Source organism: Passer montanus, unplaced genomic scaffold, assembly GCF_014805655.1.
Source record: "Passer montanus isolate IOZ18808 unplaced genomic scaffold, ASM1480565v1 scaffold128, whole genome shotgun sequence".
Taxonomy (NCBI): Eukaryota; Metazoa; Chordata; class Aves; order Passeriformes; family Passeridae; genus Passer; species Passer montanus.
This window is the reverse complement of record NW_024359610.1, coordinates 447027-508415: the sequence shown is the minus strand read 5'-3', so window position 1 is coordinate 508415 and position 61389 is coordinate 447027. Positions and strand designations below refer to the sequence as shown.

Sequence of the window (61389 nt, the reverse complement as noted above, 5' to 3'; positions counted from 1 at the left end):
CGCCCCGCCAGCCCCCGGGCCCCGGCGGCGGGACGGGCACGGCGCTGCCCGGGGCCCGGGACAGCGAGCAGCGTCCCCCCGGCACCGCGGGACACACCGGCCCCGCAGCCCGGGACAGCCAGCAGCGTACCCCCGGCACCGCGGGACACACCGGCCCCGCAGCCCGGGACAGCCAGCAGCGTACCCCCGGCACCGCGGGACACACCGGCCCCGCAGCCCGGGACAGCCAGCAGCGTACCCCCGGCACGGCGGGACACACCGGCCCCGCAGCCCAGCCTGCAGCAGAGGAGACAAACACGGGACGCGGAGAAACTCCCTCCGAAACTCGCTTCATCCCCATTAGCACCGGGGGGATGAGCCCCGCCAGCCCCGCAGCCCCGCGCCGCGGGCCCCAGGCTGCGGGGAACGCCGCAGGGAGACGGGGACAGCACAGAGAACTTGCTGACAAGAGCAGCGGTGGTGCCCACGCTGCCACTGCTGGGGCCACCGCCGTGGGTGGCAGGAACCGGACGCTGGGCACGACACCAGGAGCAGCTAGGACGACACTAGGAGCCGCTCCTACAGTGGCTGGCACTGGCCAGGATGGGCAGGAGCGAGGGGGAGCAGCTCCTGGAGCAGCTGGCACTGGCCAGGATGGGCCAGAGCAGAAGGAAACAGCTCCTGGAACAGCTGCCACTGGCCAGGATGGGCAGGAACAGAGGAAAACAGCTCCTGGAGCAGCTGGGACTGGCCAGGATGGAGAGAAGAAGAGGGAAACAGCTCCTGGAGCCACTGGGACTGGCCGGGATGGGCAGGAGCAAGCAGGGGGCAGCCCAGGGATACAGAGGGGAGCAGCTCCTACAGTGGCTGGCACTGGCCAGGATGGGCAGGAACAAGCAGGGGGCAGCCCAGGGACGCACAGAGTCCTGTCCATGGATGCAACACTCACCCCGAGAGACCCCCGAGCTCCCGGCCAGTTTGGACACCCTGTTGCTGTCCCTGATGATAAACAAGAAGAAGCAAAAGGCAGATGGAAAGAAGGAAACTTTAATGTCTACCTCAGCGATCTGATCCCCGTGGATCGAGCCATCCCAGACACCAGGCCGGCCGGGTAAGATCTGCTCCCCCTGCACAAACCCCCGTGCTGAGCCCTGGCAGTGGCTCCGTGGCTCTGGGGAGGGCTGCTGGGGGCACACCAGGCCCTCCACTTCAGCCGTGCTACCTGTCAGATGGCTTGTGCCTGTCCAGCTCAGAGCAGCCCGTTGTTAAACATGAAACTGCGTGAAGTTTGCAGGTCATAACCCACTGAGCCCAGCTGCCCAAGGGGCCAGGACAGCCAGCACAGGTCATGGGGTTTGGGCCTCTCTGTGCATTGGGACGCTGTACCTGGTGTGTGAGGTGCAGCTCGGATCACCTGGAGGGTCAGGTGCAACTCTGATCACCTGCTGTGTGAGGTGTAACTCTGATTACTTTGTGGCACAGGTGTAGCTCTGACATCCTGGTGTGTCAGGTGCAGCTCTGATCACCTGGAGGGTCAGGTGCAGCTCTGATATCCTGGTGTGTCAGGTGCAGCTCTGAGCAGTCACATTTATTGGGTTGGTTCCCGTGGGTGTGTGAGGGCAGCAGGAGCCCCCCTGCCCAGAGGGGCTCTCACACCTCAGGCTGCCGTGGCCCTTCCCTGGAGGAAGAGACAGCAGCCCTCCTGGCCAGGGAGCTGCTGTGGCTCCACAGAGCCTGCGGGGGACAGCTGAGTGCTGGCACCGTGCAGCAGGCACAGCCTGCAGAGGCGGCCTGGGGACTGCCCTGTGGGCACGGGCAGGGAGGGATGTGGAGCCTGGCTTTGGAGAAGTGTCACCCTGAGGTGTGTGACTGGCCCTGCACGTCTCGGCCCTGCAGACACTGCCCGTGCTGGTGGTGCTGGCTGAGACCTGCACGGCAGGAACGGAGCAGGGAAAGGGGACACAGCTGGGGCTGCTCCCTGATGCCACCTGCAGAAGCCACCAGGGCACAGGGCCTGAGCCAGGTGGCACAAGGCCAGCCCCGGGTGCAGAGCAGGAAGCGCCTCCGGCAGTGACGCACCTGCCCAGAGGAGACGCTTTGCTGTCACGGGGAACACCTTGGCCAAACATCCCCGGGGCTGTCAGCTCTGCCAAGGGCACCGAGCTGCCCTGGCTCCCTGGTTCTGCCAGGAGCCTGTGCAGGCTCTGTCCCAGCCCGCTGGCACAGCCAGGTTGTAAGGGCCGGCTCAGGGCAGGGGCTGGTGGCAGCTCTTGGCAGCCAACAATCATGCTTTGGTGTATTCCAGTCTGTCCCAGTTCAGGCTGCAGTTGCTGCTGTGGTTCTGCCCCGAGTGCTGCACTAGGCTCTGAGATCTGCCAGCCCGTGCCTCTCTGTGCTCAGTGCTTGCTGCTCCTGGAGCTCTGCTGGCAGTGCCGTGCTCACGGGTGCTGTGTCCCTGCTGTGGGGGACAGGGCCCGAGGAGGAGCGTGGTGGGCAGCAGCCTGTGGGGAGCACTCCCTGCACAGCCTGGATCAGGAGTCCTGGGGCTGAGGGAAAAAGGGAAGAGAAGGCTCCAGGGAGACCTTAGAGCCCCTTCCAGTGCACGAGGGCTCCAAGAGAGATGAAGAGGGACTGTGGGTCAGGGTCTGGAGTGCCAGGACAAGGAGCAGTGGTCTCCCACTGCCAGGGGCAGGGATGGATGGGATATTGAGAGGGAATTCTTCCCTGTCAGGGTAGGGAGGCCCTGGCACAGGGTGCCCTGGGAAGCTGTGACTGCCCTGTCCCTGGAAGTTTGAGGCCAGGCTGAATGGGGTTCTGAGCAACCTGGTTTAGTGGAAGGTGTCCCTCCATGGGAGCCTTTGGAAGGAGATGGGCCTTGAGTTCCCTTCCAGCCCAAACTATTCCAGGATTCTGTGGTGGAGGACAATGGGGGCATGAAGTAGGACTGCTCACCAGCTGCCCAGCAAGGCGAGGCAGGACTGGATCCAAAATGGGCTTTTTGGTGTTTTCTGCCCACTGACCTCCCTGAGACAGACGCATCTCAAGGGTTGTGACACAGAGTAATTCTAGGGTGGATTTCACTTAGCCAGAAAAGCCCTGAAACACCTCTAAATTTCCTTCCAAAGAGGTTCCTGTCAGAGCCAATGAGTCCATCCTGACCCTGGGGCTGTGTGTGGGGTCCCCCTCCTCTCCCACCACCACAGGGCTTTCCCTCCCTATGTTGGGCACTTTCCCGTTCCCTGCACATTTCCCGGGAGCACCAGCCCTGCAGATTTCCAGGGGCGTGCTGGCCGCCACCCGTGAGCCCGTGTTGCGTTGCAGGTGCTCCGAGCAGCGGGTGCAGGACGACCTGCCGAGCACCAGCATCATCATGTGCTTTGTGGACGAGGTGTGGTCGGCCCTGCTGCGCTCCGTGCACAGCGTGCTCGGCCGCTCGCCCCCGCACCTCGTCGAGGAGATCATCCTGGTGGACGACTGCAGCACCAAGGGTACGTGAGCCTTTGTGCCTTTGTGGAGCCAATATGACTTGAGGGCAAAGCGCCATTTGTCCTCTGTAATTCAATTCCAAGTAGGAGAGAATCACATTTTCTGCTCTGCTGTATTGAAGTGCATGCCTGGCCTGCACTGGGGCTGAGCGTGATCAGAGGACAGGGGCGTGCTGGGGCTGGCTGTGGGGGATGAAGGCAGAGGCTGCCGGAGCTCCAGGAGCACCAGGGAGCTGCATCCTGCCCATTCATCTTTGGGGGGTCCTGGCTCAAGGGCTTGTGCGGTCAGGAGATGCTCCCAGCCCTCAGTGTGCAGCTCCCGGCAGGTGTCCTGTGCTCCCAGTGCTGGGGACACGCTGCGGGGTGGCTCAGAGGGCAGGGAGCTGCAGGGGAGCAGTGCTGAGCAGGGATCTGCGCTGCACGGGGCCTTCCATCGCCATTTCAGTTGGACCCAGCCCCTGCAGTGCGATGCCTCCACTCTGCTGGGTCCAGCCCTCCAAAATCACAGAGTGGTGCAATTTCCCCACTGCTGGTTCTCAGGCAAGCGCTGCCTCAGGTGGGCTCAGAGCTCCCACGAGGAGCCGTGCCCACACACCTGAGCGCCTGGTGTGCCCAGGGGCGCTTCCAGGGACAGCCTGCTGTGGCTCGTCACCGTGCCAGAGGGCGGCCGGGCTGAGGTGCTCGCTGTGCCCTGCAGAGTACCTGAAGGAGCAGCTGGACGCGTACATGTCGCGCTTCCCCAAGGTGAAGATCCTGCGCCTCCGGGAGAGGCACGGGCTGATCCGGGCCAGGCTGGCGGGAGCTGAGGTCGCCAGAGGTAGGACAGGAGCCGAGCTCAGCCCTGTGGGGACCCCAGAGGTGCTGGGCACCCCTCCCAGTCCCTCCCAGTGCACCGAGGGTGTCCTTTTGCCACGATCTCCAGCCCCTGCCCACCGCCTGCCCCTGCCAGGCTGCGTCAGCACCAAAATGGCCATTTCTGTCAGGAACCACCCTGCCAAGCAAGGAAAAAACGCTCCTGGCTGTGGCTGGGCAGGTGTGGGGAGCCAAGGAGGGCCGAGGCGCAGTCAGCAGCACCCCGAGCCCACAGGGCTGCTGAGCAGGGCAGGGCTGGAATGCCCGAGGCTGACCCTGCCCACGCGTGCTGCAGGTGCTGTGCTGACGTTCCTGGACTCGCACGTGGAGTGCAACGTGGGCTGGCTGGAGCCGCTGCTGCAGCGCGTGCGCCTGCGCCGCACCAAGGTGGCCTGCCCCGTCATCGAGGTCATCAGCGACAAGGACATGAGGTGAGGCCGCTCGTCCCCGTCCAGCTGTGTCCTGAGCACGCCTGGCACTGCCAGGGTCTGCTGCAGGCCGGGATCCGTGAGTGCAGACCCCCACCCTCTGCAGAGCTTCCCACGGGGCAGAGCACTGCTGTGGAATTAACGGCGGCTCTGGATGTGGCCCGTGTGTATCACACACCTTTTTTGCCTTTTCACAACTTTTAGTACATGAGGAGGATTCCTGATGAAATTTGTTAAAGTCCTGGTTTAATTACCCGCAGATATTCATCTTCTCTCATTAGGGGTGACATTTCAATCAGGAATGTGGCTCAGAATTAGTCAGCCCGATCTTTCCTCTGTTTAGTTACATGACCGTGGACAACTTCCAGCGTGGGATTTTTACTTGGCCAATGAATTTTGGATGGAGGCAGATTCCACAAGAGGTCATTGAGAAAAATAAGATGAACGAAACTGATATAATAAGGTAAAAAAAAGAAGAAATGCGAGAGCTTTGCAAACCAGCCTGTTCCTTTGGTAATAATTTAGGAGCAGAGGACACATGTTTGGGGACAAATGTTGTTGTTTTGTGGCCCGAGAGCTTTGCAAACCAGCCTGTTCCTTTGGTAATAATTTAGGAGCAGAGGCTCCTTTGAGGACAAGTGTTGTTATTTTTTTGGCAGAGTATTGTCCCTGTGCTTTCCAGGACAGGTGAGGCACAGGCAATCCCCCCATCAGGCATGGGCAAAGTCCAAGAAGCCTTTTTCTCCATGCATTTCCCTGCTGGTGTGTCAGCCAGGAGAACACTTCACTGCCTTTCTTGGCAGTGCCTTTCTTTCTTCAGTGCCTTTCTTTCACTGCCTTTCCCCTCCCTGCCCCGTTACGGCTTTCAGGCCAGCTAAAGCCACCCAAACACCTCTCTGTCACACCGTGTGGCCTCTGTTCCAGGTGCCCCGTCATGGCAGGCGGCCTGTTCTCCATCGATAAGAAGTATTTTTCTGAGTTGGGAATGTACGACCCAGGACTGGATGTCTGGGGAGGGGAGAATATGGAGATTTCATTCAAGGTGGGTCGCTGTCACACCGCTGTACCCTGCCAGCCTGGGTGAGCGATGGGGCTCCGGCAGGGGCTCCCAGGGACAGCTCCCTGTCCCTGGCACCTGGCCTTCTGCCTCTCTTGGCCTGCACCAAGGCAGCGCCCCCTCAGCTCGTGTCTGTCCTGACCTCTGTTCCTCAGGTCTGGATGTGCGGAGGAGAGATCGAGATAGTTCCGTGCTCCAGAGTCGGGCACATTTTCAGGAACGACAATCCTTACTCCTTCCCCAAAGACCGGGTGAGGACGGTGGAGAGGAACCTGGCGCGGGTGGCAGAGGTGTGGCTGGACGAGTACAAGGAGCTGTTCTACGGCCATGCCCAGCACCTGCTGCGCAGCGCCGTGGATGTCGGCGACCTGAGCCAGCAGACGCGGCTGCGGGAGAAGCTCGGCTGCAAAAGCTTCCGCTGGTACCTGGAGAACGTGTACCCGGACCTGGACGCTCCGCTGGTTAAAGCCAGTGGGCTGGTGGGTCCCCAGGGCTGTTCCTGTCAGGGGCTGGCCGTGCCCGGGCAGTGCCCGCCGCGCGGCTCCCGCGCCTTGGGGTGCTCGATACGGCACGGAGCTCTGCACTCCAGGGGTTTTGTAAAGAAACAGGTCCCAGACAGACGGGAAGCTTCCCTCTGGGGGGCTGGCTGGGTGTTGGGATGGCCGAGCTGGGAGCATGGCTGTGCTGGGACAGGCTGTGCCAAGGGCTGGGTGAGAAACCCTCCGTGCTGGAGGTGCCGCTCGAGGGGGCCCGGGGACCCCGCCCGCCCCTGCCCCGGCAAGGGGGTCACGGTGCGGGGGCTGTAGGGTCAGGACCTGTAGGTGCAGGGTTTATAGGGTCGGGGCCTGTAGGTGCAGGGCGCATGGCTGTGCTGGGACAGGCTGTGCCAAGGGCTGGGTGAGAAACCCTCCGTGCTGGAGGTGCCGCTCGAGGGGGCCGGGGACCCTGCCTGCCCCTGCCCTGGCACAGAGGGTCACGGTGCGGGGGCTGTAGGTGCAGGGTCTGTAGGTGCAGGGTTTATAGGGTCGGCTCTGTAGGTGCAGGGTCTGTAGGAGCAGGCTCTGTAGCACGGCTCCGCCGCCAGCAGAGCGCAGCAGCCGCTCGCGTTCCCGGCGCTGCGGGGCCGGGAGCGGGGCCGGCACCGCTCCGGGCACGGAACCTGCCCCTCGCCGGGGGCAGCGGCAGAGAGCATTTCAAAGGCCTTTTGGATTGAATGCTGCCTGCACAAGCCTCTTGCTTGGCGCCTGGTGAAGAAGCCGGGTCAGGCTCCCCCTCTCCCCCACCGCAGAATTCCAGAATGGTTTAGGTGGAAAGGGACCTTAAGCTCAGCTTATTCCATCCCTGCCGCGGGCTGGGACACCTTTCACTAGACCGGGGTGCTCCAAGCCCCGTCCGGCCTGGCCTGGAACACTCTTTTCTGCCTCCTGCTGCCTGCACAAGCCTCTTGCTTGGCGCCTGGTGAAGAAGCCGGGTCAGGCTCCCCCTCTCCCCCACCACAGAATTCCAGAATGGTTTAGGTGGAAAGGGACCTTAAGCTCAGCTTATTCCATCCCTGCCGCGGGCTGGGACACCTTTCACTAGACCGGGGTGCTCCAAGCCCCGTCCAGCCTGGCCTGGAACACTCTTTTCTGCCTCTCTTCGTTATGTGGGCAGTGTTAATCTGAGAGTCCCGTGAGCCCAGCAGGTTCAGTGTAACATCCTCTCCCCCGTCCTGGGGATTTCTGTCTAAATCTGCCTTTCGTTGCTGTTTCCCAGCTCGTTAACGTGGCCCTGGCGGGGTGCATCGCTGTGGAAGGCACCAGCCTGGCGTTCGAGGAGTGTGACATTAACAAGGCGGTAAGGACAGCCTGCACGGCCCCGGCCGTGCGCTCCCCCGGTGACCTGTCCCCTGCCCGGGGCCAGCGCGGCCCTTCCCGCCCGGGGACACGGCCCGGCCGTGCCTGGGAGCAGCGAGGGGCAGCAGCAGCCTGCAGCCAAGCAGAGGGCCACAACAGCAAATGCAGCTGGTCGGGAAAGTTTGATAAAGCACATGAAAACGAAGATTTAAACAGCAGCCTGCGATGCGTGTGCAGCTGCTGGACATCCAGCTGTACCTCACAGCCCTCCCAGTGCCCAGAGTGCCAGGACACAGGGAATGGCTCCCAGTGCCAGGGGGCAGGGACGGATGGGAGTTTGGGAATTGGGAATTCCTGGCAGGGAGGCTGGGCAGGCCCTGGCACCGGTGCCCAGAGCAGCTGTGGCCAGCTGTGACGGGGCCGTGTCTCTTGCTGCTGTCTCCCCACAGAACCAGAAGTTCAACTACACGTGGCTGAGGCTGATCCAGCACGGGGAGCTGTGCCTGGCCCCGGTGGGTGCCGTGGGAGCCGTGGGGCTGCGCCGCTGCCAGGGCAGGAGCCGCAGCCTGGCCTGGCTCCACAGGGCCCTGGCCAGCGCCCAGCCGGGGCTGGTGAGTGACATCAGGGGGCCAGGGGTGCACAGCCTGCCACAGGGACACCCCACCCTGTGCTGCCCGCTTTGCCAAGGCCACCTGTCCCCTAGAGAGGTGCTGGCCTCTGCCCCTGTGCCAGGGGTTGTGTCCGTCCCAGCGCCGAGCATCCCGGCACGGCTGCCGGGCTGGGGACACTGGGACATGCAGGCACTGCCACAGCCACAGCAACAAAACAGCCCACACAGCCTGGTGTGACACAGAAAGCGTCAATAGCACTTAGGGGGAGATGAGCCAGCATCGATTGGCTCTCGGCTCGCAGGGGTTTTTAAAGACAGCACCGAGGGAAAGGAGAAGAATGGATACTTGCACTAATTGCCTGTGCTGCACAAAGAGTCATGGCTGCGCCTCTGTCAGCCTGGTGCAAGTACTTGTCCAAAATGCTCTGAAATGGCATAGTCTATTGTTGAGGAAAAAAACACTCTTCACTTAAGAAAGAAAAAATGTAGCATTCAATATACAGACAATTTCCTGTTGCCCTTTGGTTTTTTCAGCCCAAAGTGCTGAATGCCAGAATGCCACAGGCTCACATTGGGTGTTTAGGGAAAAATACAGGAAAATTTTTATCCACTTACTGAAAATTGTGAAATTGTCATTTCACTTTGTGAAAAATATGCAGAAATGGCCAGGGAGCTGTTACAGGGCACGGGCAGGTCTTGTCTCCTGTTGCAGCCTGATTTCTCGGCTGAGGGTGAGATGGATTTGATGGTGCTCTTTTACTGGTGCCAGCAACAGGAGTCTGAGGAGAGCTCAGTGGCTGCTGCCTGGAGGAGTTGCAGTGCTCTGCCCTCTCCTGACACCAGGCATTGTGCTGTCCAAGGATGTGAAGTGCAGTTCCTGTGTGCACAAAGGTGCAGCTTCTGCCCAGGCCCCCGGCACACGTCACACCAGGAGCATTTCACCTCGGTGTTACTGAGCTGCTCCTGAGCACCACTGCAGTGCCAGGAGGGGCACAGGAATGCCCCTTGCCTGGGGCAGCACCTGCAGCATCTCCTGGCTGGCCACAGGCCTTGGAGAGGGTAATCCAAGCAGGTGTGGAAAGCAAAAGGGTGGAGGTCACTCAGACTCCTTGTTCTTCCCCTGCCCCAGCACTCGGGCTCCAGGGCTGAGTTACCCAGCATCCTGTCAGTGCCAGGTTCATCAGCACAAGCTAAACACAGGACCAGTCTCCTGCTGCACATTCCCTGTGGAGCAGAGCCCATCCGAGGGACTCCCTCCGCATGGCAACTGCCACACAGACAGTGAGAGCTCATCTCTGTTCCCAGCAGAGGAAAGGCCAGGGCAGGACTGGGCTGCTGGGGTGTGGCTGGACTGCTGTGTGTGATCCTGGCTCAGCAGCAGCTGCAGGCCTGGATCCCGAGCCAAAGTCCCGTAAGTCAGCAGAGATATCTCGGGTGTTAGGGACGAGCCAAAAAAGGGCACACGGTAAGGAGCTGGGCTTTCTCAGAGGGAAAGGAGAGCTGCTGCTGCTGCAGGAGCCCCAGAGCCTGAATGCCCCCTGAGCCCAGCCCTGAGCCCCCTCTCTGTCCTGCAGACCGACCACCTGGTCTGGGAGCAGCGGCAGCTCCCGCAGCCCGCGTGCCTGGAGGTGCATCCCTCGTACAGAGCGCTGCGCGTCAAGGGCTGTGACCCCAGCAGCCCTCACCAGAAGTGGCAGTTCAGCAGGTACCACGCGGACTGAGGGCAGCCCTGCACCAGGGCTGCCACGGCGTCACCGCGGGCTCAGGGGACGGCGGCGGGGCTGACCAAGGGGGAAGTGCATTTCTGTGATGTGGCACCTGCACGTGGAGGGATCCGAACCCCCGGAGCAGCACGTCTGCAGGGCCTGAACAGAGCAGCGTCATTTTCCCTCTCTGCAGGAGACTTTGGGATAAACTCGTTTTCTGTATTATTAAAGGGAAATATTTTTTGAAGTCCCCATCCTACTGTAAGCAGATATCCCTCAGCTGCCCCAAACAGCAGCATAAGCTACAAAAATACTTCCAGGGCCCTGTAAGTCTGTAAGCAGCAAATTGGGCTGCTCATTCCTCCACAGAAACTGGAAGTTTCTCGATCAATGCACCAAAAAAATCCAGCACTGTGTCCTCGGGGATCTGGCTGCAGGATCCCTCCCTGTGGGACGTGCTGTGTGAAGGTGAGGATCAGGGCTCTGAGGAATCACTTGCACACCAATGGAGCCCACATTTCATAGTGGGAGGTGGGAGTGGGTCAGCCCTTCCCTGGGCTGGGGACAGCGGGGACACACGTGCCCTGCTTGGCTTGGTGGGGACAGGAGCTGCTGGAGCAGGGAGCCAGGGGTTTATCCTGCTGCACTCCAGGGCCAGCCTGGAAGCTTCTCTTCCCAGGGCAGCCAGGGTGTCCCACGCCGGGGCTGCCAGAAGCCCAGCCCTGTCCCCCAGCCCCTGTGGCTTTCTGGGGGCTCTCCAGGAGCCCTGCTGCTCCCTCAGCCCAGGCTGCACGGCACAGCCAGGCTCTGCACACCAGGCTCCCTCTGGACTCACTGTCACGGGCACTGTCAGTGTCTGTACTGTACAGTTCTTCATCTCCAAGATCCAGCCCCAGTCAGAGATGGGATGGATTTGATGGGAGGGTAAATTCAGTGTGCCAAGGTTGTAGATGCAGAGTAAACACCAGGCAGGGTTTCCAGCCCTGCTCCCACTGGGAATTCCTGCTGGGGGATGCTGCTCCCGGAACCCTGCGGGGCTGCACTGGGAGGCAGTGCTCTCCTCCTGCCCCACTGCCCTGTGCTGAGCTGAGGGGCTGCTCCAGGCAGCCCTTGGGAGCCTGGGCTCAGCGTGGCACCCCGTGCTCAGGTGGGCACAGCCGAGCCCCAGCCCTGCCCCACAGCCCTCCCTCTCCTCTGGGTGTGCACAGGGCCCTGGCACAACACTGCCTCTGACGTGGTGGATCAGCGCTGACAGCATCTGACAGGCTCAGTCTGCCAAAATATTGACTGGCCCAGCAGATTTTCCCAGTTGACTCCCATTCCAACTGTCTTCCTGATTTTCCCTCCCTCCTTCAGCGCAGCTAGCCCGCAGTCACCATCAGAAAAATGACACAGACGTTGTTTGGGCAGTCAGCTCGTATCAGGAGCATGAATTTCATCAAACTCTGTTTGCTGACATTCAATCACTTGTCACCGAGCAGGCGGCAGGCAGTCATATGTCACGGTCACATCCCATCGCCAGCCCTGTCACTCGCGCGCCGCTGCCCCGCTCCTGTAAATGCTCACTTCCCTGCTGGATCTTTGCTCAGCGGCGGCGGGCTGCCTGGGGGCTGCTGGCAGTGAGCTGGTGCTCAGTTCGGAGCGCATTCCCACGGCACCAGTCAGCCCAGTGTTCCAGAAAGGAGAGCATTTTCCGGCAGCCCGTACCCCGGGCTGCAGCGGGGCCGGGGAGCGAGGCACCGGGGGAAACTGTGTGTGGGGTGGGGACAGCAGGCCCTGCTGCCCCCGGTGGTAAAAAAAAAAATAAATAAAAATAAATGAGAATGGATGGAGCTGCTTCCTGTGAGCACGGTGTGTTAAACCAAACCAGCCTGGTTCCTCTCCGGGGTTACTGCCAGGCTGGGCCCTGAAGCATCGCCCCAGGAGGAGCCTTCAAAGCCCAGTTCCCCTGGGTCTGGCCTGTGGGCTCCTCGCTGGGTGCAGGGAGCCGAGCTGGCGCTGCAGCCTCACCTGCTGCGGGTGTGGTGACGATTGTCACCGACACACCCCACCAGGCTCTGCCCCTTGCTCCCCTGCACCAGCCCGCACCCGCACGGCACACACGGAGAAAAGGCTTTGGGGCTGTGGCTGCATGGCCTGGCCAGCACCTGCCTCAAAGTGCCTCTGCCCCAAGGGACAGTGTCCAGATCCCTGCGTGTCCCCTGCCCTCGGGGATGGGCAGAGCTCCAGCGCCTCTCCCTGCCCTTCCCTGCCTGCTCACACACACCTGCTCACACACACCCACCGCAGGGACAGGCCGGGCGGGCAGGGCTCTCCGGCCCCCCGAGCATCCCAGCGCTTTCATTTTCCCACTTTTTTTACCCAGGAAAGCAGGAGAGGGCGCTGCGGTCCTCGGCTGAGCAAGCGCTGCTTTGCAAGGAAGGCAAAAAACCAGCCCGAGGTTCCAAAAGCCAGCCCGAGATTCCAAAAGCCAGCCCGAGATTCCAAAAGCCAGCCCAAGATTCCAAAAGCCAGCCCAAGGTTCCAAAAGCCAGCCCGAGGTTCCAAAAGCCAGCCCAAGGTTCCAAAAGCCAGCCCGAGATTCCAAAAGCCAGCCCAAGGTTCCAAAAGCCAGCCCGAGGTTCCAAAAGCCAGCCCAAGGTTCCAAAAGCCAGCCCAAGGTTCCAAAAGCCAGCCCAAGGTTCCAAAAGCCAGCCCGAGGCTCCAAAAGCCAGCCCAAGGCTCCAAAAGCCAGCCCGAGATTCCAAAAGCCAGCCCGAGGTTCCAAAAGCCAGCCCAAGGTTCCAAAAGCTGGCCCGAGGCTCCAAAAGCCAGCCCGAGGCTCTAAAAGCCAGCCCGAGATTCCAAAAGCCAGCCTGAGATTCCAAAACCCAGCCCAAGGCTCCAAAAGCCAGCCCGAGATTCCAAAAGCCAGCCCGAGATTCCAAAAGCCAGCCCCAGGTTCCAAAAGCCAGCCCGAGTCTCTACAAGCCTCCAGGAGCCTTTCCACCGAAAGCTCTGGGAGCGGGCACAGGCGCTGACGGAATGGGAGCGGTGTGGGTTGGCAGGGACCCCAAAGCCCACCTCGTTCCACCCTGCCAGGGGGACACCTCCCCTGCCCAGCAGCCCTGGCTGCAGCAGCACAGTCTCCAAGGGCCGTGCCACCCCAGAGCAGCTGCCAGCGGGAACAGACCCCCTGTATAAGTTGGTACAAGCAAAGCTCAGAACTTCCCCGGGCCGAGGAGCAAACAAACAAGTGTGAATGGCACAATGAGGGCTGTGTCTGCCGGCACAATGCAGAATTGCCCCGTATTATTTTCACGTTGCCAATAAAAAATTGCCTTTATGTGGAACAAGAAAAGCCAAAGCGATATTCAGTGCTGCTGGAGATGTAAAACTAATCCTTAAAAAGGCACTTATGGCTGCAGGAGGCCTTGTGTAACTCCGTCCTTACCTCCTCTTCCTCACCAGCTGTCCTCAGCTTTCCAGATGCTTTCTGGGATGACAAGTGCAAAACTAAGTCCCAAGTCCAGACAAATCTAGAGTAAAACAGTTTACAAAGATTGCCACCACTGCATGGTGCTTACACAAAGGTCTTTCAAAATGGAGACAGGTAATATCCAGGTGAGACAAAAATAATGCATTAAAACTCACCTGGTTTTGACAAAATGATCTTTGAAATTTTGCACCTAAACTTAGGATGAAAATCAGGACACCCAAGAGAGTCTGACCTGGTGGCACAGGGACAATAGGTGCTCCTGGTAGTGGCCAGGCTCCCCAGCTGCACTCAGGGACTGGCAGGCACAGGGGGCTGTGCCTCTGGAGGTGGCACTGGTCACCAGTCCCCTATCCCAAGGCCACCCCAGCGTGGCCACAGCTGGCCCTGGCCTGGTGGCAGCTCAGCACGAGCTGGGACAGGCAGTGCTGGCAGAGGGGCACTGCAGAACAGAGCAGGGGGTGTCCCTTTGGTGCCCCTGCCCTGGCAGTGTCACGGTGCCACACTGCCAGCTCCTTACGGCACGGCTGGCAGCCCGGGGCAGCCAGAGGGGAGCCAGCCAGCTGCAGCCTCCCCTGCTCTCAGCACGGTTATAGAGGCAGAGGGAAGGAAGGAGGATACCCTGAGCAGCCAGGGGGTGTGTATTTAGCAAACTGATTATTTATTTTCCTGCGCTACGGATGCCTCTGCCCCCGTCAAAGCCAAGATGTTAAATTTTCACAGTGTATTATAAATCATATACAAAAAGAAGAAAAGCAGTGACCTCGTGCTGTGTGAAGACACACGTTTGGGGGGAGAAAATAAAACCAAGCCAGAGCCAGGGCTCGGTGGTCAGGCACTCCCCGCTCAGTTCACAAGTGCATCATGGACTCGAACTCGTCGATCCGCTGTTTGGTGTTTCCTTTGCGGATCCTCCGGTAGGAGATTGTGTTGTACCTGGAGTAGCTGTGTCTGGAGATGTCGTTCTTCTTCCCCAGGCCGGGCTGCTCCGCCGCCCTGTCCAGCGGGGAGCCGCGGCCGGGGCTGCCCGGGGGCGGCGGCTGCTGCGGGCGGGGCGCCCCGCCGCCCTCCCTCTTCATTTCGATCACCTGCACTTCGTCCTCCTCCGTGTCCTCCTCCTCCTCCGCCTCCTCCGCCTCCTCCGCTCTGGGCTCGGCGCTGCCCGGCGGGGTCCCCGCTGTGCCCCCCGGCCCTGCGCGACACGGGGACACGGGGACACGGCGGCTGCGGGCCCGCCGCCACCAGCTCCTGCCCCCGAACAGGGGTGGCACCGGTCCAGGCCGGACCCCAGCACCCGAGCGGCCTGGGGACAGCTCCCAAGGTCACCCGTGTCCCTTCCAGGGCCTCCCTCCGTACTGCCACCGAGGGGAGGGAGGGGAAGGGAAGGGAAGGGAAGGGAAGGGAAGGGAAGGGAAGGGAAGGGAAGGGAGCCATTCCGATGCAGTGCCCAGCTGTGCCCCCACGGGACGTGTCCCTCCCCCAGCAGTGGCCACCCCTGCTGCCATGGCCATCTCCCATTTGCCCTGTTTGGCACGTCTCTGCGGTTAATGGTGCTTTAGTGTCGAAACAAATGGTCTATTCAAGGTTTTGCCTGTGGGGTCCAGAGTATTAATTAGACTAAATTGGTTGGGTACTAAAAAGCTGCCTGCAGTTTGGAGATAAAGCGCCGTGGTTGCAGGGCGGGTGCAGGGGGACCATGAGAGGTCCTTTAATAGGTTTTATTGTGTGCTCCAAAAGCAGCACAGCTGGAATATGGATGTCAGCTCTAAGTGGGAAAGCCTCCACCACTGTTCAGCTCCTCACAGCCTAGGCAGTTGCTATGAAATATTAATTTGGCCATGACAAATGTTCGGATATTTTTCCTTTTGTTAATGGAAGCAGGTTGTGCTTGCAGGGCACAGCCCACGGCTCATTTAGAGCCCGCTTCAAAGCTCGGGGCAGAGCAGCACCAGCAGCTCCTGGTGCAGCCACCCTTGTCGCACCCCTGCCCAAGCCAACGAGCCGGGAGGAGCCTGGAGATGAGGAAAGGAATAGTGCCTAGAGCCCCCCTCGCAGAGACACGGCTGTTCTCCTCCAGCAACGGGCCATAAAATACTCCTGTTGGAGACGTGGCTGCAGTTTGCATAGTGAAATAAATATGTTCATTTCTGTATACACTCAGTACATTTTTAGCTCGTGACCGGGGCAGTGACCCCCCTGCAGCCCCGCTCACCACAGGAGGTGCCTGCGGCTCCAGCCCTGGCTCCTGCTCATTTCCACCATTTTCACCCAGAAATGAGCAGAGCAAGACCCAGGAACAGCTGTTTAGGAGAGCAATTTTATGTGGATAGCTGGGCACTGGGGGATTCAACACTTGGTGAATCAGGCAGGAAAAGGTTTGGGGTTTGTGACCACCAGCAGCCTCACGAGGTTCTCCTGTGAGCACGGAGCAGAGGACAGAATCTCCCAACCCCGAGAGGCTGTTGGGGACCTCCTGCCTGAAGACCCCACAGTGCTTGGATGCCCCATGGCCAGTGAGATCTGTGAAACTCTGGCAGGAGGAGAGCAGCTGTGGTTTCTAAGGTGCAGCAACTCAGAGGTGAGAAATGAGTCACTGCTCTCTGGAATAGAAGGGTCTGACCCAATTAAAAAAATAACAACCACCTGCATCCATTTTCTCTTTGCTGCACATCTGTGAAACCCCACATCAGATGGCATTTTGCATTACCTTCCCCTGATCCCTGGCCATTGGTCCCTGCGTCCTGGATATCCGCTGGTCCCTGCTGCGGTGTCCCAGCGTTCTCCTCTCGCTTTTCTTTGGGAAACACAAAGCACAAGACACGGGCTGATGGAGCAATTAGTGGGGACAATCAGGTTTTAATGGCTGCAGATCTTTCAGAGCAGATTTAGAATTGCTCATTTCTTTAGTTATGATCTTTTCACTGCATCCCTCAAATGTGTCCCAGATTCTGAAATACTGTTACAGCTACCACAGGTTAGGAATTTTGACTGACACACAGCACATCCCGTTATTCATCAGGCTATAGATAAAGCAGAACTTTTCTCTCCCAACAGGCAGCCCCGTATGATACCTTGGCATCGCTTCTCTCCAGCAAAATTCTCAGGAGTGATGTCCTCTGGCAATGAATTTCTGTTTTCCTCCAGATTCTCCTTTGCAGGTGAAGTGTCGGGGCTCATTTCCGCGTTCGCGTACGGGACTGTCCCAAGAGATTTTGCAATTTCTTCGAGGCCGCCGATGACCTGGAGTGGGCCATCCTCCGGGGGAAGGCTCCCGTTGCACGCCGGCATGGTGGCAGCTGCGGGCACCTCTTCTGTCATGCTGAGGGCCGTGCCGGGCCGGGCCGTGCCGGGCCCCGCTCCTGCTCCTGGCCCCTTGGCCCCGGGCTCCGCTGCCCTGCGCGAGTGGCCCTGGCGCGTCTCCGGTGCCCAGCCCGCGGCAGCACCATCCGCTGTGCCCGGGGCCTGCCAGCCCAGTCAGCACCTCCCTGGCCGCCGAGGCTCTGCCCGTTGCATAATTAAACGCACCATTATAATTTACATAAACAAACAATCCAAAGCAAGGAAGCTTTTGTGCTGGCGCGGAGAGCGGGGCTGCGGGCATGTCAGCGCCGCGGGAATAAACAGGAGTTTGTGCGCTGGGCACAATGGCTCTTTGTGTCCCCGCTGGCCACAGGCACAGCCATTGTTCTGACCCCTAATCCCTGCAGGGTGACCACCTTCCCCAGCGCCGCCACCTGACCCGCTTAACATTCCCCAGCGGGTTTGTGCCGGGAACCGCGCCAGGGATGGACTCACCAGGGATGGAAACCGCCAGGGATGGACTCACCAGGGATGGAGATCGCCAGGGATGGAGATCGCCACGGGTGGAGATCGCCAGGGGTGGAGATTGCCAGGGGTGGACTCACCAGGGATGGAAATCGCCAGGGGTGGAGATCGCCAGGGATGGAGATCGCCAGGGATGGAGATCGCCAGGGATGGAGATTGCCAGGGATGGAGATCGCCAGGGATGGAGATTGCCAGGGATGGAGATCGCCAGGGAGGGAAATCACCAGGGGTGGAGATCACCAGGGATGGACATCACCATGGATGGAAATTGCCAGGGAGGGAGATCGCCAGGGATGGAGATCACCAGGGATGGAGATCACCATGGATGGAGCTCATCAGGAATAGAGCTCGCTGTGGACAGAGCTCCCTGTGGATAGAGCTTGCCATGGATGGAGCTCACCGGGGATGGATCTCACCGTGTGGATAGAGCTTGCCATGGATGGAGCTCACTGTAGATGGAGCTCACCGTGGATGGATCTCACCGGGGATGGATCTCACCAGGGATGGATCTCACCAGGGATGGAGCTCATCATGGATGAACCTTGCTGTGGATGGAGCTTGCCATGAATGGATCTCACTGTGGATGAAGCTCACTGTGGATGAAGCACCCTGTGGATGGAGCTCCCTGTGGATGGAGCTCGCCGTGGATTGCGCTCACCAGGGATGGAGCTCGCCAAGGATGGAGCTCACCAGGGATGGAGCTCATCCTGGATGAACCTTGCTGTGGATGGAGCTCACCAGGGATGGAGCTCGCTGTGGATGAACCTCGCTGTGCCCTGGGGCACAGTGGGAGCGCTTTGCCCTCTGGGGAGCAGCCCCAGCAGTGGGACAGGCACAGGCCCTGCATACAGCGCAGTGTCACGCTGTCCACCTGTGCCCAGCCACATTCCCTGGACAGCCAGCACTGCTCAGAGGGGCCATGGCTGTCCCTGGAAGTGTCCCAGATTAGGTTGGACAGGGCTTGGAGCACCCTGAGGTAGCGGAAGGTGTCCCTGCCATGGCAGGGGGTGGAACAGGGAGAGCTTTAAGGTCCCTCCCATCCCAAGACATTCCATGATTCTCTCGGTGACTCTCAGTCACACCGAAGGCTGGCAGGATTGAGAGGGAGGGAAGCTGGAGAATCACCCGAGCAGCACTGGGGCATTTCTGACCGCAGCTGAACTCGTCTCAACCCTGGTGCCCAAAGCCAGGTTTACATAACAGTGTAATCTCCTGCTGTGAATGACGTTCTGTGTTTGTACAATACAGCATTTCTGGTATCTTTGGGCTTTAGGGTTTGGAAATCCTCTTGTTGAGTTCAGCCCCTGATTAGAAATGAACCCAAACACTTTCCACTGCTTCTATTCATCCTTTGAGTTTGTGTCTTTAAATCAACAAGTTTTCATTATTGTTTTAAAATTAATTTGGTGTGATTGGTTTATAAAATCCATCCTTTGCTGGAAAATGTTGTCCAAGAAGAGTGAACAATAATGTTTGAACGTGAGCTGACAATGAGCAGAGGTTGGTGCCCTCAGGAGGAGAGGCTGAGCACCCAGCAAGGTCTGGTGACCGGAGAGGAGAAGGTTCCTTCTCATTATCACAGAATCACAGAACCGTTTGGGCTGCAGGATTGCAGAAGGAAAAGGCAGCTGCGTGTTCTTCCCACCACAGGCAGCTGCTTGCAAACAGCTGGGCAAAACCACCTCTCAAGGGCAGGGAACAATTCCTTCTGCACAAACCCCACGGCGTGGATTTTTGCCTCTTCAAGCTTTTAAAAATTAAAAAAAAAAAATTCCAATCTGGTGTGGCACAGCCACAGCTGGATGTGACAGCACCAACAGCAGCTGGTCCATGCCAGGAGCGCCGGGGCTCACTCCAGGCTCTGTGTGTGGATAAATGTGAGTCCCTTTGCCTCGAGGCGCTGGCAGGCCGGGCTCAGCTGCCCGCGATAACCACTGTGCCACCTTCTGCTCTGAGCCTGGGAGCTGGCTGTGACCCGCTGCTGCGCAGGGGAGCAGGGCCCCGCAGCCGCGGGGAGAGGAAGTGCAGGGTGGGGCTGCAGCAAGCAGCCCTGCAGGGCAGCAGGAGGGCGACAGCACCATCCCTGAGTGCGGGGCAGGAGGGAACCAGAGGCAGCAGCACCATCCCTGAGTGCGGGGCAGGGTGGAGCACCCTGAGGTAGCGGAAGGTGTCCCTGCCATGGCAGGGGTGGAACCAGAGGCAGCAGCACCATCCCTGACTGCAGGGCAGGGTGGAATTCAGGAGGCAGCAGCACCATCCCTGACTGTGGGGCAGGAGGGAACTCCAGAGGCAGCAGCACCATCCCTGAGTGCGGGGCAGGGTGGAACCAGAGGCAGCAGCACCATCCCTGACTGCAGGGCAGGGTGGAATTCAGGAGGCAGCAGCACCATCCCTGAGTGCGGGGCAGGGTGGAACCAGGAGTCAGGACCTGGTGGGAGGGTCTGGGCAGTGGACAGCACTCAGCCGAGCAGTTAAGTCCCCTGAGAAGGTGGACTCTGCAGCATTCATCACATTAATGGAAATGCTCAGTTTAAAATCCAATTGCATTCATCGAGGACCAGCTGCACTCTCCCCTGCAGTTAACTTGTGTTGTCCCCTCAGCCCCTGGGGGATAAGCAGAGAAAAGGTTCCACTGGCTGCTGGGAACTCTCCGATCCCTCCAACACCCCTGAGATCAGTGAGAACACAGAGTGGGTCCCATGCTGCCTGTACAGCCACCCTCCTCCTGCCCCTCACCCAGGAGGCAGAGCAGGATCCACCCAAAGTGCTCTGTGCAAGGAGAAATGCCTTTGTTAAAAGCTGTTGCAGTTGCTTTCCTTCCTGAGCACTTTGTCTGGCCTGTGAGCTCCCTCCTCCCCCGCAGGCTGGGGCACAGCAGGGCTCGGTGCTTGTCCCCACATCCTGTTTGTGGCCGTGGCTCAGAACGTGTCACGCTGCCATCCTGCACACCCAGAGCGTGCTCCCACCCTGCTGGGAGGGCAGCACTGCCTCAGGCCGAGCTTCTGGGGTGTCAGGCTCCTCCAGCCTTTCCGCACTCACGGCAAGCGCCTGGATCCCCACCTGTGGCAAGTTAACCTTTCATGCCTAAAGGAATCCCCCTTTGGACTGTGAGGCTGCAGTACTTTAGGGTCCCTTTCTCAGTGCTGGGGCTGTCCGTTCCCTTTGGGCCCTACAATGACTCTCACCAGATATTCTGGTTTTTCTGCCCCTGGTTGCTTTTGGACACGCCTACATCTGCTTTAACTCAACATTTTGGCCAAATAGAACCAATCTCTAATTATTTTTATTTTCTCCTTTCAGAGGATGCTACTGGCAATGAAAAGTAGAACTCTTCTATTTTGAGACAGCAAATCATGGGTGCAGCAGCACAGACAGGACATCACCCATGTGCACACCATGACAGCTCCTCCCCTGATTGTCCCCCAGCCCCCTGACTGTCCCCAGCTCTCCTGGCTGTCCCCAGACCCTCTGACTGTCCCCAGCTCCCTGAGTGCCCTTCATCTTTCCCAGAGCTGTGCCATATTTCCAGCTACTTAATCCTTCCCACAGAAATGACGGAGGCCAGTAGTGACTCTTCTGTCTCAGCTGTGTTCATGAATCGGAGAAGTTTTGGGAGCAGGCTGTTTTTGTGTGGAGCTCCTCTGGCAGGGAAGCTGTTGGATTTAGCCTGTGGTCTCTGAGAAGCCCAGAAAACCCCAGCACAGCAGTACCTGAGGGTACAACTGCACAGGCTGCCCGGGCAACAGGCAGTGAGGCACACAGGGGCCTTGAATTATATTTAAAATGCTTCCAGTTGTATTTGAAAAACATCATTAGGCTGCTCAGGCTGAACAAACAGCCTTTCCTATGTACTGAGAAGGAGGGCAAAAACTCTCTTTTTCTTCACATCTGTGCCCGTGGTTATTAAACCCACTTCACACGTGCTCTCAGTGATCCTTACTGCCTGAAGCTTCTGGGGAAATAAATGTGAGCAGGTGTGGAGTGCTGAGAGCATGGGACCACGGGCAGCTCCTCAGCCCCAGGCACTGCTGGGCAGGGTCCCAGCAGGTGCTGCAGGGACGTCCCTGGGTGTCACCCCCCTGCCAGAGCAGAGCAGAGCAGAGCAGAGCAGTGCTGCTCATCCCTGCAGGACAGCCCTCTGCCTTTCTTCTCTCTTGCCTAGGGAGGTCAGCCCTGCAGGACACACAGAGCTGCTCCGGGCAGTGTCACAGACACCCCTCAGGCTCTGCAGAGGAGCCTGGGGACACCTGTGTGCTCAGGAGGGTCCTTGCCACTCCACGTCCCCTGGAATGGGACACTTGGCAAGACAGGGGATATCAGCACCTGGCAGAGGCTGCAGCTGCTCAGACCAAACCGGCACTGGGTCATCACACCGTTTGTACAATGGCTGCAGACCTGGCAGGACAGCTTCATTCCAGAACACCCTGCCCAGGCTCCCTCTGCCACACGCTCCAGGCTCCATCCTCCTCCCAACGGGACTCCGCAACTGGGTTTAGTAGAAGCATTCATTTTATTAAAGTCCTTTGGAAGGCACCGACTCCGGTAACAGGAAATAAATAGCTATCAATTTCGCATTCAATTAAAAACTGTTATTAACAGTAAAGTTCGCCGAGGAAGTTCTGCAAAGGTTCTTCACATTCTGGAGTCACTCATTTTTCACGTTGATGAAGAGGTCCGCAGCGTGCTCGGATTAAAAATGCAAACAGCTGAGACGCCAGAGCCGTGTGACTCCCATCAGCGCTGTTGTCCGGGCGGTGCCCCGGTGCCAGCGCGGCGTGCCGCAGCCTCGGCCGTGGGGTGGCACGGCGACATCACACGCGGCTCTCCTCCTCCTGCAGGGCCCGGTGGAAGCCCGGCACGAGCCTGAGCAGGTGCCTGCGGACGCTGGCGCGGCGGCCGCTCCGGGGCAGGGTGCCGAAGCCGCCGCAGGAGCCGCCGCCGTCGCCGGGCGGGGACGCGGGGCCGCTGCTGGCCAGGCTGACGCTGCGGTTCCTGCGCAGGGAGCCGCGGGCCGCAGCGGGCCTGGCGAACACGCACTCATCGTCCGTGCTGCCCCGCCGGCTGCGGCTCTCCGCAGCCGCGTCCTCGAAGGCGCTGCCCGGGCAGAAGCTGTCCTCGCTGCCCAGCGTCATGGAGCTGAGGCGGCTGCGGGAGCTGCTGTCGCTGGCCAGGCGCGGCTCGGCGGGCAGGAAGGGTCCGGGCGAGCCGGGCTCTGCCGCCTCCAGCCAGCCCGGCACTGCGCCGTCGGCCACCTCCCCTGGAAGCAGCGGGCAGGAGCGTCAGCCAGCCCCGCTCCTGGCCGGGAGCAGCCCGAGCCAGCCCCGCTCCTGGCCGGGAGCAGCCCGCTGTGCCCCGGCAGCGCCGTGCCAGCCCCTGGCACAGCCAGCAGCCCTTCCCGCCTGGGCTGCTGCTCCGGCTTGAGCTCCCTGGGCAGTGCACACCGAACCCAGCCCGGCTCCTCCCCGGTAAAACCAAAGAATGGAGAACCTTTCACCACCACATAAACCCCCGGCCCAGGAGCGATGCAGAGCCCTTGGGGTGCCCCTGCCAAGCAGCAGCCAGGGTCATGGCCCTCGGCACAAAAGCGTTCCCCGGCCAGCCCCGCGCCCCCTCGGGAGGGAGGCGAAGCCGGTGGCGGTGGGATGGCAGCAGTGCTGGGCCCCGCACGTACCGTGCAGCAGGAGCCGCTCCCGGGCCAGCAGCGCCCGCAGCTCCCCCCACCGCTGGTGCAGCGCCTGCTGTGGGGACAAGGAACACCTCTGTCACTCCAGGGAAGCCAAACAGCCTGTAAAGGTGCAGCTCGGGCGTCCCGGAGCTCAGCAAATCTCTCCCAGGAAACACGAGTCGGCTCAGGGCCGCGGTGCTCCGGCCAAAGCACTGCCAGCTCCGACTGGGAAAGGAGCAGCCCGGAGCCGGCCTGGGGGGCATGGACCCCACCTTCCCCCAGCTGTGGCAGTGCCAGCGCTCCTCTGCAGCCCTGCCAGCTCTGGAGCACCCCCCAGGAGCAGGCACCCCAGTGCTCCTCCCCGGCTCACGGCGTGGGACTGGCACAGCCTGCCACCCCTGCCGGCCCTGGGAGCACACCTGGAACCCCTGAGAGCCCCCAGCCACCCAACACCCAGCAACGGGTCCTTCCCTCTGCTGCAGCCAGCTCTGGGGGGAAATGAACCCTGCAGAGCTGACCAAAAATGCCAAACGGGCGAGGTGTGCCTGGGGACAGGCAGAGGGGGCACCTCCCCACCAGGGCAGTGAACTCTGCCTCCCACACCCAAACTGAGCAGCCCAGGCTCACCCGGCCAGTCCTGGGATTGTCACCACATTTCTTCTCTGTCCCTGGTTTATAATAACCACCCCAGGGGCACCAGGTGCTGCAGCAGGGTGTCAGCCCTTGCCAGGACCCCTGTCCCATGGCACACAGCTGCCCCATCAGCAGAGAGCCACAGCAGCCCTCTCCAGCTGACAGGGGAACAAGCAGTTAATCCTATTACCTTGAGAGCCTGCAGCTTGGTCTCCAGCTCCATTTTCCTCAGGAGCAAGGCCCCGTTGATGGTCTCTAACCTGTGGGGAGGGTGGTGCTGCCCTGAGCACAGAGGCCCTGCCCTGCCCAGCCCTTGGGATTTCTGCCCCTAGGCTGTGCAGGGCTGTGGGGCAGCACTGCCTTCAGGGGGAGAGGAAATCAGGCCAAACCCCATCCAAAGGGAGACTCCCACCTCAAATAGTTCCCTGAGGACTTGATCAAGTCCACGATTTGCTTGTGAGCAAAGCCCTCGGTGCTCACGCCGTTGATGCTGGTGAGGATGTCCCCTGCCAGGGACACAGAGTGGGCATCAGCAGCCCGGGCACACCCTGGCCTGCTCAGGAACAGCAGCCAGGAGGGAGGGTCGGCTCCCAGGGCAGGAAACCCACGGACAGTTACCAGTCTGAAGGCCGGAGAGGTGGGCAGGGCTCTCCTCCTGGATTCTGCAGACACACGTGCACACCTCCAGGGAGAAATCGTTCTGGTGCGAGAACCTAATAGTCTGTTGATGCCAAAGGGACAGGGTTACCAATCCTGCAGCCGTGAAAGCCATTTAAAATTCAGCACTCTTTTTCAGTGGGAAGGCTGTGATGGGCAGAGTACATTACATGAAAGTGAGATCAAAATGCTATAACCCAACAATTAAAAATGCATTTGCACAGCAGAAAACAGTAGACATCTGACAGGTGCCTCTACATTGGGTTTGTGAAAAAAAAAAAAAACAAAAAACCAAAAAACAACAAAACAATAACGATAACAACAAAAACCCCCTAGTTTTAAAGCAATCTGGTCATTCAGCATTAAAAACTCTGTGACTTCAACCAAGAATATGTCAGCATGGGTGGGAATGGCTTTCTGGAAAGATGTCTCATGTTCCCAGGGGAACATGACAGGATGGGACTGGGACTTTCAAGGGATTGGCTCCTATTAATTGGGAATGCTGTGTGGAGTCAGCTGCTGCTACCAGACAGCTCAGTTTGTGCAGGAACTGAAAAGACAGAAGATTTAAACTTACTTTTTCTCTTCTGGCCTCTGGAACTTGTCACCCACACACATCCCCACCCTCCTCGAAGTGCTTTTTTTTCTTGACTTACACATTTAACTGAACATTTAGTAACTCTAGTTACCCTAAATCCCTCGTGTGGTTATGGGTGCTGACATGAGTTTAAAAAATGCAAACTCCGGTGCCGCAGCCTGCCCGGCTCCCACGGCAGCAGGAAACCTTTTCTGGTGACATGCAAATACCACATCTGCTTCCTGGAAACCTGCCACTGCCACTTCTGACCCAGAGAGAGCTCACGCTGGAGTCCCAGATGTCTCAGCCAGTGGAACAAAGGGATGGAGGCTGGGGCAGTTCAGGGCTCACCTGGCCAAATCCCCCCGTGCGGTGATTCCAGCCTTTTTAGCAGGAAAATTCGTGCCTGAACTGAGAGTGACGAGTGAAGCATGAGCTCCCTGCAGATCTGGGCCTAAAGTTTCACATCATCTTACTCTGCTTTGCCTGAATGCCTCTCACAGTGGTGGAACTGCAGCTTCCAAACACCCTCAGCAGCTGACAGAGGCTGCCTTTCTGCAGCCCCAACTTCCTGTGAGGTGCTCACGCTGAATGTGTGCTCAGGAAGAAAACGTGCCAAGAACAATTATTTTTAATCAGAATGCCACATCTAATGAAAATCTGCCCTGACAATTTACACAAAAGCCCAATAATTGACTCAATTATCCTCCCTTCTGAAAGCTCTCCTCTGTTCACGAGCTGAGTGCTGACCCGCTCATTAGTCACAGACCCAAATTGGGCAAAGTTAAGCTTTTCCTAATACACTAATTTCACAGAAAACACTTTTCCCCTTTGTGTGCAGACAGAGGAAAGCACTTTGAAAGTGCCCTGCTGCTGGCAGGCAGATCCCTCTGCTCCCAAATGACATCCCTTTATTGCTGGGATCAGTTTTTAGCTTTACCCCGGATTTTAGCAGAGCTGCTGGTTAGGAGTTACCCTTCTCACAAAAACCCACAAACACAGAATCTCCCCCAGCAGTACTCCTGGTAACATCCTGGTTCTCCTGCCTGATGACTTAGTGACTTCTACCCCAAACAGAATCTCCTCCTATGCGATTAACTCCTGCCCCAAAAGTCATGCTTAGCAGGTATTTATGGAAAAATATTGTACATCTTCTTGAAAAGTACATATCTCTCTGTGCATATTAAAGGAGGTAGCAAAAAGCCAGCATAAGGTAATTTTTAAGAGAGTTTTCTGATCTCTCTCATTTGAAAATATTCTCCTATACAATCCTCCCAAAAATATTCACTTATGGAGGTAAGAAGGCACTATCATTGCCTCTTATTTGGATTTGGGTGGGATTTCTCCTACATTCAACACTCTGACTTGAGAGAAGGCCAGAAATGCTCATCTGTGACCTTTACTATGAAAAAGTCCTCAGAGAAACATCCCTGTTTTGTATGAGTGATGTAAGCTCTTCAGATGTTGCAGGCTCTGACACACACTTTCCTCTGCTCTGGCCTGCCTTCCCTGGATTTGGGGATATGACACTTCAGACTCTGCACCACACTTTGTTTTTGATGAAACAGCTTGTCATTTAGCTCTCACCTGGATTTCAAACCCAAAGGTCTCTTTATCTTCTTTCAGGATCGCCACGAGGTGCCTGCAGGAGGAGCACACACAGTTCCACGTGAGCGTGGGCTGCTGCTGCTTGAGGGCCTGCATTCCCACCCAGAACAGGGGTGTCCCCCGTGGGCCTCCCTGTGCCACCACACTGTCCCTGTGTGTGCCATGGGGTGCCACCATGCCATGGGGTGTCACCACGCCATCCCTCCCACGGTGCTGCCTGTTCCCATGCCCAAGCCAAAGCTCACAACTGCGCCCACCACGCCGTCCCCCCTGTGCCTGCAGGGTGTCCCCACGCTGGGGGGTGTCACCACACCGTCCCCCCTGTGCCTGCAGGGTGTCACCACACTGTCCCTGTGTGTGCCATGGGGTGTCACCACGCCGTGGGGTGTCACCACGCCGTCCCCCCTGTGCCTGCAGGGTGTCCCCACGCCATGGGGTGCCCCTCCCACGGTGCTGCCTGTTCCCATGCCCAAGCCAAAGCTCACAACTGCGCCTGCAGGTGCTGGGTGCCACTCTCTGCCTCACACCCCATCCCTCTTGGGCTGCCACAGTTCCCGGGACACACTTTTCGTGCGGAATTAGCCAGAACAGATGTCCCCACGCCGTGGGGTGTCACCACGCCGTACCCCCTGTGCCTGCAGGGTGTCACCACGCCGTGGGGTGTCACCACGCTGTCCTCCCTGTGCCATGGGGTGTCCCCACGCCGTGGGGTGTCACCACGCCGTCCCTCCCACGGTGCTGCCTGTTGCCATGCCTAAGCCAAAGCTCACAACTGTGCCTGCAGGTGCTGGGTGCCACTCTCTGCCTCGCACCCCATCCTTCTTGGGCTGCCACAGTTCCCAGGACACACTTTTTGTGCAGAATTAGCCAGAACAGAGACTCTGGACTCTGGAATCACAGAATTATGGAATCATACCTCTGTGGCTTGGAGGAGTCGTCCCAGGAGCTGGATCTGGCCAAGGCGAGCTGTGACCAGAAACAGGAGAGGAAAGGCATCAGTAGGCTTGTGGTTCTTTGAGGCACACAGATAAAACCAGCAGTATAGAGAAGAACTAAAAACAGCTGCTGGCATCGCACCAACACCTCTGCCTTGGTCAAAAGAGAGCTTGAGCTTTCTGAACAGGAGGAAAAGCATCTGGAGGTCAAATCCTGCTGTCAGATGCTGGTGGCAAGCTCAGAGCACAAATCACATCTCTGTTGTGCCAAGAGCTCATCTCACTGTAGTCCCTTTCCTCCAGAATTGTGTGGTTTATAAACTGAACCCTGCCAGGAGAGGCACAGAGCCCCCCGGCAGGGGAGTGCACACCCTGAGCCCTGCAGTGCCTGCACAGCATCTCCCAGCCAGGCCCTGCTTCAGGCCAGGCACACCTGGGGGGCTCTCTGCCAAGGGCCAGGTCAGCACCAAATGCGGGTTCTTCCCCCAAAAGGGAGCCGTGAATGAGGAGTTCCACTCTCAGTGAGATGTTTGCAGTCAGCAGAGCTGATGTCTCCTCAGCAGGATAAAATGGTGCCACGGTGTGACCTGCTGCAGGAACAGCCACTTCATGGCCCTGCATTTCCTTGCCGAGGGACAGGGGAGGACAGAGAGGCCATGTGTGACCCCCTGGGAGGGCATGGGAGGGCTGGGAGCAGGGCCTGGGCCAGGGACCCCTGCCTGGGGACGGTGCCTGCAGTGTGGCCTTGGCCCCGATGTGGCCCAGCTCTGCCAGTCCCAGTGCTCGTCCCAGTGACAGTTCCAGTCCTGGTCCCGGTCTGAGCCCCAGTCCCAGTCCCAGTCCCAGTCCCGAAGCACAAGGTTCAGTGAGTGCCCTCTGCAGCCCAGCACAGCACAGCCCGCAGGGCACAGACAGCGCAGCGGCTTTTCTGGGTATATGTTCAAATTATCGCATCCCACAGACACTTTCTGTTCGGGATTGTTCATGTCAGACGAATATCCCAGAGCTGAACTGCTCGGCCGACGATGGACGGCAACAGCAGCACAGTCTGTGGGGTCTGTGCTGCCCTGCACAGCCCAGTTCTGTGGGGTCTGTGATGCCCTGCACAGCCCGGTTCTGTGGGGTCTGTGCTGCCCTATGCTGCCCTGCACAGCCCGGTTCTGTGGGGTCTGTGCTGCCCTGCACAGCCCGGTTCTGTGGGATCTGTGCTGCCCTGCACAGCCCAGTTCTGTGGGGTCTGTGATGCCCTGCACAGCCCGGTTCTGTGGGGTCTGTGCTGCCCTTTGCAGCCCGGTTCTGTGGGGTCTGTGCAGCCCTGCACAGCCCGGTTATGTGGGGTCTGTGCTGCCCTTTGCAGCCCCGTTCTGTGGGGTCTGTGCTGCCCTGCACAGCCCGGTTCTGTGGGATCTGTGCTGCCCTATGCTGCCCTGCACAGCCCCGTTCTGTGGGATCTGTGCTGCCCTGTGCTGCCCTGCACAGCCCGGTTCTGTGGGATCTGTGCTGCCCTGTGCAGCCCAGCGGCTGGGCCAGCCCAGCAGCTGTACACAAACACTCCCAAATCCACACGGGAATGACCCGCGGTGCCACTGCTGTCAGCCGTGCAGGGAGGGCAGCCAGGCTGCCTGGCCGAGGTAAATGCACACTGGAAGGAGCGCCCAGACAGCACAAACCCTCCCTGGCTCCCAGCACGCCTGGAAACGCAGAGTTCAGCCGGGGCCGGTCTCAGCTGCCTCTGCCCTTCACAGCCCGAGCATCCCTCGCTCCTCGCAGAGCTTCCACACCGCCAGCGCCGCCAAAGTTCCACCACACCCCCAAAACCAGCCCGGCGGTCACCCCCGCAGCCCAGCCCAGGAGCTGGGGAGCTCAGCCCGTACCTGCCTGCGCCCGCGGGGCAGCGTCCCCACCGTGCTGGCCAAGTGCTGCATCCTCCTGCCGTCCGCGGGGCCGGAGCTGAGGCTGGGCTGCAGCAGCCGCCGCAGGGCCATGGCCGGGCAGGCGAGCGACGTGATGGGGCTCAGGGCGAGCGCTGTGCCATGCTGGGCAGAGTGAGCGATGTGGCAGGAGCCCCTGAACCCCGGCAGGAGCCCCTCAGCCCCGGCAGGAGCCCCTGAACCCCGACATGCATCCCTCAGCCCCGGCAGGAGCCCCTGACCCCCGACTCGCACCCCGCACCGCAACAGACACCCCCACTCCCCCTGGCCCATCCCTCCGGCCCGCCTGCTCCCCGGCAGGGCTCAGAGCTGCTCGGAGCCGGGCCAGGGGCAGAGCGGGCCCGGCAGGGCTCCCCCGTGCCCGGGAGCTCACACGGATGCCCTGCCCCAGCCTCCCCCCTGGCACGGCGCTGGTTCGGGGTCGGGCCCTCAGCCCCGGCAGGAGCCCATGAACACCGGCAGGAGCCCCTCGGCCCCGGCAGGAGCCCCTCAGCCCCGACAGGAGCCCCTGACCCCCGGCAGGAGCCCCTGAACCCCGGCAGGCACTCCACACCTCCGACTCGCACCCCGCACCGCAGCAGACACCCCCACACCCCCGGCACCCATCCCTCCAGCCCGCCTGCTCCCCGGCAGGGCTCAGAGTGCTCGGAGCCGGGCCAGGGGCAGAGCGGGCCCGGCAGGGCTCCCCCGTGCCCGGGAGCTCACACGGATGCCCTGCCCCAGCCTCCCCCCTGGCACGGCGCTGGTCCGGGGTCGGGGCTGGAGCGATGGTTCGCCTTCCTCCAGGGCCACGCCCGGTCCAGGCTGGCCCTGAGCGCTGCCAGGGATGGCACACTCCTCCTGCGAGGCTGCAGCGCCTGCAGGGTGGCTGTCCCCGGACAGAAGGAAGGCGGCATCCTCTGTGGGACACGAGCCCTCGGGCCCAGGAGCTGGCTCCCCTCCTCAGCTGCCAGGCGTGCACCAGGGGATGCTGGGGGGGTGATTTACTAAACAATAAGCACGTGGGCAATTAGCCCTTCCTCTTCCCCAGCCAGCCCTCCACCGAGCCGTGGCAGCCTGGCAGGGCCGGGACGCGCAGCGGGGCACAGCGCCCGGGCAGAACAGCGCCCACCGCCGCCCAAGAGCGCTGGAAAAGGATGCCTCCGGGAGCAGCACTGCCTCCGGCTGCTGCCAGAGCAGCTCTCCGGGGCCGTGGCCACCCTCCGGGGCCGCAGCCGGGGATGGCAGGCGGGGCTCAGCGATGAGCCGCCGCTGCTGCTGCTGGTCCGTCCGTCCCCGGCTGCCCGGCCACGGCAGCGCCGGGACAGGGACACCTCCCTGGGATGGGCAGGGACCTGAGACTCCGCCAGTAACTGCTGCAATACAAAGCCCCTCACCGTATCCCTCAAACGCCACTGAAGTCTCTTGGGTCACAGCATGGCAGATTTCATTTTGACGTGCCTCAAGTTAAAATGAAGTCTGACTTAAATTCCCGGATTATGGCTGTGTCAGGGGAATTTTCAAGCATGCACACTCCAGAAGTGAGTGCTCAGGGTGAGCTGGTGCCGCTCAGGTTTGCACCACTGAAAATCTCACTGGCTGGAAGAGCAGGATCAGGGAGTGCTGTATGAAGGGATCTCGGGGGGAGCTCACACTGCTGGGGTGCAAGAGCCACGAGGGAAGGGATCCACAGGTTCACACAGGCTCAACCCTTCTCCCCTCACACGATGAACATAAGAACAGCTCCAGGCCACAGCAACACAAGGTATGCTGAATTTATTAAAATTGCCACGTCTTCCCCAAATCCGCATACAAAATACAACAGCTAAACCATTATTTACATCCAGGCAGCTGCAGTATCAAGCAATAACTTTAGCAATAGTTTTAAAAATAACTCTGCAGTGTACACAGATCAGATATTTCACAACAGGAGGGTTGAAGTTAGCACTGCACTGCTATACTTAGTCCAGAAATATTACAGCGTTCCAGATAAAATACTCACACGTCTTTTAAAAACAGACAACTGAGGAAGTGGTTTGTAGATTGACAAAACATGACACGTTTATCTTAGGGACTGAGAATCACAGCAGGCTTAGACACAATGTCGTAGCTACATTCAAAACACATCTGGTCCATTTATGCCAAAAATACATTCAGTGTAAGTTACAATTTATTGCACATTTCTTATATTCTGTAGAAATATATTGTACCTCAATGCTTATTCCCTGCACATTCATAAATATTGCTCTGCCCCTTCGAGCAGAGCGTGGACATCTTTCCCGAAGGCTTTGGGGGGCTGGGGTCCCACAGCCTGTGGGGATGGTCCCTGGAATCACAGAGACAGCCAAGGCAGGGGAGGGGACACGTTTGCAGTGCTGCTGGGGGCACCCCAGGAACACCCCAGGGACACCCCAAGTGTCACAGACCCCAGTGACCCACAGCAGGGGCTTTGAGCCGCACCCTCACCAGCACACGGAGCTGTGCCTGTCCCCCCTGCACCCTCAGGAGGTGACCAGAGTGTGCCCACCGTGACCCCCCGTGCCACCCCGGCCCTGTCCTGTGACACTGCCCCAGGCAAAGCCCAAACTGCTCCCTCCCGTGAGCCAGGGGCCGCCTGGAGCCCACCCTGGCACAGGAGCTGCGGGGCTGGGAGGAACTTGCCCTGCCAAAGCCCAGACCCCCAGCAGGGACTGGGCATACTTCCAAACTCATTCATTTGTCATTCCTGAATCTAGTACCAAGCAAAGAAGTGACACAGCAATTACTAAAATATTGTAGGACTCTTCATAGTGTCACGTGAGGGAATGAGCTTGATTAAGTGCAAATTATAAAAGTAGGGAAGTGCAGAGGAGATTACAGACAATTTCTAAAGGAGTGTGTGAGGGCAGCAGTTCAAGTAACACAAAAAAAAATTAGGTGTTACAGAAAACATTAATTAACTTTCCCTTTCAGTGCATAATCCCTAGATTAAACTTTAGACTGTTATTAGAAGCAAATTATAAAATATTGGTAATTTCCCCCAGTTAGAAGCATCAATTAAGAGAAGCTGAATGTGGTAACAGGTTTTGAGCATCCTTGACCTTGAAAATTTTCATGAGCTTAAGAACTTTTGCTTTAAGTGAAAATTATCAGGAGCTCTGTGACCTCTGAGGAAACCTAAGCCTCCCTAAACTGCACAGAAGTGTCTTGCCATAACCTCTGTACTTAAATTAGAACAGGACAAACCCACATGGAGGGGAAAGGCCACTAAAACAAGGGTTCTTTGGAGCTTTTCTGAAGGAGTGTAGAGTTTACAAACATTTCAGAGCTCAATACAACAACATCAGCCCCTTGGCTCAGTTATGCTCAACTCCAATTCATCAAATTGTACATGCATCTCTCAACAACAAAAGAGAAAAGAAAACCAGAGCAAAAATACTGAGTTGGGTGAAAAGCCAGGGCAAACAGACCATAATGTCTGATGCCAAGAGATATGTTCAGGGAAAAGGTTAAAGCACTTCTGGGGCTGGAGCTGTGAGCTGTGTGAGGAGTAGCTGTGCCTGAGCATCCTCCACCCACACTTCCCAGCCAGGCACCAACAGAGTCTTGTTCAAATTACCGGGCTGGTCAACAACTTTCAGAGACTCCAGGGGGGGACTGAACACTGAAACTCTTTTCCTACTTAAAAAAATAAAGCTTTGATTCTTCCTTTTTAAGATAAGTATGTTCTTGTACATACCACAAGAACAGGTGCTGGATCTTAGCTGTGCAAACGTTTTTGACAGTCAAGTCAGCACCAGGCTGTGGATCATGCAGCTGCCAAGACCACCCCTCAAACAGCCCACAAAGCCACACCACTGAGCTCCACGGGGAGTTCATGCCGTTGAAGCACACAAGAACTGAATCATGGAACCCCAGAATGGTTTGGGTCGGCAGAGACCTGAAAGCTCATCTCGTTTCCCCTCCCTGCCTTGGCCGGGGACACCAGGCTGCTCCAAGCCCCGTCCAGCTGCCGTGGGGGCCCAGGCCAGCCCTGGCTCTGTGTGAGAAGCTGCCCTGCAGCAGCGCTGGCAGCAGCGCTCCGAGCCCTGCAGCATGAGCTCTGCAAGCAGCAAACTGCCCAAAGCCCACCCAGGGCAGCCAGCAGGCACCCACAGCGAGCTGGGGGTGAGCACAGCAGCCGAGCCCGCAGCGTGGATGGCACCGCTGACCGCTGCATTCCGTGAACGTTTAGCACGCTCCTCCCCACAACAGCTCCAGGGAGGAGATTTGCCCCAAACGCTCCTGCCATGGAGCTGCGGGGCCACATCACATTTCTGCAAAGCTTTGCTGTTCTGGAAACGTCTTTGGGATTAATTCCCATGGGCCGGCTGGATTTAGAAACGTGTAAAGAACCATAAGACTACGAAATTTATAATTTTGCCTATTAAAAATACTCCAACACAATATTCAAATATGAGGGCCACAGAGTGGGCCAAAATTCACAAAATGCCAGAACACTGTTGAATTTTAACACAACAACTCACGTTGCTGGCTTGTGACATTATGGAGACCTGGTCAGAAATGTAAATATTCACCACCAGCCTGGTGCTCTTACAGAATTCTGTAGGAAACCTGTAAACAAGCTGCATTGGCTTTTGTTAAAGCTTCCCCCTCATACATCAAAAGGCACTAAAAAAATGCTGCCAGTGATTGGAAAAACGTTGCTAAAAATAAATATTTTCTCAGTTTAGGTAGAATTTTTCTTGTTCCATCCCTTCACATCCAACAGAAAATTGTTGCCTCTATTATTTTTCCTAATAATTGTTAAAAGGAAAAGTTGTCCCTTCATTGATCTGTTCAATGAACCAAAGACAGAGTAAAACAACTCAAATTTTAACCATGATATTGCATGTGAAATTGAGACAATAAAAATAAATGTTAATAGGGAACTGACTCGGTTTTGCTCACAGAGTGCACACTTAGTGGAATTTCTGTATTTTCTAGTTGCTTGGTTCATTAGAAACATAGTCATTCAAAATGCATTTACTGACAACCCCTTTTCAGATCCCTGAAATAAAATTTTTTTAAAAGGTAAAAAGCTGGGTTAATTTGGTCTTTTACTCGGTTTGAGGACAGAGCATGAGGTTTGTCTCACAAACAGGCTTTAACCAACACCAGACACTTCCAGGACGTTTGGGGTCTGACAAGGATGAAAAGCACAACAGCAAAAGGTATTTTTACACTGTCATGATGCTTTAAGCTCCTTCCTGCCATTCACCGGTGTCTGATTTACCGAAAAAAGCCAGAGCAAGTCACGGACTTGCTGTGCCGAGCCCGGGCTGGGAGTGCCGAGCTGCCTGGTCCCAGGGCCGGACCGGAGCTCGGTGCTCTGCCTCGGGCACCGCGTCCTCTGAGGTAGACCAGAAACAAAAATACTGTCACAGGTGGAGGGACGGACAGCGGGACGCCTCTCGCCCCGCGGGCTGTCAGGCCTTGCAGTCCTCGGGCACGCAGAGCTGCGAGATCGTCTTCTTGACGCGCAGCGCCGTGAGACGCGCGGCGCCGCTGGCGCGCCAGCACTCCCGCATCAGCCGGCCCAAAACCCGCAGCGCCTGCACGACACGGAGCCTGCACACAGCCCGGGCACACGGGCTGGGCACACAGGCTGGGCACACAGGGGCTGGGCACACAGGGGCTGGGCACACGGGCTGGGCACACAGCCTGGGGACAGACAGGCTGGGGACAGACAGGGGCTGGGCACACACAGGCTGGGCACACACAGGCTGGGCACACGGGCTGGGCACACACGGGCTGGGCACACACACGGGCTGGGCACACACAGGGGCTGGGCACAGAGAGGGGAGTGGGCACAGACAGGGGCTGGGGGATGGAAACGGCACTGGGCACAGGGGCTGGGAACAGAGGCAGGGCATGTGGGAGCAGAAACAGGACTGGGTACAAACAGGGTGTGGGGGATAGGAACAGGACCGGGGTACAGACAGGGGCTGGGGGATAGAAATGGGACCAGGGTACAGATAGGGTCTGCAGGGGGACAGACAACAGCCAGAGACACAACCACCACCCTCTGCTTTCCGGTTTTAATACGGGGAGATAAAGTGCAGTGCTCTGAAACGGTGACACAACAGCAGCAGCATCAATTAAGACATCGAGCACTTGGTGCAGAGAGTTCTTTCTGTATTGATCTGAAGGACAGCTAGACATCTGAAGCTTCTCAATTCAGGAGAAGCTGGGCATTGAGTGCCCTATCTCTCACTGAAAAGTTCTGTCTTAATTTAAACTTGAAAATATAAATAACAAAATAAAACTAGGAAAAAAAACCCTTACAAAATAAACCTAGAATAAACTAGAAAATTGCTTTTACCTCACAGCTTTGCCACTGGTTTGGAATACTTGGTCTGAGCTTCTGTTCACAGACAACCCTTCTCATATCTTCTATCGAAGGATCAGAAGGCACAAGGTCGTAGTAAGGCAACTGGTATTCCTCAGTGATTCCTGGGGAAGATTTACTGCGTAGGTGCCCATGGCAGGGGTGGAATGAGAAGGGATTTAATGTTCCTTCCATCCCAAACCCATGTGGGACTGGGTGAAGAGGCCAAAGCTCACCTCCAACGGGGCACCTCCGGGCTATCTCCCAGTACACCAGCCCCAGGGAGTAGATGTCTGCGCGCTTGAAGGACTCGAAGATGTTCGTGTTCATCGCATCGTCCAGGATCTCGGGGGCCATGTACCTTTGGGGCACACAGGCTCAGTTTGCTGGGGCAGCTCCTACAAAAGCCACAGCTGTGCTGCCACGTGCCCCGTGACCCTGGTGGTGCTGGCAGCTGTGCCCAGCCCAGAGCACGGGGGTGACCAGGGTGACACCATGCCCCACAGAGAGCTCCATCCCACAGCAGGGTGTGCAGCCACCCCTGCCCGCTGCCAGGGCAGAGGGGACACGGCCGAGGGGGACAGGGCTGCGAGGGGCCGCCCCGGGAGCTGGCCCACCTCCTGGTGCCCACGCGCGGGTTCTGGGGGATGTCGATGGTGTTCAGCACCGAGTCGTGCTTCACCGCCAGCCCCAGGTCGGCGATGGCGCAGGTCTCGTTCCTCTTCACCAGGATGTTCTTGGATTTCAGGTCCCGGTGTGCGATCGCCGGCTTCCCTGTTCACAGCAAGAGAAACCGTCTCCAATTTTGACAACAACAGCTTGGACTTTAATATCAGGAGCAAGGATGTAGAAACAGTTTTATTCACTTTTGTTTCTGCACCTTACAGAAATATCCAAGCCTATTTTGAACGAAGCAAAGCTCTGCTAAATGTTCTTAACTTCAAAAGAAAACTTTAAGGGCGTTTTAAACTTTAAGGGCTTTTTTTTCAGGAATAAAACACAAAAAGAGAAACTGGAAGTTCACCATCCAAATTCATTTAGAAAATTACTGAATCACTGCATTCAGTGATTGGGTTGGAAAAACCCTCCAAGACCACCGAGTCCCACCACTCCTCAGCACTGACAAGGCCACCAGTAACCAATGTCCCCAGGTGCCACATCCACACATGTTTTTACTCCCCACTGCCCAGGGCAACTTGTGCCAGGGCTGGACAAATCTTCCCATGAAGAAATTTTCCTAATTTTCCCTTCAGTAGTGCTCACTCCCTTTTAACAGAGCTGCCCCTGTAGAATTCTCTTTAGAGGCATGGATGAAGTGCAGACAGTGGAAGAGGGAAGGGAATGTCCCTCTTCCCTGTCTGCCCTGCACCACTCTCACTCACACTGTTCCCCCTGGTGTCAGCCGTTTGGAGCACACTTCACAACACCACACACGTCACCCACAAACGATTTTGAGAGCACTGAACACTCGAAGGGAAAGCGCGAGGGAAGCTCTTGCCTTGCGTGCCAACGATCTCCATGTGGAGGTGGGCCAGGCCGCTGGCCACGGACAGGGCCAGCCTGACCATGCCCTCCACTGTCACCGTGCCCCTGTTCAGGTAGTCGAACAGCGAGCCCTGCTCGTGGTACTCGGAGACAAGCCACAGCTGAGTCCACGTCCCGTTATCTAGCCAGAGGAAGCAGGAGTGTCAAAAATGGTAGCTAGGGAAAGCCTTCCCCTTTTGGGATGCAAACAAGGTGTGCCAGCCGTGTCCCGGGAGGGAGCCCGGGCCGAAATGGTAGCTAGGGAAAGCCTTCCCCTTTTGGGATGCAAGCAAGGAGGTGTGCCAGCTGTGTCCCGGGAGGGAGCCCGGGTCATGTTTCAGGTGGAGGGCAGTGAAAGCTGTGCTGGGACACACACTCAGCACCCAGTGAGTGCCTTTGCCATCCTTTGGGAAGCACTCCAGGCCCTCTGAGCCCAGCCACAGCCCAGCCCGCCCGCGCCAGCGCGCAGAAGCAGAGGCCGCGTGGCTGGGGGAGCCATGCAGGAGGGCAGCCAGGGCAGTGCTCACCCTTATTGTCAGCAGCGATGAAGCCCAGGATGTTCTCGTGCCTCAGCATGACGGTCTGGTAAATCTCCGCCTCGCGGAACCACGACCGCTCGTCCCTGGAGGAGAAGATTTTCACAGCCACGTCCTCCCCGCACCACTTCCCGTGCCAGACCTCGCCAAACCGCCCTTTCCCCACGATTTCCTGCAGCACAATCGTCCTGGCGATGGTTCTCTGGACCAGCAGAGGCAGACCTGGAGAAGAAGAGAGGCAGGTGCCTGTGAAATGGCTCAGCTGGCCTTCAAACCCCAGCACCGCCCTCTCCCAGCCAGCTGCACTCATGGCTTTGCTTCCCCACACTGCCAGGGGAAAATCCTCTCCCACCCAATCTCCTCCAGTCAGACTCTTTGATGTTACTTCTCAGTGTCTGTACATAGAAAAAACTTTTTAAAACCACAGTAAAAATTTGGCCTGAACTACTCCGTTTGGTTTGATACAGTCTGCAGCTGTCCTGCAGTCAGTTGCTTTACTCTGGCTGCTATTTTTGAAAATAAATATAAATTATTACAATTAAAAGAAATTAACTGTTATAATAATTAATACTTAATAATTAATAATAATGATTAACTATTAACAATTAACGATTAACGATTAATAATTATTATCGAACTGGGTTATTATTATAATTTAATAGAAGGAAATTATTATTATTATTATTATAGCAGTTCCACTGTGCTTTGCCAGCCACAAACCCCACCTAGTTTGATTGGATTCTGTCTTTGTTGGATACTTAAGGAATTATTCCTTTCTCTTTCTTTCTTTCTTTCTTTCTTTCTTTCTTTCTTTCTTTCTTTCTTTCTTTCTTATTTTAATAACTGCAACCTTGATTTTGTCTGAAATCAGAGCAAATCATGCCAGTGCATGGGGCTCTGGCTCTGCTCAAGTCCAGCCCTGTTTCTGGCTCAGGGATGGCTGGGAACAGTTAAAAACTTCAGCATAAATAAAGCCAAAGTCTGCTCAGTAGAGCCGTGAAAAGGCATTAGGGAAGAACAACAACTTAATCCTCAGAGGTATGCAGCTCATGGAAGTAAATTAAATTAGGCACCATTTGTACGTTTTTCACTTACAAATAAAAGCAAGCATAGTTTGCATAGTTTTCAATAAAAGTTCTAGTTAGGAAAGGTTGGGCTGTACATCCCAGACGTGTCACTAGTCAAATGAGGAATTTGTGAATTCCCACCTCATTTTTAGGTTTCTTTGGTTTAACAAGTTCTCAATAGCAATGGAGGCGTCACAGTAGGCAAGATAACCGAAATGGGGAAAATGCTAAAAAGATGAATGTTCTGCTCCAAACAAGAATTTGGAGGAACACTATTGTGCTCTGAAACACAAAAACCAGTTCGGAAGCAGCTTCCTGAGCCGCTCAGGTGAGCTCAGCACCTTCCATTATCTGCCACGCTGCATCGGCCGGCAGCGCTGGTTTCACCCCTGGTTCTGATTTCTGATTCCCTTTGTAGCGCCCCCCTTCCAAGAGGGAGCTGCATTTCTGTGCTTTGGCACAGGAGGAGCACCCGAAGCCCCGCGGGCCGAGCCCGCGGCGCAGAGCCCGCACCTACCGGAGCCGGAGCCCGAGGTGGTCATGTCGTGGATGAGGTCCCGCAGCGTCTTGCCGGGGCCCGCCAGGCCGGGCTCGCACGGCGGCTCCTCCACGCGGGACAGGGGCACACACACACACAGAGCCGTGACACTGGGGTACAGGGACACACACACAGAGCCGTGACAGCGGGGTGACACGGAGAGCTGTGACAGCGGGGACAGGGGCAGACACACACACAGAGCCATGACAGCGGGGTGACACGGAGAGGTGTGACAGCGGGGACAGGGACACGGGAGAGCCGTGACACTGGGGTCACAGCGACTGGCTGGCTGCACAGCTGCACACAGCAGCGGTCACCACAGTTCCACAGGATCACACAGTCACAGATTCACACAATCACAGAATCACAAATTCACACAGCATCACAGAAGCACACAATTTCAGAATCACACAATCAGATTCACAGAATCACTCAGATTCACGCAGGATCACACAGAATCACACAGAATCACTGAAAGAGGTTCACACAGAATCACACAATCACAGAATCACACAGAATCATAGATTCACAGACAATCACAGACAATCACAGACAATCACAGAATCACACAATTCCCAGGTTGGAAGAGACCTCCAAGATCATGGAGTCCCACCCAGCCCCAACAGCTCAACTAAACCCCGGCACGCAGTGCCACATCCAGGCTTTGTTAAACACACCCAGGGATGGTGACTCCACCACCTCCCCAGGCAGAACATTCCAGAACTTCATCACCCTTTCTGTAAAACACTTTTTCCTGATATCCAACCTAAATTTCCCTTGGTGCGGTTGAGGCTGTGTGCTCTGGTTCTATCTGTGCTGCCTGGAGACAGAGCCCAGCCCCAGCTGAGCACAGGCACCTTTCAGGAGCTGTGCACAGTGATGAGGGCACCCTGAGTCTCCTTTCCTCCACTCGATGCTTCCCCACTGTTGTCCTGGCCAGGAGACAGAGCAGACAGAACAGACCCTCGTGGCTGCAAGTGCAGAGCCTTTCCCCCACGCGCCTTCTGAGCAGGGAGCTTGGTCTCAGGCCAGCATTCTGACCAGCACCCAAGGAGCTCTGTATCAAGAAGCTCTAGAAAGGCACTGCTGAGGGATTCACTTGCACAGGAACACCAACATGATTCTTTTCATGTCCCCAAAATGTGAAATAAGTTTAAAATAAAAATAAACCAGCACTTTCCCCCCAAATAAAACAAACCAGGAATACGACCCATAAAAGAAACCTCAACACTCAGAACCATGAGTACAAACAAGATCTCAGGGCTGCAGAAGATGTAAAAATCACAAACTCCACCCCGTGCCAGGTCAGTCCTTCCCTTCAGGGCGAAGCTGGGCCTCAAGCACACCATAACCTGGAGTTATGTGGGGTCTCAAAGGCAGCAGCAAACAGGCTCAGCACCCACGGCTCCCTTCCTGCAGTCAATACCACATGTCTGTTCACCAGCACAACTCCAGCCCTCCTGAACACAAAGCTGGTACATTTTGTTCACAGGTTTTTCCTTTGATGACTTCAAGAGGCTGCTCCAGGGTGACCCAGAGGGTTTGTAAGAGGATTTATGAGCAGGATTCCTCCTTGGAACTGCTGCTTGTTAACTGACATCCCAGGATTTCCTAAACACTTTTCATTCTGTTTCCACAGGGCTGAGGTTTCCGTGAAACAGGGAGGGAGTACAGCACAGAGATCCCCCACCCCAGGAGCTCTGGCACCTCACTGAACCACCCTGCCAGCCCAGACTGTGCAGGGGACACGGACACTGCAGGACAGGACAGGCTCTGTGCAGGGGACACTGCAGGACAGGACTGGCTCTGTGCAGGGGACACTGCAGGACAGGACTGGCTCTGTGCAGGGGACAGCAGGACTGGCTCTGTGCAGGGGACACTGCAGGACAGGACTGGCTCTGTGCAGGACAGCAGGACTGGCTCTGTGCAGGGGACACTGCAGGACAGGACTGGCACTGTGCAGGACAGCAGGACAGTGGGACTGGCTCTGTGGAGGGGACACTGCAGGACAGGACTGGCTCTGTGCCAGCCAGGGGACGGGTTCACAGCGGGTACAGAGCACAGGGCATGAGCTGTCCCCGGGCTGTTCAGCACTTCCCCTGTGCCATGCAAGCAGCCTCCTCCCCGCAGGGCTTGCAGCCTCATTCCGGGTGGGAATGAGGTTCATTCCTCCCTGCGGGAGACGCTGACCACACCACGTCATTTCTTCCCACCAGCTGCTGAAAAACAACGTGACACGAACAAAATCGAAGTTTCTTGTTCTTGGGCCACCGCAGTAACAAAAACAGTAACGAGGAAAACCATCAGGAGGTTTGAGCAGCGAGAACTGCTCTGTTGGGAAGGGCCTGGGCAGGGCACGCTCCCAGACTGGCCCAGGCTCAGTGGAGATCCCTGCTCCAGCACTGACCTGCATTCCCTGCCCTGGCAGCACGGCCAGAGCTCCAGCAGCAGCTGAGGGTGCTGCACGGCCAGCACCAGCACGCCTGCACTGTGCAATGCAGCACCCCTGCACTGCTGTGCAACACAGCACTCCTGCACTGCTGTGCAACACAGCACTCCTGCACTGCTGTGCAATACAGCACCCCTGCACTGCTGTGCAATACAGCACTCCTGCACTGCTGTGCAATACAGCACACCTGCACCCCTGCACTGCTGTGCAATACAGCACCCCTGCACTGCTGTGCAATACAGCACAGCAGCACCCAAAGCTCTGTTCGCTGCCTGACTAACAGGAGTGGGGCTGAGACGCTGCCATGTGTGCCCCAAAGCAGCACCTCTGGCAGTGCTCAGCAGTTTCACAACGCACTGCACTTATGGTCCAGCTTCTGTAAACAAAATAGTACTTGCAGGCAGCAAAAGAAATAAATTATTTTTTCCCTCTGATGGAAAAGACACTCTCACACACAGCATTTGCTTCTGACACTGTAAAGCTTCCACTGCAAGGCTTCCAAAAGCCCCGAACTGTGTGTGTTCCCAGGCTACTCAGTGGGCAAAATTACATATTCTTTCCAATGTAGTAAGAAAATCTATTGCGTGCTATTAATGGGGAGGCTCTAGTCAGCTCTACAGAATACTTAAAACTACTTTAAAAATATAGTTTGGGCTAGAGTCTAAAATTTTCTCCAGCTTCCACCATGAATATAGACTCCACTCACCATTGTGGGGGAGGCAGAGATCACAAACTCTGTCTCCCAGATCTCAAATATGGCCCAAAAATCCTGTAAGACACAAATCTACAGCTGGAAAAATCAAGGTCTGATTAGCAACTACTGCAGGCAGCCTGTTCCATGCTGAGGGCACGGTGGTGAGCTCTGCAGAGAGAACAAGAATGAGGGATGTACAAGGGGTGATTTATCATGGGGAGGCTCCTCAAGGGGTTTTCTGCAGCCCCACTGTGACAGGAGAAGCACATCTCAAGTCACCTGCTGGGGCAGAAAGCACCCCAGTTAAACCAGCAAAAACCTGGAAAGGAATCCAGGGTGACACAGAAAAAAACCAGTTACTGCAAACTCATCCTGCACTCCAACATTTTCCCCTGCTAATGCAATATGCCACAATGAAATCCCTGCCCACAAGAAGCAGGATGTAAAAGCAGAGATCCAGGTTTAATCCATCCTTAAAGATTTTCAGACATTGTAAAAAAAGAAACCAAGGAAAGAAAAAAACCCCAAGGGAAACGTCATCTCCTGTCACCCAAGGCCCCAGCCCAAGCCCTGTGCTGCCAGGGCAGGCATTGCCACCTGCAGCTCTGCCAGGGCAATTCAAGCACCAAGCACACACTGCCCTCTGCCCTCAGAGATCCTCTGCTGCTCTCAGGAACTCCTCTACAACACAGAACTCTGCTAATTACAGTCACGGGATCCCACAGCGGTTTGGGTTGGGAGGAAGCTGAAACTCAGCTGTTTCCAAGCTCTGCCGTGGGCAGGGACACTTCCCATCAGTGCAGGCTGCTCCCAGCCCCATCCAGCCTTTGAGCTGGGCAGGCCAGCTCCACGGACAGGAGCTGAGGCTGGGTTTGTGTCCCAGAAGGACGCTGAGGTCCTGCCTCCCCGGCAGGGCTGGCCACCCTGCTGGACCTTCCCAGGGTTTCTCCTGCTGGAGAGTCACTCCTGCCTAAAGGCAAGCTGCTCATGGCCACATGCTCCACTTTTAAACTAGAGTCTGCTTAATGGAGATAGACAGGTCAGCAGGTACGTGGGCAGACATACATATATGTATATACATAAAGAAATATATATATGTATATACACACAAAGGTAGAAATATATATATATATACACACACAAAGGTAGGTACATATATAAGGAGATTTATATAGAAAATAGAGATAGACATAGAAATAGACAGAAATAGAGAGACAGAGATAGTTATAATTATAGGTAGGTAGATGGATAGATAGATAGATATAGATGGATAGATAGACAGACAGATAGACAGATGATTGATGGATAATTGATGGATATGGATAGATAGATAGATAGATAGATAGATAGATAGATAGATAGATAGATAGATAGATAGATAGATAGATAGATAGATAGATAGATAGATAGATAGATAGATAGATAGATAGATAGATGGATAGATGATTGATAGATACATATAGATAGATGATGGATAGATAGATGGATAGATAGATAATTGATGGATGATTGATGGATATGGATAGATAGGTAGATAGATATAGTTAGATGATAGACAGATAGATATATAGATATAGATAGATAGATAGATGGATAGATAGATAATTGATGGATGATTGATGGATATGGATGGATATGGATGGATATGGATGGATAGATAGATAGATGGATAGATGATTGATAGATAGATATAGATAGATGATGGATAGATGGATAGATAGATAGACAGACAGACAGATAGATAGATAGATAGATAGATAGATAGATAGATAGATAGATAGATAGATGGATGACAGGTGATACAGACAAGGCACAACAGACCTTCCCTACGCAGGTGTCTGTCCCAGGTGCCCCTTGTCAGATGTCTGGGACAAGGGGCTGGCCCCCGAGCCGTCCCCACGCCCCTTCTTGGCAGCATGAGCCATGTGAGGAAGGGCTGTGGGGCAAGGCCAGCACAGAAACCTCATTGCACTGATACAGTTCCCACTGACACCAGTTCCCCTGAACCTTTAGAGCAAAGGGCTCGGGGCAGGAATTCAGTCCTTTTTTTTGGGAACTGAAATATGAAACCAGAGATTTTGCAAGTCCCAGCTCAAGTGCTGGAATAGCAGATGTGCCTCTGCTGCTCCTCTAGAAATAGCAGCTTTCTTCCCAGCTTGGAGAAACCACCATGGCACTTTATTTCTAGAGCACAACCACAATTTGTGTGTCCCTTCTGTGGTCAGCTGAAAGAAAAACAATGTCCTAGGGTGACTTGATGATGCTTGTATCCCCAGTCATCTGTGGGGATACAAGCATCACACAAATTATCCTCAGCACCAATTAAATAATCCTGATTCCTGCCCCACAGCACAGGTGAGGCTGGTACCAGGGTTCAGCAGGAGGTGACAGTGCCCAAGGCTCCCACAGCAGCTCCCCCATGGTCTGCCCAGCAACAGCCTTTCCAATTCCATTAAGAGCTACATGATAGCTTCTTAAATTCAAGCTATAATTTTTAATTGTATGTTAATTTGCATCTTTCTTACCTGCAACATATCTCATTACTGTAAGTATATAAAAAGGTATTATCTGATAAAATAGTGTATTTTACACCTTTTTTTAAAAAAAGTCTGGAATTAACACAAAAATTGGCATTTCTTTCCAAATCTTGGAAAGAAAAAAAACCTAAAATTATGCTAAAAATAGTATAAATATTTCTTTTTAGAAAGCACCAGATCAACTTTGTTACACAAGTTTGAGCCTGGCAGACTCACACACTGCACCAGCTGGGTGACACAGCGCTCCTGGGAGTGCCAGCCTTTTTCCTCCCTCTCTAGGACCAGGAATCTCACAGCCTCCCCTCCCTGCTGAGCAGGACTCGGTGGCACCCGGTGACACCGCAGACCAGCTGCCTCACAGGCTGCTCACGTCCCCCACGGCCACCCCAGCTCAGACTGCTGAACCTGCCTCGGCCAAAGGGGTCCCTGCACTGCCTTGGGGTCCCCCACTGCCCTGCCCCAGAAAACCTGTGGGCATCGAGGGCAGCCGTGGGGGTACCCTTGGAAAGGCAAGAACTTCCCTCTCCTGCAGGCAGAGCTGCACTTTGCCTTTTGCTGTTGGAACAGGCTGGGATACAGCCCTCAGCACACCCAGCCAGCCCGAGCCCCTGGACAGGCTGCAGTTTGCCGTTTTCCATCTGGAACAGGCTGGGATACATCCCTCAGCATGCCCAGCCAGCCCGAGCCCCTGGACAGGCTGCAGTTTGCCGTTTTCCATCTGGAACAGGCTGGGATACATCCCTCAGCACGCCCAGCCCCGAGCCCCTGGACAGGCTGCACTTTGCCTTTTGCTGTCTGGAAGAGGCCAGGACAGGCCCTCAGCGTGCCCAGCCCCGAGGCCCTGGACAGGCTGCAGTTTGCCTTTTTCTCTCTGGAAGAGGCCAGGACAGGCCCTCAGTGTGCCCAGCCCCGAGCCCCTGGACAGGCCGCCCCGCGCCCCGGCACTCACCGAGCGGCAGGCGCAGCGTGATGTTGTTGCAGAAGTCGGTGTAGCAGCACTCGGTCTTGGTGATGTTCTTGGAGCTGTGGCAGAAGACCTGGGCGTGGAGCTCGGGCAGGGACACGCAGGACTTGACCACCTCCTCGCGCCCGTTGGTCAGCATCACCGAGGCCCAGCAGGCGCCCTCCGTCTGGCAGGTGAAGTTGGTGTGCTCGCACAGCTGGCACACGCACTGCAGGCCTGCAAAGCGGGGCACAGCTGTGGGACAAGGCCTGGCACGCCAGCCCTGCACGCCGTGCTGGCTGGCTGGCCAGGGGCACCCCTGCGAGCTCTGCACGGCCGGTGCTGGCAATGGGGCGCTGGGCCACAGCGGGGAGCCGGTGCCAGGACACCCCGGCAGCACGGGTCCCCAGCATCCACAGGGCACCCCTGCGAGCTCTGCACGGCCGGTGCTGGCAATGGGGCGCTGGGCCGCAGCGGGGAGCTGGACACCCCGGCAGCACGGGTCCTCAGCATCCACACCTGACAATGTCTAAATCTCGGTCCCAGGGGATTTTATAGACGTCATCTGTCTTTTGTGGTGAAGACTGGCCACCCCAAAAAGCAGTTCCCCTGCAGGGTGGCTCCCAAAACCACGGCACCCCCTGCCTGTCCTGTCACCTGCCCACAGCAGCCACCCCAGGGCTGGTGACAGCCCAAGCCAGGTCACACACACACAGCACAGAGCTGGCTGGTGACAGCCCGAGCCAGGTCACACACACATGGGCACAGTGACAGACTCCTCCCCGTGCCTGCTGAGATGAGGCACCTTGTCCAGGCTACCCTTTCTGGGCCAGCTCCAACTCTGCAAGACTGAGCCCTGCTCTACTCGGGACAATAATTTCAGCCATAAATCTTTCTGTTTCTTTTGGAATTGTGGGGAGAGGGGTTTTATTTTATCTAAGGATAAGAGAGAATTGAAAAGTAAAACATGGGTTAGTGGTAGGTTTGCCAGTGCTGGGGGCACAGCTGGGCTCAAAGATCTTGGAGGGGTTTTCCAGCGTAAACAATTCCATGACTCTGCAATCCCAGAGTCCCCAGAGGAGCACAGAACTCCTGACAGGCGTCAGCACAAATCTGATTTCTGTTTCTTTGTCACTCCTTGCTTCCCTCACAACAATCCCCATCCTGTGCCACCCTTCTGAAATGACAGCTGGGAGTGTTCATCATCTTCAGCTCGGGCCCACGACAAACTTCCCTGGCATGGTGTCTGTGCTGGGGGGCTGTGCCAGGAGCTGCTCCTCGGCACAGGAGCAGGCACATCCATCACACACAGCACAGCAGCCAAATCTCCCCTTAAAGACATTACCTAGAACTGCTGCCAGCAGAAGGACTCATCACACCCAAATAAATTAGAGATCTAGCAGGAGGAAAACAGACACATCATCACCAAAACTGCAAAATAAAAGCATTATTGAGGAAATGAGTCTAAGATTGTTGCAAGTGTCTTCGGGGCTTTAGACACGTCATTATGGTGTTTTTCTCCCTTTCTCACAGTCTAAAAATAAAATGGAAAATTATTTTTATTACGTCATCTGCAGTGGATAACTGACAGGTTTGACCATGCTCTGTACTTGCAGATTACTTGGGACCAAAACTGCCCCTGCACATCCCGAGCAGCCCCAGGGGCCCCTCTGAGCCCCTCAAACACGGGGTGAGTTGAGGGTGGTTGGGGAGCTCTGTACCCTCACCCTGACCACGCTGAGAGAGCCACTGCCACAAGCACAAGGGCTCTGCACCACCAAATCCTGCCCTCACCTCGGGGAACATGGAAAACTGCAGCTGAAGCTGTTCAGACAAGATCAGAGCTGGAGCTGTGGGAAAGGCAGGACACTTTCCTCACAGAAGAGTTTCAGAGACCGCTTTTAAACATAATTCTACAGAAGCAGAAGCCTCGGGTTCCTGCTGTGCTGCTGGCTGACTCCTCATGCAGAAAAATGGACGTTTCAGAGACCGCTTTTAAACATAATTCTACAGAAGCAGAAGCCTCGGGTTCCTCAGATACCTGCTGTGCTGCTGGCTGACTTCTCATGCAGAAAAATTGATAGAAATCACAAACCAGGTACAAATCCCTGACCCTGCTCTCAAGAGCATTCGTGTCCATCCAGAACCCTTTGCTAACAGGGAAAGGGGATTGAATACAACCATTAAAGCACAGGTTTCTTGCACCTGTGCTACTTCAGCTGCCTCAGCTCTTGTGGAATCAGGGGAGGAGCCTGGGCCCTTGTGAACACTCCCTTGGGAAGATCCAGGGGTTTCCCAGTGCCACCCCACTGAGCAGGGGTGACAAGCCAGTGCCACAGCCCTGCTGTGCCTCCCATGCTCCTCACAGACCCTGTGCAACCACTCCTGCCCCAAGGAGCCCGTGTCCCCAGCCCTGCTGACATCCTCAGGGACACAGCACCCACCAGGGCTCGTGCTTTGTCTGTTCTGCTCCACCAGGAACGCCCCAGTGCTGCTCTGGTTACCCACATCAGCTCCTTCCACTGGAGAGAGCTGTCCAGGTCAGCTCCACCCACAACCCCTGGCGATGCATCCCAAGTTTCACGCTACACCTCTGGATCATTCCTGCTCTAATTCTGCCCCGCTGCCATCCCAGAGGAGCCAGCAAGGCATTCCCCTCAGCCTGCAGGCCAGAGGGGTGGCAGCACAGGATGGGAGCTCTCCCTCTCACTGTCCAAGCCAGCACCACCTTTGAGCTGCTTCCCTCCCACAGAGCACGAGAGAGGAGGAAGAATTTGCAACTATTGACTGAAATCCTCTGTGCAGCAAGAAATGTTTCCTCCCTCCCCACAGCCATTCCTGAGGACAGTCCTGGCAATGCCATTGGGGATGCTCTGTCTCAGGGCAAAAGTCAGGACTCCCACCACCCTGGAGACCAAGGAATGGAATAAGGTGACTGTCAAAGAGTTAAAGGATCAAAGAGGCAGGCAGAAAATGTGCTCCCAAACTTTCCAAATAAGGCACTCTATAATCTGGTAATGAACAGGACTCTTTATTTACTCTAGCACAACAATTCCCTTAAAGCATTCCATTCTCTGGTTGGGAAATCAGGAGAAAGTGAACAACTGAAACACACCATGGCTGCAGAGAGCACGCCAGGCATCCAGAGCTGCCACCAGCAGTGCCAGCTCCCTGAGCACGAGCTCTGCAGCAGCCTGCCCAAATGTGCCCTGACCCTGCCAGGGCCCATCACCCATCCCACTGGGACCTGGGCTGTGCCCCCAGGACAGGGCAGGGCAGGGACCCCACAGGCTCCTCTGCAGGGACAGCAGTCACAGACAGGCCGAGGGACAGAGGGACCCCTCCCAGGGCAGTGGCACTGACAGGGCCCCACAGCAACAGAAGGCACGAGCTGCCTGAGGGGCACTCAAGGAGAGCAGATTTTGGGTACAGACACCCCAGGAGCAGAGGCTTCCTGGGTTTGGTGTTTTTAACTCATACATGGTTTTCAAGGACATTTTTCCTGCTGTCATTGCAGCAGGAGCTGGGATCACACACCCGATTCTTGGTGAGCCCCACCATGCATCAAGGGCAGGATGACTTGGTCTTCAGAGAAAAGAATAATCTGCCTGACTTTCCTAAAAAGTGACATTTCCTGCCTTTTAGTTCTCAGAGCCACTGCCAGGAAACACGGAGGACAGGCAGACATGCAATGAGCTTAGGAGCAGGGGGAGCAGAGCCAGCACCTGACTCCCAGCAAGCTCAGGAGATGGGTTTGTGTGCTTCCACCCCTCGGCCAGCAAGGGTCAGCCTCAGGCACACGAGCCACGGGAGAGCTGAGGAGCAGGTGTGACACTACAAGGGAACAGGGATGGAAGAACAGGAGTTCAAACACCAGCTTCATGAAGACAATGAATAATTTAAACACTTTGTTAGGCAGCGCAACTTCTAAAGTTAAATGGACGATGGAAGAACAGGAGTTCAAACACCAGCTTCATTAAGACAATGAATAATTTAAACACTTTGTTTAAAGGCAGCACAACTTCTAAAGTTAAATGGAAGGAATTGAACACTTAACACAAGCCCACGTACCACGGGGCTAACAGAAAACTAAAACTCTGCTTTTTAACAGAGTTTTTAAACTAAAACCTCTGGGGGAGCAAAGCCCAGACCTGCCCTCTCTTACAAACCACAGAAGGTTCTACATCTCAGCACAGACTTTCTGCTACACAGATTAACAGGGCACTAATCTCCCACTAAGTCATAATCCATCACTACTCACCATAGCCAGCAGCAGAGCATTTCAAAATTAAACTGGAAAGCAAAGATCTAAGTGGCCTGATGGGAGGAAGGCTGAATATCCAGAACATTTCCATCTTTGATCATTTTTTATGGTCATTGTCTATTGTGCCCTTCTAGGTACATTTTCATTTTATTTCCACATAACAGACTGGGGCTGCCATGACTGGGCTCTCCACACAGCCTGGATCCCCTGCTCAGGCACAGACCCCAGTGCCAGGACACAGCTGCCCTGGCCACCTCCATCCTGGGGCAGGGATGCTTCCTCCCCACAGGAGGTGAGGACAGAGGACACCAGAGGACCCCAGAGGACACCCAGAGGACACCCAGAGTTCCAGGACACGTACCAGGGCCCCACTGGGCTCAGAGGGGTCCCAGCTGACAAAAGTTTCACTGTGGGACAAAGGGGCTCATCGGAGATCCTAGACATGACAGACTGGCTGTTTCCCCTGTCCAGCCCCTGCTGGTGACGGAGCCAGGACAGGAAGCAGAGCAGGTGCCAGTAAAGGTGCCGTGGCTCTGGCACAGCCCCTTGCTCCCCAGCTGCACAATTACTGGGGATGCCACGGCACAGGAGCTCTGCTGCCACAGGGAGCAGCAGCCAGGGCCAGGCTGTGCCCCGGGCTGGCTGAGAGCTCCGGGAGGGCTGACTTCAGAGCACTGCACAACAGTCCCACCACGGAATGGGAGTTGTTTGGATAGGAAAGGCCCTCTGAGGGCCCAACTGTTCCTCCATCCCTGCTGAGGTCACTGCCACACCCACAGGCTGTCAGGTCCCGCGGGGATGGGGGCTCCAGCACGGCCAGAGCACGGTGACCTCACAGAACAAACAGCCCAGGCAGGGACCAGCACACTCTCCCCATGGGGGCACGGGGCTCAGATGTGTCACCCACCCCAGAAAAGCACAGGAGAAGAAGGAAGAGTTCCAGCACAGACAGCAAGGGGGTCGGGCACTGAGAAACTCAGCTGTCATGTCAAAGGCAGTTCTGGGGAGGCGTGAAGGTTCCATGAAATCACAGATCACACCTAGAAGATGAATGGGGTCGGGTACTCACCACTCACACGTACTCAAAAGCTCTGGGCACATTTTCATGGAGCAGGAGCAAGCTAAGCTAAGCTAAGCTAAGCTAAACTAAGCTAAGCTCTCCTCTCCTGTCCTCCTGTGCCAGTGCCACAGGCTGGGCAGAGCACAGGTGCACCCACGAGCACAGCCCACCCCGCCCGTGCCTGGGGACTCTCAGCAGCTGCCACGGCGAGGACGAGGCAGCAGCTCCCAGCACAGAGCCCCGAGCCCCCCGAGTGCCCCCATCCTCCCCCCAGCCCTGCAGGGCCAGCGGGGCCGGGGTGTCCCTCAGCACAGCAGGGACAGATCCAGCCCCAGCCATGCAAGTGACAACTTCAGTCTCTTGTAACACATTTCTTCAGAAGGCAAAACCGGAATTTTGAGCAATGATAGGTCTGAAAAAATACAAACCTGCCTTTTGGACTATTATGAAAAATATGAAGAAGTTCCCCCTCTGGAGAGGGCTCTGAAAGAAAATAGTTGGAGGGAAAGCTCGCTCTATAAATATACTGTTAGAAGGTCTGATACCAAACAGGACAAAACCTAGAAAGTTGTAGACAAGCGAGGAAAAGTATTTGTTCTAGAATTGAGGAGAAAATGTCTTTGAATGAGAGACATCACAGAGTTCCAGAGTTTTGATTTCTTAAATAAACATCTGGGGAATGATTTTATAAATATTTGCAAGTATCATCATTTTGGAAGGAGGATACTGGATGCTCAAAATCCCCATTCTGGAAAAGTTCAGCAGCCAAGGCAAAACCCAGCAGGCAGGAGCTGGGTGCAGGCATTGAAATTAATATTAACAGGGCAGGGAAAGAGCCACAACACCCAGGAAAATTACTTTTGGTGGAATAAGCTGCCAAAGGACATTTTTAGGTCTGAACAGGCGAGGTGTGCTTGGGAAGGTTGTGCTCTGTGGGGCAGGAGTGGCACAGCAGAGTGCTGAGAGCAGGGGTTTTGTGCCGTGCAGCTCATGCACAGAGTGAAGAAGAGCGTGCTGGTCCCAGCCCGTGAGGGGCTGAGGGTACAAACTGCGCGGGGAGGCAGTGAGACAACCCGGGCTGACAGCATGATCCACTGCGGGGCTGGAGCTGCTTGCACATGAGTCCCCAGCACTGGAAGCTCCTGAAGTCACATCTGAGGGCCTGACAAGGAATTTTCCACCCAGACAGTCACGCTGCCCGTCCCCTCTATTGCCACATCTGCCTGTCTGCTCTGTGCACCCCCGGCCTGAGCCGGGCTCTGGCACAGGGAGCAGAGCAGGACCCCGCGCTGCACCTGCAGGGAGCAAAGCACGGCTTTGGTCACAAACCCGCAGAGCCAGCGCGACCCCGCAGCGCTCTGGAGCTCTCCGGAGGGAGCCGGTGACAGCCCCGGCGTGCGATGCTCGGCTTTACCCCGGGCACAGCGGGCTGCCTGTCCCGGGCACTCCCAACACAGCAGAGCTCCAGAGAAAGGAGAAGAGCTCTTACAGAGCGGGTTTTACACCCTGCGAGGTACCAGAGGTTACCAGATGTGCAGCACTACACAGAAGCACTTGACAGCCACAGGTGAGCTTGGTTCTCCTCCCTGGCCGATCCAAAAGCAGGAATTCTGTGAGCAGCAGGAAGGACACGGTCCTTCCCCGCACCTGGGTGCGACCTCCGCTCTCTGCAAAGTCCTAACGAGCGCCACACAAGGAAACCGCTCTGGTGAAAGCACGGAGAGAAAGGAAAAATCCACTAGACCTAACAGAGAAACTGTAAAATGCTCTGTGTTGCGCTGCCTTGCCCACCGCTGGTCTGCAGAGCGCTCTGGGAGCGCGGGTTTGGGCTCCGAAGGAACCATTGAGGGCAGGAGCATCTCCCAGCGCCCGCCGCCTGACAGAGGCACCCGCGCGGCAGCACCGGGCTCCCGGTGGGCACGGGCAGCGCGGGGCACCGGGACGGGCCTGCCGGGGCTCCGGTGCCGCTCGCCCGAGGATCTGCCGGAGCCCGGGGCGGGTCCGCCCGGGATGCCGGGGGAAGCCCCGGGGATCAGGGACTCCGCTCGGTGAGTCCCCGCTGACCCAGCTCTCGGTACCGGGGCCGTGATCAGCGGCACCGAGAGCCCGAACCCCCAGCGCCGACGGCCGCACGGCCGGGACGGGGCAGCGGGGCTCCAGCGCAGCGCCCCGACCGCCCGGCTCCCGGTGCCGCTCCCGGAGCCGCTCCCGGAGCCGCTCCCGGTGCCCCCGGAGCCGCTCCCGGTGTTCCCGGTGCCGCTCCCGGTGCCTGTGATCAGCGGCACCGAGAGCCCGAACCCCCAGCGCCGACGGCCGCACGGCCGGGACGGGGCAGCGGGGCTCCAGCGCAGCGCCCCGACCGCCCGGCTCCCGGAGCCGCTCCCGGAACGGCTCCCGGTGCTGCTCCCGGAGCCTCCGGTGCCGCTCCCGGTGTTCCCGGTGCCGCTCCCGGTGCCGCTCCCGGAGCCCCCGGACCCGCTCCCGGAGCTGCTCCCGGTGTTCCCGGTGCCGCTCCCGGTGCCGCCGTACCTGCGCAGAGGGACACGGCGGTGCCCAGCAGCGGCAGCGCCGCCCGCAGCGCGGAGCCGGGCGCGCCACGGCGAGGGGCGCGCCGAGCCCCGCTCCGCTCCACCAGCCCCGGCCCGGGCTCCTGCCCGCAGAGATGCGCAAAAGCGGCCGCGGGACGAGGAGGATTTTTAATCTCGGGAGTTTTGCCAAATCCTCTTCAGTGCCTTTTGGCACCTGCTCCATCAGGCTGCCCCGATCACCCATGAACAGCAACGTGCTGAGCAGTTTGCAGCGTTTCTGCAATAGCTGAACGGGTTTAAACTACAAGAGATTTAGATTAGGTGTTAGGAAGAAAGGCGCTGGCACAGGCTGCCCAGAGAACCTGTGGCTGCTCCATCCCTGGAAGTGTTCCAGGGCAGGCTGGCCGGGGCAGGAGCAGCCTGGGACAGTGGGAGGTGTCCCTGCCATGGCAGGGGTGGCACTGGATGGGCTTTAAGGTCCTTTCCAACCCAAACCATTCCAGGATTCTGCGATTACACCTTCACAAGCAAAAATCATCTGACTAAATTCCTTTTGCAAGAAAACAAATTGCCCTCCACCACAGTACAGACAGCAGAGATGAAACCCAAGTATTGGGATCAAATGGCTGTTAAACAACACCAGAAAAAGCTGCTCTTGTACTTTTTTTTTCTTTTCTTTTTTTTTTTTTTAATCGTCATTCAAATAGATCCCGGGAAGACACTCAGGACTTCCATGTCACCCCATCCTCAATTAGTTGTGATGGGAATTGCAACACGTCAGTGCAGTGAAGTCCAACACAGCAATCCCTTTGGGTTGATGTTCTGTTGCACTGACACACAGCACAGCAGAGTGCACACCCCACTGCTTGGGGAATACTGCTGGGGGTTAGAACAGACCTGCCAGGATCTAATCAAACAGGAAGGTTTGGGTGTCAGAGCAATACAGCAATAGAGGGGAAATTGCCACTTTTCCTTTCTGGAAGCCTGGAGCTGGTGCCTGCTCCCTGCCCACGGCTCTCCGTGTCCTGCACCTGCTCAGCCATCCATCACTTGCCAAGTACCTGCTAAGCCACATATTCCTTTCCTGGAGATCCCAGCTGGCTCTGGGAACACCAGGAGAGAACACGGGATCCTCAGCAGCACCAGGCACTGCCCGCCCTGCTGTCAGATCAGACCACGGCAGCACTGGTCCTGGCACATCCCTGTTTGCTCCCATTCCTTCCCAAATCTTACAAACAATTCACTTCACTTGCTCAGTGCTACTAGAAAATGTAAATACAACTAATTCAGACTCTGGTTTGGTTCACAGCATGGAATTATTCTGCTTTTCCATGTAAAGGAAGACATAAAAGTAGGAATTATGTAATTAGTTTTTCTTCAGTTTAAGAAAGAAAATGTACAGAATATGTTTACTCACACTTTGCAGAAGCGATGAAAAGAGTAACTCCTGCACTTGTAAAGAAGGAGAATCAAAGCTTTTATTAAATAAAATATATACATACTTAGGGACCTGAAGGTTTGGGTCCTGGTTATCCATCACCACTGAGCCTTCATCCTTTGCCTGATCTTCTGATATTATTCAGTGCAATATGAAAACTACTCTGTGCAAATTCCCAATCACCCAGTGCAAAAGAACAACTAAATAAACTAGTGCACCACAACACCAGGCCTCTGACACAAGAAACACCAGTGGAAACCAAAAGAACAACAAGAACAACAAAAGGATGGGAGGGGGAAAACCCCACCACGCTTTGAGGCTGCTGTGAGACAAATGTGTCCCCAGTTCAGCTGCTTGCATGGCATGGCTCACGGGGCCAGGAACAGCCTGTCCTGGGGATTTAAGAGCCTTTGGAAATAGGTACCACCAGACAAACTTCTGCTGACTGAAAGCACTTCTAGGGCTGGCCAAAAGCCGAGAATTTTGTTTTGAAATTTGTTTTGCTCCACATCAGGACCAAACCAAGATCTACTGAAATTTTGTGCAAGAAAAACCAAAGGGAATCCACAAGCAGCCCGGCACGGGCAGCAGGTCAGCAGTTACCCCTCCCTTGGTCCCCTGCCTCCCACATCAGTGTCCTGGCTTCAGAGCAGCCTTGCACTCCCTCAGTCCCACTGCTCATCCAGAAATGCCATAAAACCATCAAAAATTTTTGATCAGGATGATACATTCTGGCAAAAGCATAATATTTTTGGCTGTGGCAATTAGAACAAGAGGTGAAAATTCCCAGACTGTTCCAAGAAACATTTTATAATTCTTTAGTCAAGATACTGATGCTGCTTCCTATGGATCTGAAATCAAATACACAGTAGCCCACAAATCTCCTGGAAGGGTCACATCACAGTGGGTGGGGGCCTTTCTGATGAGGAGGGCAGTAATGGAACTGCTTGGAGAATTTGAGCATCAGGCATAAGAAGAGTTCAAAGAGTGAGCAGTGGTATAGTTAAAAAATTATTTTATCATGGAATGGCTTGGGTTAGAAGGACCTTAAAGCCCACCCTGTTCCACCCCTGCCATGGCAGGGACACCTCCCCCTGTCCCAGGCTGCTCCAGCCCCAGTGTCCAACCCAGCCTGGGACACTGCCAGGGATCCAGGGGCATTCTTTCTACCTAAGCCCAACCCACCATATTTCCAATGGGAAGTTTCCAGTGGCCCAGTTTGGAACCATCTCCAGGGGAGTGAGAGGAGATTTGCCAGAAACAGCAACAGGGACTGACAACCATCCACCTGTAAAGGCTGGAATGGCCAAAGGCACCAAACTGGAATAAGGGAGAGGCCCAGACTTCTCCTAAGGGTTTAATTTGAATTCAAGATTCTCATAAAACAGAGCAAAGGACACGGAGAACGTGGAGTTGTGTCAAGATTCTCATGCAAATTCTTTTTAAAAGTCCTTGCAGAGGAGACACAATTGCGGGTTCTCTTAGTTCAGCAAACAGTTAGAAACAGCAAAACACCTTTTACTATTTACTGGTATCAGCATCCTCTCTCCCAGTGAAGAGGGGCTGCTGCACGTTTCAGATTCCCACAGAATCTGGTGACAAGAGCCTTGACAGTGACTGTGCCCGGTGTTCCCAGGGCCAGGGGAAGCAGCCGAGGCAGCTCTGGCCAGGCACCGATCCACACCCGGCTGGCACGGCCAGGGCTGGAGCCCGGCAGGGAGCAGCCCTGCCCCAGCTCCTGGCAGCTCCAGCTGTGCTCAGCTCCCTGCACTGCCAGTGCTGCACCCAGGCCAGCCAAACCAGCAGGGAGAACTGCAGGCACTGCAGCGGGAGCGCATCCAAGGCTCCGGGTGCTCCAGAACATTCCGAGAATGAAAAGAGAGCCATGTTGTCAGTCTGAAATATCCATGAAACTTGGGAAAAGGATTTTCTGGGTGGTGAAAATGGGAGAAAACTGCTGCAGAGACCCATGGGGGAGGAGATGGGGGCGATGCAAAGTCCTTGACTCCAGCTGGCAGCGCACTAAGGGTGTCATCATCTTTTAAGATCCAAAGAGCAAGCTGACTGCAAGTTTTAATGTCTTTAACCAAAAAATCCCTGGCCTTGCTAGGTAGGATTTCCTTCTGGCACAGTTTTTCACAGTTGACACACGGCTTATCTCTGAGCTTGAACAGAAGAACAGTACACAGGGATGAGAGGAAGGTATGCGTGGCCTTTTCCATGCAGTAAAAGCCACCAAAAAACACCCAAAAAAAACCTTTTTCAAAAATCTCTCCATGATACCCATGGGAAGAAGAAAAATCCAGGTGTTGAAGATGAACATAGCATAAGCTTTTCATTTTTTGAGAGGAAAATATTTTAGCACAGAAAAACCAAGACCTGGACTTGCTGACTGATGCCAGTATCTGAATGCTGTTGGTTTTAGGAAATCAGGGTGGTTTGGTGACAGTAGAAGTGGGCAGTCACTGCACTGGAGAAGTGGTCAGTGTTTGGGTGGGGGCTGCAGTTGGAGACAAATTATTAATTACTGATGTTAGACACTTTTTCAAATCCACCTCAGAGGTTCAGATCTGGGAGAGCAGAGCCCCGAGGAAGGGACGGGAGCCCCAGGGCTGACTCTGGGTTTTCACACAGAGTTGGATGTCACACAGCATGACACAGAGCAGCCACTGTGGTGCCAAGGGGGACACTGGGCTGTGGTTTTTTTTAAAAACCAACAGCCCAAAATGGACACTCCCCAGTCTGAGAGCTGGCAGACCCTTTGATGTGCTGTCCCACAGGCACCAGCCCGGCCCCTGACCCCAGAGCCCCACACAGCCGGGCTGGTACAGAGCAGGGGGATCCAGGGTCAAGTGTCCCACATCCCCTTTGATGTGCTGTCCCACAGGCACCAGCCCGGCCCCTGACCCCAGAGCCCCGCACAGCCAGGCTGGTAGAGAGCAGGGGGATCCAGGGTCAGGTGTCCCACATCCCCCAGGGACTACAGGATACAGCTCACACACCCAGGGGCTGCAGGACACAGCTCACACACCCAGGGGCTGCAGGACACAGCTCACACACCCAGGGGCTGCAGGACACAGCACACACACCCAGGGGCTGCAGGACACAGCTCACACACCCAGGGGCTGCAGGACAAGGCCATGCCCCATGAGAAGCTGCAGCCATGGGCAGGTCCCAGCCCTCAGCTGCAGCCTGTTCCTGCAGGAGGGGCTGGCTGGACATGAGCTGGGTCCAGCAGAGCTCTGCCCTCCCTGGCAGGCTCTGGCTCTGTCCTGGCACAGCTCTGTGGGCCAGGCACTGAAGGGTGCTGGGGTTTTTCTTTCTAACTGGGAATGTAAAGCCCAGGTGAGAGCACCTGCCACAGTACCTCAGTAGCTCGACATTGCATGAAACACTTTTCCCACACATACCTTATCTTTTAAATGCATGCTGTGCTTGTGATTCTCTCTCTATACATGGATCAGCACCTGGACTGTCTTTGCTGCCTTTCTCCAGTGCCAACCACTGCGCCAAGGCTCAGCATTTTGTACAGGAGACATTTTGCCTCACAGGGAAGAGAACTGTTCCTATCAAAACAGTTTAATTCAGGTAAATAAAATTCTGGAAGCCTTCATATGGATTTTTGATGGATAATTCCAGCCCAGAAGGCCCACAAGGGAAGTTCCAGCTGAGGGGGAGGAAGCCTTCAGTGACTTCTCTACAGCAACACTACCCAGAGTGCCCAGCCTGAGGCTGCTGCCAGCAGCTGTCCATCCCCAGGACACCTTGGAGTGCCCCATGTTCCTGACCAGTAACAAACCAGCCTCCTGCATGTGGAATCACAGGATGGTTTGGGTTGGAAGGCCCATCCCATTCCATCCCCTGCCATGGCAGGGACACCTTCCACATCCCAGGCTGCCTCAAGCCCCACTGACCTGGCCTTGGACACCTCCAGGGATGGCGCAGCCATAGCCTCTCTGGGCAACAGAAATCCAAACAAAAACTTACATTTCCTGTACCCCTCAAAATCTGACACAGCTCTGGTTCCATCCAGCCTTCCTCCTGTAACTGCTGGGGATTGTCCCCACCAGCAGGACAGCTGAACCCCACAGGCAGTGCTGCTCATCAGAGCCCTTTCTCCAGGCTCAGATCCCCAGCCAGGCAGGGCTGCAGCAGCTCTGTCCTGGCTGGTGCAGTGCAAACCTGCCAGACACATGAATAATTCAGCTGCAGCAGGGAACTGCCTGTGCCATCGCCATAGCAATAAAGGCAGCGACGCCCTGACTGCAGCAGATTATGTATAAGAATTCCAAATCTCTTTAGAAGATTAGATTTTTGTGGAGGTACTAGAGGAACACTGATTAATGAACACGCTGGAAAGCGGCATGGGAGGCTGGGGTGTTCCCCTGACATGGAACCTCCCCCGCTGCCCAAGCCCTGACACCTCCAGGAAAAGCAGCAGCAAATGTTCTCCTGTGACTGTCCAGACACCTGGAGTCGAGCTTAAATCACACAGGTAACACTTCCCTGGCTGTCACTGAGCCTGCCTCTCTGCTCCCAGGCCTGCCACACTCCAGTTCCCAAGAGGGAGCCCAGCTACTCCTGCTGCAGGGCAGCTATTCCAGCTATTCCAGGGCAGCACAGACCCCGCCTGTCCTCAGCAGTAACTGCACACCAGGACAGCACAGTGCTGCGTGACTTATCCCAGCCAAGGGATGAGGACTTGCTAAGAAACAACTCCCAGTGATTGCTTTCCTCTTCACTGTCTTGATGCACATTTGCCAAACAGCAACCCAATTCCAACACACACACTAGCTAACACTTCAGATAGCTTGGTCCATGCCTGGACCAGAAGCATTCAGCAGCAGGGGGGGAAAGTGAAATATGTTTAAAATAAACCCGGGATGCTTTGCTATGCAGAGGGCACTCAGAACAGCAGCAGTGACTGTGACCTTGCCCAGCACACCCAGGAGTGCCCAGGACTCCCAGCACTGACAGACTGTTACCCTGCCAGCGCTTTTCCAGATAATCTCCTTTACCTAACACAGGATAAAGAGTATTACTGGGGTGTTCCTATGGTTTGAGGTTTTATCCTTTTGTCAGTTATCCCCTGTGTGTTCAGAGAAGGGAATGGAGCCCCAAGAGCAGCTGAGGGAGCTGGGAAGGGGCTCAGCCTGGAGAAAAGGAGGCTCAGGGGGACCCTGTGTCTCTGCACAATTCCGTGATGGGGTGGAGAGAGAACCGTGGTGCTCTTGCTGCAGGCCCCGTATCCTGCAGCATCCCAAGCAGCCCCAGCACAGCTGACAGCCAGTTCCCAGCACTGGGGCTGGAAACCCAAACCCCACCCAGAGCTGTCCCCAGCCTGCAGCCAGCGCTGCTCTAGGACACAGCACTTCCCAGAGGATGCTGCAGTGCAAAGAGCGGCTGGAGCAGGTATTTAACAGGTACTTAACCATCTTCCTAATGCCCAGGAAGATGCAGTGACTCGGTGGCAGGGCTGGAGGGACGCAGCCCAGCTTCCCCCAGCACGGCCAGAGCTGTCACTAACCCTCAGCACAGCAGGTTGCCTCTCTCCTCCAAGCCCTGCACTGAAAACACAGGAGAGGTGAAAACTCCATCCAAAACCCGACCCTGCACACTGAACTGCCACCTCTGCTCTGTCCCCACTCTGCAGTGCCACCTCCTGTCACCCCAGCCTGCCCAGACACCCTGCTGGCCTCACCCCAAGCACCTCCACGAGAGGTGCCTTGCCTCCCCCTTGGCTCAAGTCCTGCTGCCCGTTCCACCAGGGGTTCCAGAAAGGCAGCTGTCCCAGCAGGCACGGGGCACTGCAGAGCTCCAGGCAGTGCCCACCATCACTCCCAGCACTGGCTGCTCACCTCGCAGCCGTGCCTGTCACCAGCAGCTCCAGCCCAGCCCCGAGCCCCGGCACTGACAGCCCGTCCCAGCCAGCCAGGGCACAGCTCACGCACACACCAACTTAGGGCAAACCAAAACACATCCAGGCGTTTGAACTCCTGTTACAAACTAAGAGAAAAACTCATCAAATCCCACTTTTCCTGGTTTTTTTCTCATCACATACAGACCTGGCAGCTGGTGCCAGCTCAGGCTCTGCAGAGCTCCACGCTGTCTCAGCCCCAGGCAGCACCTACCCCACATACCTGGCTGCTGCTGCTCCTCCTGCGCTGGGAATGAGGCACTGCACTGGGCTGGAACAGGACAGGGAGGATGGGGCTGAGCAGGAAA

General features: G+C 56.3%; 4 protein-coding genes and 1 long non-coding RNA gene across 7 annotated transcripts; 1 reads left to right on the top strand and 4 right to left on the bottom strand.

Annotated features, from left to right (window-relative positions):
* Nucleotides 1-834: 834 nt before the first annotated feature.
* On the top strand, nucleotides 835-11983 carry GALNT5 (polypeptide N-acetylgalactosaminyltransferase 5). Of its 3 annotated transcripts, XM_039698665.1 has the most exons (10): nucleotides 835-1090; nucleotides 3301-3467; nucleotides 4162-4281; nucleotides 4612-4747; nucleotides 5088-5207; nucleotides 5669-5786; nucleotides 5957-6280; nucleotides 7557-7637; nucleotides 8086-8247; nucleotides 9821-11983. In XM_039698665.1, exons 1-10 carry the CDS (start codon nucleotides 912-914, stop codon nucleotides 9965-9967), a joined length of 1554 nt encoding a protein of 517 aa, XP_039554599.1. In that variant the 5' UTR covers nucleotides 835-911; the 3' UTR covers nucleotides 9968-11983. The 3 variants fall into 3 exon arrangements, with proteins under 3 accessions (XP_039554599.1, XP_039554600.1, XP_039554602.1); XM_039698666.1 differs by lacking the exon at nucleotides 4162-4281; XM_039698668.1 differs by lacking the exon at nucleotides 5088-5207.
* A 2084-nt stretch (nucleotides 11984-14067) lies between these two features.
* On the bottom strand, nucleotides 14068-16918 carry ERMN (ermin). The gene is made up of 3 exons (XM_039698673.1): nucleotides 16499-16918; nucleotides 16135-16221; nucleotides 14068-14619 (listed from the first exon to the last, which is right to left on the bottom strand). Exons 1-3 carry the CDS (start codon nucleotides 16743-16745, stop codon nucleotides 14279-14281), a joined length of 675 nt encoding a protein of 224 aa, XP_039554607.1. The 5' UTR covers nucleotides 16746-16918; the 3' UTR covers nucleotides 14068-14278.
* Nucleotides 16919-21757: 4839 nt separating this feature from the next.
* Nucleotides 21758-29383, bottom strand: LOC120497339 (cytohesin 1 interacting protein). The gene is made up of 8 exons (XM_039698690.1): nucleotides 29202-29383; nucleotides 27309-27358; nucleotides 26372-26426; nucleotides 24169-24271; nucleotides 23963-24056; nucleotides 23741-23810; nucleotides 22924-22990; nucleotides 21758-22509 (listed from the first exon to the last, which is right to left on the bottom strand). The coding sequence occupies exons 1-8, from the start codon at nucleotides 29310-29312 to the stop codon at nucleotides 22064-22066; spliced, it is 996 nt and encodes a 331-aa protein (XP_039554624.1). The 5' UTR covers nucleotides 29313-29383; the 3' UTR covers nucleotides 21758-22063.
* Nucleotides 29384-30998: 1615 nt separating this feature from the next.
* ACVR1C (activin A receptor type 1C) lies at nucleotides 30999-46179 on the bottom strand. The gene is made up of 7 exons (XM_039698685.1): nucleotides 45881-46179; nucleotides 37638-37868; nucleotides 37085-37252; nucleotides 36204-36360; nucleotides 35823-35947; nucleotides 35581-35711; nucleotides 30999-34810 (listed from the first exon to the last, which is right to left on the bottom strand). Exons 1-7 carry the CDS (start codon nucleotides 46032-46034, stop codon nucleotides 34685-34687), a joined length of 1092 nt encoding a protein of 363 aa, XP_039554619.1. The 5' UTR covers nucleotides 46035-46179; the 3' UTR covers nucleotides 30999-34684.
* A 5651-nt stretch (nucleotides 46180-51830) lies between these two features.
* On the bottom strand, nucleotides 51831-53797 carry LOC120497337. The gene is made up of 3 exons (XR_005626483.1): nucleotides 53728-53797; nucleotides 52726-52903; nucleotides 51831-52493 (listed from the first exon to the last, which is right to left on the bottom strand). It is a non-coding gene; the product is annotated as an uncharacterized LOC120497337 (long non-coding RNA).
* Nucleotides 53798-61389: the final 7592 nt, after the last annotated feature.

What these genes read in the sequence shown, in the direction of transcription:
- ERMN (XM_039698673.1), bottom strand. Translation starts at nt 16,745, where the DNA reads ATGACAGAAGAGGTGCCCGCAGCTGCCACCATGCCGGCGTGCAACGGG. An exon ending in TGGAGAGAAGCGATGCCAAG is followed by an intron (nt 16,222 to 16,498) that starts GTATCATACGGG and finishes TGTTTCCCAAAG; the next exon opens with AAAAGCGAGAGGAGAACGCT. An exon ending in TGGCCAGGGATCAGGGGAAG is followed by an intron (nt 14,620 to 16,134) that starts GTAATGCAAAAT and finishes CGTGTCGCGCAG; the next exon opens with GGCCGGGGGGCACAGCGGGG.
- GALNT5 (XM_039698665.1), top strand. Translation starts at nt 912, where the DNA reads ATGGATGCAACACTCACCCCGAGAGACCCCCGAGCTCCCGGCCAGTTT. An exon ending in ATCAGCGACAAGGACATGAG is followed by an intron (nt 4,748 to 5,087) that starts GTGAGGCCGCTC and finishes TCCTCTGTTTAG; the next exon opens with TTACATGACCGTGGACAACT. An exon ending in ATATGGAGATTTCATTCAAG is followed by an intron (nt 5,787 to 5,956) that starts GTGGGTCGCTGT and finishes TCTGTTCCTCAG; the next exon opens with GTCTGGATGTGCGGAGGAGA.
- LOC120497339 (XM_039698690.1), bottom strand. Translation starts at nt 29,312, where the DNA reads ATGGCCCTGCGGCGGCTGCTGCAGCCCAGCCTCAGCTCCGGCCCCGCG. An exon ending in CCTCTCCGGCCTTCAGACTG is followed by an intron (nt 24,057 to 24,168) that starts GTAACTGTCCGT and finishes TGTCCCTGGCAG; the next exon opens with GGGACATCCTCACCAGCATC. An exon ending in GGAGCGGCTCCTGCTGCACG is followed by an intron (nt 22,510 to 22,923) that starts GTACGTGCGGGG and finishes CGCTGCTTCCAG; the next exon opens with GGGAGGTGGCCGACGGCGCA.
- ACVR1C (XM_039698685.1), bottom strand. Translation starts at nt 46,034, where the DNA reads ATGCTGACCAACGGGCGCGAGGAGGTGGTCAAGTCCTGCGTGTCCCTG. An exon ending in GGAGATCGTTGGCACGCAAG is followed by an intron (nt 36,361 to 37,084) that starts GCAAGAGCTTCC and finishes TGCTGTGAACAG; the next exon opens with GGAAGCCGGCGATCGCACAC. An exon ending in ACCAGTGGCAAAGCTGTGAG is followed by an intron (nt 34,811 to 35,580) that starts GTAAAAGCAATT and finishes CGTGTCGTGCAG; the next exon opens with GCGCTGCGGGTTTTGGGCCG.